The sequence below is a fragment of the Xenopus laevis genome, chromosome 2S (assembly GCF_017654675.1).
Source record: "Xenopus laevis strain J_2021 chromosome 2S, Xenopus_laevis_v10.1, whole genome shotgun sequence".
Taxonomy (NCBI): Eukaryota; Metazoa; Chordata; class Amphibia; order Anura; family Pipidae; genus Xenopus; species Xenopus laevis.
The window spans coordinates 77,863,357-77,935,204 of NC_054374.1; the positions used below are offsets into that span (position 1 = coordinate 77,863,357).

Sequence of the window (71,848 nt, forward strand, 5' to 3'; positions counted from 1 at the left end):
AGTGGGCTGGTGGGGGCTATTTGGGCCTATGCACACTTGAAATGCCAGGGCCTATTTTGAATCCCACTCCAGGATTGCTTTCAGATTTGGCTGAGGCTACAGTTCTTATCAATGTAGCTAGTTTATTGTGATACGCAAGTTGACTTTACTCTTGGTCCCAGTCCATTCAGCATAGTACTAGATACCTATATTTTTCCAATAAATTCTTGGTCAACAATACCTGGCTTAAATCTAGGTATTGGTTGTATAATAACAACGGTTCAAATCAACATAATAGAGTCAAGCTGACCATTCTCGGGCAGATTTAAGCTTTAAATTTTGCCCTTTCAGACCGAGCCAACAGCATATCTGGTCATAAATTGTCCAGATATCTATAGAACAGGTTCAGGACAATAACTGCATCACCTTTTTATGTGGCCCTCTCCCTACGGCCTGCATTGCCGCCCGAGGGCCAAATGATCAACCTTATCCCATCTGTAAAATATCCGCTTGTTTGGCAACCTCACCAGTTACATGTATGGCCACAATGAGAATGGTGTTTGTGCTTATTGACCACTATGCGTTCGGTGCACCAAGAGAGATCAAAAGCAGATGAGAAACGCATTAGAGTGCAGAGCCCCCAGGGGTAAATTCCCACAGGTGTTTTTCATTCTGTGCGGCTATTCTCAATTGTGTGCATTTGCATAGATCTTCTCTCCATTATCATAAATGGTGCACAGTCTTCTGCTACTTGCAGGCAGGAATCCTTTATTTTGTAAATTCCAGAAAACACAACTGAAGATCTGATTAGATGCAGTTTCCACTTTGAATGCATGACAAAAAAGCCTAAATAATAATAAAAAAAGTAAAAGAAAAACTTTACATTACATTACAGAAATGTTTTTTGGTTTCTCAGCAAACACACAGACATAATTACAAGAAGGCAGACAGGAATTAATCCCATCTATCCCTGTGGTGGATCTAGCACCCAGTCTTCATCTCTTAATCCTGTTATCACATACCTATTTGCTTTCTACCCCCGCAATCAGAAATTTAATTGGGGTTAATTGGTATACAAGATTGTACTTTAGGGTTAGTCCACACGAGGAGATTCAGGGAGATTTAGTCGTCTGTCGACTAATCGCCTCTTCTTCTGGGCGACAATTTCCCAGAACTGCCTTTACGTGTCTTCCCATCCTCTGTAATGAAAAGTCGCCTGCGCTAAAGCACACGTGGCGCTTCGTTTTCCAAAGTTGCCCAAAGTTACTTCAAATTTCACCCATCCAATCACCATTTAACTTAACCGGGATTTACAATTCACTGAGGAGATTCAGGGAGATTTAGTCGCCTGTCGACTAATCGCCTCTTCTTCTGGGCGACAATCTCCCAGAACTGCCTTTACGTGTCTTCCCATCCTCTGTAATGAAAAGTCGCCTGCGCTAAAGCACACGTGGCGCTTCGTTTCCAAAGTCGCCCGAAGTTACTTCAAATTTCACCTATCCAATCACCATTTAACTTAACCGGGACTTACAATTCACTGACAAATCAGAGCAGTAAGAAGATGCAGGCTCCCGCACACTCTCCAGCTCAGTGACAGCGGGGCCAGCTATCCAAGCAGCACGGGACAACACTCCCCTCTGTCCCCCCCTGATGGCGGCCCTGCATGAACCTTATACCATTTGACCACCCAGCATCAAAAGCAAGGGTACACTTGATAAAGGGTATCGACCGAAACATGTAGTGTAACCACAACCTGGAATAAACGTTTTGCAGAGTCTGCTGGAGTTCTCCTCCCTTTACTATTTTGATTTACTGGCAAAGAATACAGTAGTAGTCCTGCTATTATCCTTTATATGTGTCATCAAGATATTTCTCTGCTCCTTCACTAGTGGAACTTGCACTTTAATTTTCCCACTACAGGCTCACACCATCACTAGTGACTAGGGGTGATATAGAGAATCAGAAGGCCTGTTTGAATGAGAAACTACTTAAAAATGTCAAGGAGGCAGCTTTGGGGTTCTAGTGATGCTGAAAGAGCTCAAGGGGAATTAATAAAACTAACCGAGGTAAATTTCATCAGACTTAACCAATATGGAGTGTGGGAGGAATTCAGAGTACCTGAAGAAACCTACGCAAACAAGAACATGAAAACATTATGAACAAATTCCACTAGGGATTAACAGAACCTAAAACAGCGATAGGTGAGGCATGGAACCAGTTAATTCATATTCATATTAATTCACAGACCAATCTCATTACACAAATCTCCGAAGCACTAGTATTTGATATGGGTGCGTACTAATAAAGGTGTGGCCACACTGCCTATTTGTTTATGGGGGGGCATGAAAACACAAGTATATGACCTTAGCTCAGGACCCACCAGCACCCTAAAGGGGCCCTAAGAAAAGACAGAGGATAGGTCAGGCTGCAGACAAATTAAAAGAAGATTTAAAGGTAAAATTAGGCTGAAGCCATCCAAGGCTATTTCTTCCAGGCCGAGATGGCCACATGTATGGTTGTAAAAAAAGGGACTTATAATATCTATATATATTTATAGCAAATGTTTATTATGAAAAATTAGCATAAACCTTTTCTCAGTGCACTTTATGTTGATGGTTTTTATTATCAGTAGTTTGACAAGATTAGACAAAAAAGAGACACTCTACAACGTATATATTTTTAAAATATTTATGAATATAAGTGGGTATGGAATACAGAAACAATATATATACAAAACTCTGCAGTGACAACCATCTCTCATTTTAAGCCTACTGTTCTAAATATATTTAAATTATTTCTATCTCGTATTTTATCCTAACTGAGCTGTGTAAATCGATGCTGGTGGCAAAACCACCCTATTATGTTTAAATGTTTTTAGTAGCCTGGTCATAATTTCATAATTTATGGAATAAACCTTATCTGGTAAACCACACCTGTATTATATTGCATATATGCAAAAAATACACAAGCAGCAACCCAAATCTACTCAATCACAAATACATGATGTTGTGGAAGGTTTGAAAAATATAGCTGGGAGGCAGCATTTATAAAAAAACTTTATTATATATAACATTTAAAAAAAACAAATATTTACATAGAACTTTGCAACATAGCACTTTTCCAGTGTTATGGAAAGCTATGGAGGAATTTATAACCCAGTGGGGTTTATAAAAACATCCATTAATACTTGCTAAGGCTAAGGCCACACTAGGCGATAGCGCCGCGATTTGACTCGCGGCGACTTTTCGCCGCGACTTTTAAGCCGCAATCGCTGGGGAAACTTTTGCGCTGGCGTCTATGGGGAATCGCGACAAATCGCCAGCGTAAAAACACACGCGGCAATCTTTTCTCTACTGTCGCTCGAAATTGCCTCACTAGGCGATTTCGAGCGACAATAGAAAAAAGATCGCCGCGTGTGTTTTTACGCTGGCGATTTGTCGCGATTCTCCATAGACGCCAGCACAAAAGTTTCCCCAGCGATTGCGGCTTAAAAGTCGCGGCGAAAAGTCGCCGCGAGTCAAATCGCGGCGCTATCGCCTAGTGTGGCCTTAGCCTAAGAGTCAGAAATTGCCAAAAGGCACCAAAGTACAGCCTCTATCTAATCACCATGGTCTGAGTGGCACCTCTTTGTTAAATATGTTGATGACCTGATTCAAGGATTTCAGGATGAAAGTCAAGTGTCAGTCAAAGCTTCATAATTAAGTCACAACCTTTTAATACTAGTACCTCATTAGTAAATACCCCCACCAGCATGACAATACACACAGGCATATATGTGGGCCTGCTAAGTCAGTACAAACACTGACAGTTGTTGATTTATAAATGAACAATGCTATCTGCACATTAAACTCAAACACAGAACATAATTTAAAAAAAACATTCACAGGAAAATCAAATGTCATCAGCACAACACAATGCCCCAGTGCAAAAAAACTCACATTCACAGGGCACATTTTTGCATGACAGTTGCATTAGCAAGTCTGGACACATGGCAGTTGCATTAGCAAGTCTGGCAAGAACACACACACGCACACAAACACACACACATCCACTGTCTGAGAAGAGGGTTCATCTCCAGCAGTAAGAGTAGAACTACAGTTACCATGGTGACAGACACAAATCCTGCAGCGCACAGAATGGCTGGCCTAGGATAGGGCTGTGTGTATGTATATTAATCTATGATAGCAGCAAAAAAATGGTGCAGACAATCTCTCCCACCACAACCAGCTAACCAAGTTAGTTGTTAAACAGAGACAAATGCATGTAGGAATACAGTAAATCACTTAACTCACACAGGTGGTTTCTCTAGGCAACAACAAGAAAAAACAAACATATTTCTACTAATTAAATGCTATAAAAACATAACATTTGTATGTTCCCATTATATGACTGTAAAGCTGGCCATATATGTAAAGATTTTTAAAAGATCCAATCATTATCATGAGACCACGAATATTTCAAAATGATCGTTTAAATGTACAATGTGTCCATCAACTAAAAATACCATTTCAGGTTATATTGCCAGCAAAACTGAAGGGTAGCTGCCTGCTTGGCCCTGCAGACATAGTTAGATTGTACTTGGACCAATAAAGATTTTTTAACCTGGCCGATCAATTTTCTTACAGATGTCGGACGAAAAATCGTAAGATGTAAGATCATTCAAATCCCACTAACGTGACGATAATTTCGAAGGATTGGTCGGACTTCGCTAAAATAGGTCGTTCGGCTAGAAAAATCTTTGCGTCTATAGGGACCTTAAGGAATGTATAAACGATCCATAGATGTATATATGAAGCTGAATTACAGTTCCCCTGCCACCTGAAGCACTGTATTTCAGCTCTGTCAGGCAGTGAACTCAGGACATACTAGTGACAAATAAATAGCCTCATACTGCTTGGTTGTACCTCAAGCAATGATTATTCACTGTGGTCAATTTGAAACAGTTTAGTACAGCTGGCCATAGATGTGCAGGTTTTAGCCACATAACAGGCGAACGATTACACATTGCACACTTTCGACCTGTAACTAACACAGTACTAAAGCAATGGTAAAAGAACAAATCAGATGATATTCTGGCAGTGACAGCAATCGTAGGAAAGTTATGTCCGACAAATAGAAGTGACAGTCACCCATTCATACCACCAGGTAGGCAATACATGCAAATTATTACATACAGAAAAACACTAAGGCTAAGGTCACATAGAAGACTTTCTCTGTGTGAGACTAAAGCTGGCCATAGACTCAAAGATCCGCTCGTTTGGCGACATCTACAAACGAGCGGATCTTTCCCCGATATGCCATTAACGGCAGGGCTATATCGGGGGTAATTCGAACGTTCGGCCGTATGGTCAAACGATCGAATTACGATACGCCAAGGGGCTCCAACTAGTCGGTCGGGTAAAACTCAAACCTTCCCGATCGATATCGTGGCCAGATATCGATCGGGAAGACCCGTCGGAAGCCCCCATACACGGGTAGATAAGCTGTCAAATTGATCTAAATGACCGATATCGGCAGCTTTATCTGCCCATGTATGGCCACCGTAACTCAGTATGTGATCAGTAAACCCCTTTTTGGGCATAGGCACAACTGAGACAATTGTTCAGGAATTCACGGATCTCTCACTAATACTGGCTTGCTGCTAAGATGATAGGGGTAAACTTAATCAGTGTTGTTAGCCATGGATCAACAGCAGCACACTGAAAAAATGCACATCTTGCATCAAAAGCAGTCAAGCAGCATATTAAACTGCAGAAACAAAAATGCCCATTTGACCCTAGACTAATATGTTACAGATACACAAAATCTAGGATTTGGTCAAATCAGTATTCAAATCATAAGTTTTCTGCCAAACCAAACCCGAACTACAGGTCTAGACTGAGAATCAAAATAGGCTCTGGCTTTTCAAGAACACAGAGACCCAAACAGCCCACATAGAGGCCCAAAAAGCCCCCCACAGCCCAATAAATAGTGACTGTCTATGGCATATTACAGCAGCCCCTCTGGCATTTGCCAGAACCCACAGAATGCCAGTCCAGACCTGCCGAACTATGTGAGATAGAACATTTAAAATTAGGCGGTTGATGGCCATCAAACCTCAGTAGTGTATGGCAAAAAGGATATATTTTGCACTATAGTATAGAAGAGGTGTATATTCTGTTTACCATATTTAAAATCCAGTTTACTCACTTGTTAAGGTAATTAACTCCTTTTATCTAGTAATTATATTATCTGTAAGAAAAAGCATGCAGTGCACGTGGAAAGCATATGTCAGGCTGTAGAAGAACTGCATTGTTTCAAAAGCGAGAACCAGCAGTGGAGAAAGCACAAGCAAATTTCAAAACATTTAGGGGCAAATTTACTTAAGCTCGAATATCGAGGGTTAATTAACCCTCAAATATCGAAGTCGAAGGATTTAGCGCTATTCGTTAGATCGAATGAAAAAACATTCGATCGAACGATAAAATCCTTTGAATCGTTCGATCCATCGAAGTCGTGGTCGAAGTAGTCCATTCGATGATCGAAGTAGCCAAAAAAAACACTCGGAATTCGAAGTTTTTTTTCCTCTATTCCTTCACTGGAGCTAAGTAAATGTGCCCCTTAGATTTCAGTTACATTTAAAATCACTGGAACATTTTAATGAATATACTGGTAAAGTCCACATAATTACATTTTCTGTCAAGAGTGGCGTATGCTACTGGACTTATTGTCAGAACTCATAAGCCACCTTAAGTTCAAGTCTGCGTTTGTGAATCTGTCCACTCCTATCCGTTCTGACGTGGTGTGATGAGAAAGGATCTTATTTAACACCAATGGCTGTAACAATTACATGAAAACCACTGTCAATGAACCAATAACATGTCCATAGACCTGTAAACATTTTTTTTTTTGCATCCAGATCTCTAATGCTGGAACCTGGGCATACACTAACCAATTACCTTGTGACTCTACAGATCAAACAAATGGATTATATGTGGTCTGGCAGCACATGGATGACCTAATTACCCTTATTCAGCCTGCAGGCCAAATATGAATGTACAATACATATGGAGGACAGGCAGTCGGCTGTTTTCAGACTTTTAGGTTCCAGTAAACCCATCACTTGTAGCCTGACAGTGTGGGAGAAAAATGGCAATTGTAGATACTGTATGCAAAATCTGGAAAAGAGTTAACCCAAGGATTTAGGTGGCATCTGATCCCTGATGGGCATCATGAAACACATTATGCTTCTGCTTTACCACATATATATTAGTTTATAGTCCTTCTGCAGAGGGTGGCATAGGGTGAAAACAGAGTTCACCACAGTTTGTTAGTGGGATAATTTCACAGCTCTCTGTTCACTTGCACAGGATTTTCAGAGGATATTTATGAAAGAGGATATAACAAACTCCATTTTTCCCTTAAAAGCCTGTACAAATGAACAGAGTAGTTGGGAAGATCCCCTCTGGGGAACTCTATTTTTACCATTTGCTTAACATGCCCCATAATGTTATTTATACAGCAGCACAACATCTCCAGGTAAAACAATGAACTGAAAACAGAAAGTGATTAGGGACACTCAAAGGAAACCAACCTTTAATAGGGATTACTCACCTTTTCTACTTTCAGTTGTAAAAATTAAGTATGGGAACTTCCAAAATTCCCAAGCCGTGTGCACCGATCTCATTGGTTGAAATTGAAGGACTGTAAACTCCGATCTTTACAAAGCATATTTTAATAATTACCCTGATCTGTCACTTTGTCCTAGTCATCACTTTCACTTTCCAGCTCATGGGGATTTCTATCTTAGGAAAGGGGATCTCCACTTGGTTGATTCCCCTACCACTGTACCATTTGATGCTGGTGAAACGAATCATATATATATATTTTTTTTCTTTAGGTCACATGTACTTTTGCTGTTAATACCACTTATTTTTGGGCTGCAGGGAAGAAAATTGGATTTTATACTTATCAAGTTTAATAAACCAAACACATTGCATATGAAACCATGCTTTCTTTGGTCTTTGTGTCCCACTGTCACACCTTCTTTCGACTGGTGTCTGTGTTTGGTTTGTCACACTGAGTCACACAATAATAAAGGTGTTTATCGCTTGGGACTCAGACACATATGCATACCAATACAGTCACATAGACAGCCTGCAAATACACATATACATGATAATATACACACATAAATACATAAATGCATGGCAGGAAGTGTCCCCAGCTGTGGAATGTATCCCATAACCTCCAACACTGACCCCAGGCTGAGACATGCTGTTTATAGACTGTGCATAATGCATCATTTTCTGATAAATCCACACCACGTTCTACATTTAAAAACCTCAGATTATTATTTAATATTTCTTTGACAGGAAATCCTTCTTTTGAAGGTGCTGGGGAGCATACATTGGCAGTGTGCAAAGCTAAATGTAAAGCAAAGGTTGCAGCAGGAAGCCAATGTTTCTGGCACTTATTTACAGTCAGAGTCCATCTATATTTTCTAGAAAGGGTTTTTTTTTTTCCCAAATTTGTTCCAAATCCCACATCCTGCAAGATACTTAAGGCGGTCATATACAAGATGATAAAAGCTGATGACAGACCAAGTTGCAGCTCATTGGTCCCTGTATGGGGCCTTCCAACTGGCTTCCTAAAATGATATCTGGCCAAAAATCGACCAATTGGACAGGTTTGGACAGCTTAAGCAAAGAACACATCTGTTCATTGACACCCTGTATTCCCATTGTTTTTATCAGATTGTCAGCCCAATATTGCCCAGCTCAGCTTGTTTGCTAACCATGCGTATCTAGAACATCTTCAAGTGTATGGCCAAATTAACACTGTAAACCATGGGTGTGGGAGGGGGGCATTGCCTTCTCTTATTTACCTGGAGCATGTGCAAAAGTCTAAGCACATGCACCAACTGGATTCAAGAGGGAGAAATTTGTCTTCGCTCTAAGGAGCTGTAAAGAACAATGGGGGGCCATACACCCACATGGCTATGCCGTAGATCAGTGATCCCCAACCAGTGGCTCAAGAGCTACATGTTGCTCTCCAACCCCTTGGATGTTGCTCCCAGTGGCCTCAAAGCAGGAGCTTATTTTTGAATTCCAGGCTTGGAGGCAAGTTTTGGTTGTATAAAAACCAGGTGCACTGCAAAACAGAGCCTTAATGTAGGTTGACAATCCACATAGGGGCTACCAAATGGCCAATCATAGCACTTATTTGGCACCCCAAGAACATTTTTCATGCTAGTGTTGCTCCCCAACTGCTGTTACTTCTAATTGTTGCTCACGGGTTCAAAAGGTTGAGGATCCCTGCCGTAGATCAACCAAAACCCTGCTATCCTGGCTGGAAAGCCTCACCATTTTCACAGCAGTCTATGGTGCCCAGTTAGATTAGGACATTGACATAAATTCTGCCTTTCCTACCCTGGCTGCAGGCCTCTTTACAGTGGGGGTATCATATAGTAGCCCATTTGCTTCTTGTACCAGCTTCCAGAGTGAGACTGGCCTTCCCTAGTACCAAAGATTCTCCTGGTGGGCTATAACCCTATTTGGCCCCAGCCTAGGAGAATTCCCATCAACCCTTCCCTATTGCCACAATGGACCTATGTAAAACATATACCATGTATCACTATCTATATCTAATTGCTGGGAGAGTGGACCCAGAAAGACATGTTCTTTGGTAGGCAATAGGCAGGCCCAGGCTGGCAATCGGTTTATTCTGGTTAGAGGCTGTTTTAAAATGTCACTGTTTACAAGACTGCTGGGTGCTGTTTGGATCAATGTGTACACGAAATGGCTGGGCCTATTTGGCTCCCCTGTTCAGACCTGACCTTAGTAGACCCAGTCAACACTGCCAATTTTTAAATCTGATCCTGAAGCAATGCTCTCTGTGTGGGATATGTGTGTCACAGATCAGACAATGGCAGTAAGATATGTAAGAAACCTATCTGGTTACAACTATATTACAAGCACATGCTTCAGTATTTTCACCAGATCTGGCATTAAGTATACAGCTTTGTGATGAACAGGCATGCATGTGGCTTGGGGTGAAGAGATTATAAGGAGTTATGGGAAAAGAAAAGAATAAAGCAGGAAAAAATGCTCAGCAGAATTAGAAGTCCACTTTTGTACTACTTATAGTAAAGAAGCAGGATGCATACAACGCAGTGTAAGGAGGTACTGGGATGTATTTTACAGGATCCAATACTAGCTAAGAAGCTGGACACAAAACCATTGTTTGTGTTTAAAAATAATAGGTGTGTAGCGTCATGGGTGTCCAAAAGTTTGTATAACTCCAAGAATTGGGAAACTACCTGTGCATGGCTTAGATACAAAGGTAATTACAAATGTGGCAGAATGAGATGTAAATCGTGCCAATTTTTGAAAATATCAAAGGAGTTCATGGCTACTAACACAGGAAACGTATATACGATTAAGACATATTTTAATTGTGTATCCAAAGGAGTGGTTTACTTGGTGACATGCTCATGTGGATCCCAATATGTAGGAAAAACAGCAAGGAAGGTGGGGACGCACATTTTGGAACATATTTCGGCTTTGGGCAGGAAAGATTTTAAATCTGCAGTTGCACGACATATCCAGGAGAAACATTGGGGAGCCATTGATATACATTTTCAAATTATAGATGAAGCCCATTTTACCCCAGATAGAAAACTGAGACTAAGAGAGGCTTATTGGATCCATCAGTTGAAAACTACAGAAGTCTATGGAGGTATGAACAGAGAGTGGGAGATATCATGTTTTTATTAAATATTGCATTTATAAGTGTATCCATTGGTATATTGGGCTATAATCTATACACATATATATATTCCTTTATGGGTTTCCACGTAACGGCTCTTTGGAGTATAGATCATAAGTAATAACCCACTGTTAATACAAGAGAATATGGGGTGATAAAGATAACAACATAGAAACGAAAATAATACATTGTATCAAATTTGCAGTTTGGTTTCTTTGCCACAAGGTTGCATAGAGGGTGGGAACTCTGCTTTTTGTAGCTAGAACATGCAGTGCTAGATTAGATGTGGTTTGTGTTAATATGGATGATGTTTTACACTATAGAGGGTTAACATTTGTAGTGGGTGTGTTTAACCACTTTTAAACCAGGTGGAATTTGGTTGCCGGCAGCTTCTGATGAAGTGGCGGTGAGCCACGATACGTGTCAAGCAGGCAGCCAGAATGGAGGTGTTGATGCTGTAACTGGGTATTAAATGACTATTTAATAAAATCTCTACATTTTTAATAACTTTTTCTGGCGTCTTCAGTGCTCCATTCATTTATTTTTTCTCAGAATTATTATTATTATTATTATTATTATCACAGGGCTAGAAAGAAGTGAGCCTAGAGTGATTTCTAACTCCCTACAAGGCAACTGTTCAGTCTTTCCTCTTGTTCTAGAAATGAATACCAGATGTCAGGAGTGATCCTCCCAATTCTCTATGCCTGATAATATAATGAGACCAGTTGGCAGGACCAGTTACATATAGTATGGAAATCAGGACTGATGCTGATGCTGAACTACAAATCCCAGAAGCCATAGCTGTGTATGCAGCTGGGAGTTGTGCTTCAGCAACAGGTAGAGGTTTCACATTGCTAACATATTTTGTACTGGGCTTGGGGGCCACAACCTCCCTGTTGTCCTCTGCTTCTCCTATACCCAAAGCCTTTGAATATTGCATTTTCAGAAGGAAATGGCAGCTCGTTCAGTTTACAAAACAATAATAGTGTTTCATTACCCTCCTCTAGTTCCCCCATTCGTGCCTGTAACTACAGAGGACGCAAACCCTGCGACTGCAGCGGGGCCCAGGTAGGGTTGCCACCTTTTCTGGAAAAAAAATACTGACCTTCCTATATATTTATCTTTTTTCCCTATTGATAACATTTGGATAAACCATCATTTTTACCGGGCAGGCTAGTAAAATACCGGCCAGGTGGCAACCCTAGGCAAAGCAGGTATAGGGGCCCCATGAGGCCCTAATTTATATACAATATCAATAAATATTGGTCAACCTCTAGGCATTTTGGTGCCTACAAAATGATTTGATGTGGGGCCCCATAATATGTAGTTAAGCCACTGCCCCATCCCCAATTCCCTTATTTCCTTGCTCATGCACCGCTTTTTCCCCGCGCCCTATAACGTCTATACAGTCAGCGAAAGGGAATATTTATCATGTCATGTTTTGCAAATCTGTGACATTTTTTTCCAATATCCTAATGCAATTATCCACTACTGCGCTGCTAATATGTGAATTACGATAACCCTCCCCAATGAATTTCTTGGGCAAACCCCTAAACACCACATAGCGGGTTTAACTCCCTGGCCACACCCCCACAGCCAGTAGGCGTTTTTTATTGGCTGAGCTAGTCGTCTCAATCGGAGTTTGCTTTTCCAATTGGTTGGGCCACTCCCAGTGCCCCTATAAAAGAAAGGAGCGGATTCTTATAGAGACATCTGCACCGAGCGCTCAGCGAGGTAGAAGAGTTATCGTGAAGTGTGTAGTAACCGCTTTACGTTTGCTTCTCTGTGTGGAAATCGACAGTCACAATGGGTAGCGTAGAGTCCAAGTGTAAGAGTGTGGATATCCGCAGCAACAAGCAGGCAGACCAACAGGTAAGGCACAAGGGCTGCTGAATAGAACCACATCATTCCCTGGCGGCTTTCTCTTGGGCGTTGTGAAAAAGAAGCCCCGGGCTGGAGTTTAGGGAGGCAGGGTTGGGTTGGTGGGCATTGGCAGTAAGAACTGCACGTACTTACCCTTGAATTATTTCCCCTCAGGAAAACGGGCATGTAAAAACCAATGGCGACGCCCCCACCAATCAGAATGGCGATGTAGCTCCGTCTAATGGCTCCGCTGAAGCCGCTGAATCGGGAGAAACCATCGAATCGGCACCCCCCGCCAACGGGGACCCCAAACCTGAGGATCCACCGGGAAAGCAGGCAAAGAAAAAGAGGTTCTCTTTCAAGAACCTGAAGTTCGGTAATAACCCCTTCCGCAAAACCAAAAAAGAGCAGGCGCCAGGAGAAGAGACCCCTGCAGATGAGAATGCAACAGAGTCCCCCCAGGAACCAGAGAACAAGGATGAAGCCGCGGAAGCATCTCCAGAAGCAGTAGCAGAGAATGGCGAATGTGAGCCAGCAGCGCCCTCTAGTGATAATACAGAGGAAGTACAGCCTGAGCCTACTGCCCCCACTTCTACTGAAGATTCCCCGAAACCTGTAGAGAATGAAGCCAGCACAGAAGCCTCCACCGAACCCCAGAAACAGGAGGAATAGGAGCGATGCAGGCTCCTCTTTTAAAAGACTTTAGTGCATTGAGCCTTCCTTCTCACGTACCCCCTGCCCTGTCACCCTTGGAGGGATAAATAGTCCCTGTTTGTAAGTATGGGGCTATTTCAGTTTAAATTTCCTTGGACAAAGTGTAGCCATCCTGTATAAACCTATAATCTGTCCTCTCTGCATATACATGTGTGCTAGCAGAAACAAATGCCTGCAAGGGACACATTTATACACGAGTCAAACCCAGAGTGTCTTTTTTGTTCAGTTATGTGACGGCTCCCATTCATGCATCAATGGAAATCTGTAGGGAAGATTTCTATGGACTTCAACTCTAAGGAAAGATAAATTAAAGCTACATACAACTGATACAGCGTTTTTTTCCCTCCAGGCTCCTTTAAATACAGTGTTTGAGGGCAGACCTATATTGTGCCAAAAGCTGCCTTCCTCCACCCTTCCAAAAAAGTTCCTTCACTGTACCACTTGTAGCCCCTAGAGCAGAAACTCTTGTGTAGGGTGGGATCACTTCCCTTTGGAGCTGACATTGCACATCATCTGTGCCACCACTAATTCTCTTGGGCGTCCTAAGGTCATGGGTAGGCCTAAATCAGAGCTTTAACTGGTTCTGTTTTTTAATATCTGGGCTCAGAGTCCCATCTTGTATGTCCCCTCCCCCCTGCACATTTCTTTACCCGAGTGTTTGTCTGCAGACTGGAACTCCTAGAATGAACTTTTTGTGAATAAGCTGAAATGGCAGTTTTAGTCTGGCTTGGGATGTAAGTTGTGAGCGTGGGTTAATTTCTGTAAATACTTTATTTTTTTAATGGTCTGTTTATGTGGTGACTTTTCTAACTCAAAAGTTGTATGTTTTCATTGATATTTTAAAAAAAGAAATAAATTTTAACCCCCTTTATTCTGTAGTGTGTTGGTCATAATATTAATGGGTTGGTACTTTAAATATTGCCCCCTCAAACATTCCATTACATATAAGGCAAATGCTAAACTTCTCCAAACTGGTGTTGCTGTTCTGTATGTTTGGGCATAGGAAGAATACAGAACAACTCATTAGCTGTTTCTGGGTTAATGATCACTAAAGCTTCTCCTTTTCATATGTATAAAGGTTGGGGGTTGGTATGGGATTCCTTTATAGTATAGGCTAGACCGCAACTTTCAGGGCAAACAATAGCCCTGAAAGTACACCCCCCCCCCCCCCCCCGGAGTTAAGCAATAGCATTAATCACCCACTGATTCTTTCCCACTATTTAGGTTGGGGGATGGTATTTGGAACTAATCAGGGTGTGGTGGTGATTCTATGTGCTACCTTTAAAAGACCAGTAACTTTTTTTTTTTTTTTTTTTTTTTTTTATTAAATTTGTTTCTAACAAGGCAATTTTTTAACTTTCAATTTGCAAAGTCTTAAATTAATTACCAATTCTCTGCTTGCGCTCCTCTTTGGAAAGGGCGACAATCCATAGTGCGTCGCTTGATTTCTCCTCCCTGCCTTCTATAGGAGAGAGCCAGGGAGAAGAAATCAAGCGCCACATGCTAGATTGTCCACGTTTCTGAAGAGGAGTGCAAGGAGAGAATCGGTAAGTAATTTCTTAAAGACTTTGCGAATTGAAAATTAAAACTGCCGTATTTTTTTTTCGTAAGTAGAACAAATTTTTTTTACTGGTCCTTTAAACCACACTTTGCATAGGAGTCCTGTCAATAAGGGGAATAATACATAACCACCCATTTCACTGGACAATTAGAAAATCTACACCTCCAAATATAAGCAAGACCAACGAGGCCCTAAAGGTAAGTATCTGTGCGGTACAAGTGTTTCTAGCCACTGCATTTTTCTCAACTATTTTTCATAGAAAACAGTTTCTTGCAAACGTAGGGCCATTTGTCTTACATGGTGTCATCTGGACACCCCAACCACACTGGGGGACCTCCCATTCGCTTCTGTTTAGGTCCATGTCATTACAGCCTGTGACAGTCGTCAATTTGCTCTGTTTAAAAGGAGCACTGTGTCTATATACACCTTTTGTTCTAAACAAAATTAAATGGGGCTTTGAAAATGAAAGCTTTTAGCTATTTCTAATCTATATAATCATAAACCAATATGGGTTATTTTTACACAAAGTGGGACATGGCCTTTTGTCTACGACTGCCCGCAGGCAGAGATCATTGGTATGCAAAGCTCCTCTCTGCCTATTGTAGCTGTTGTATATGTGCCCTACTAAATGCAGTAACAATATGTTATTGATTCAAAATTTCATGTTCTGCCCGAGGGCAAGGGATGGACAAGGTGTCCTACAGGCCTATGTGTAGTCAATCCTTGGTAGTCTTATATAATTCAGAAATATCAATACTAGTGAGCAGATTCATCAAGGGTCGAATTGAGCATTCAAATTTGAGGTTTTTTTATGGTCAGATTTGACTGGGAGTTATCCAAATTTGAATGAAGTTTTTAAAGAAATTATATTTGAGATTTATAATACTCTGGCCCTTTAAAGGAAATGTAAAGGCAAAACGACTGCTGTGAATAGGAAACTTCTGACACTCAACTGTTTTGCAGGGGAAATATACTTTCAAACAGCAGGGGGAGCCCTCCACCTTACTTCCCAGAGCTCAGGCAGCTTTGTTTATTTCCCTGTAGAGCAGCTGGCAGCCATGTAGAGATTCATATCTGTAGCAGTCAGAGCAAGTAAATGAAGGGGGAATTTCACTGCATACAGCCAGGTTTCTTATAAAAATGGTACAGATTTATTATTGGTGATAGCTTTCTTTTATCAGTTAAACATAAAATGGGATTTTATTTTTGCCTTTACATCGTTTCCAACTCCAGCTGCAGGAACAAAGATCATGGGAAGTCCTGCCCGGTTTTCCTAATTTGGAAAACCGGGCAGGCAGTTTTGACCCGGACAGCCCTTCAAAAAACCAGGCTGTTCAGGTCAAAACCGGGCAGGTGGCAACCCTAGCCAGATTTAAACAGAAACTGGGATTCTATTTGGAGGATTATTTTGCTGCAGCCACTAGTTCTGGAGAGTTGGAGAAAGTTTGTATTAATCAATACAAAAACTATAAAATTCACATTAGACTACATGACAACACAGGTCCCAGTGCAGTCTGCATATTCTGACTATTCATCAGTCTCACTGTATCGGCTTCTATGGCAGATATTGTTCTGTTTTGATCATTTATGGCGATCCCTAAGCCTCCCAACAGCAGCCCAGACCACACTAAGCATGTGCATGGTCTTGCAGAGATGTATAATAAAGTTAGTGACCCCCTGTGGCCAACTTTGAACGCATAAATCATTTGTTTAATTCTTCTGGTGCAGTAAGTTTGTTTAGAATACAAAAAACAGCATTTCTAGCATTATTCTATTTTAGACTTTAGTTTCCCTTTAATACAGATAATTACTACATGGCAGCACAGAATGCAAGTAGCATCAGAATTTAATAATCAGTCTTGTAGCATCATCTTATATTACAGGCCCTCACTTTATGTTTGATAATTTGCGACAACCCCTAAGCTTAGCTTCTCAACAGCTGCTCAAAGCCCACTGAGCATGTGACTGTCGTGGTCACTTTCCAAGATGGTGACCCCGTGAAGTTCTGGATTATTGCTGCTATTGAGATGCTGAAACTTTAGGCTGGTGCAATAAATGCAGTATATAAAGGACATTTTTAGCCATATTTATTTTTAGGGTTCTCCTTTAAAGGGAAAATTACTTCAGCAGAGAAAATACAATCAAGATGGGGCTGACGGCAAGCAACAATAGCTGCATAAGACACATGGCTGATCCTCCACCTAGATTTTATTGCTGGAGCAGAAATGCCAATGCTTGACCAATACTGCCTCTTTACTTGCAAATAGCTGTCACTGTGCACACGGAACAGATTTTGTGTAGAAAACACTCCGTATGCAACAAGTGGATGCACGTATACTGAATAACAGGAGCAGAGGCAGTATCAGGCTAGCACTAGTTTTCTTGCCAGCAGAGGATCCATGACCCATGCCAATACTGTACACAAATTAGGGAAGAGCATATGTTGGAGCCAGAGACACAGCAGCCTACATGAAAATCTGTTCTCTGCAATTAGACTGTCATCACTAAGTATATATTCTTTCCTAATTGTAACATGGGATGCAGAAATTTGCATGTCTCTCCATGACAAGGTAAGAATCTCACCCAAAACATTTTCACAGAATAAGGTACAGACGGGCCTATGGAGCACTTTTTTTCCCATCTGTAAATGAAATTGATGCAATATGGTCAGATATTCTAATAAGTAATTGGTTAAACAGGGTTCATCTTTATCCAAGAGAAATACATTACATAGTTAAATTGGGTTGAAAAAAGACAAAGTCCATCAAGTTCAACCCCTCCAAAGGAAAAACCAGCATCCATACACACACCCCTCCATACATAAATACTATATACCCATACCTATACTAACTATAGAGTTTAGTATCACAATAGCCTTTGATATTATGTCTGTCCAAGAAATCATCCAAGCCATTCTTAAAGGCATTAACTGAATCAGCCATCACAACATCACCTGGTAGTGCATTCCACAACCTCACTGTCCTCAATGTCAAGAACCACCTACGTTGCTTCAAATGAAAGTTCTTTTCTTCTAGTCTGAAGGGGTGGCCTCTGGTACGGTGATCCACTTTATGGGTAAAAAGGTCCCCTGCTATTTGTCTATAATGTCCTCTAATGTACTTGTAAAGTGTAATCATGTCCCCTCGCAAGCGCCTTTTTTCCAGAGAAAACAACCCCAACCCATTGAAAGAGTTCAGGACAACCAGAGGGGGGGGGGCGGGGAATAGGTGCTTTCCCATCAACAAATGTTTTCACGTGCCATGGAATTTCAGACTACAGAAGTTGTAATGAGTGAGTCATTTTTTAATTAGATGGTTGCTCTTTGCTTAAAGCATTATACTATTAACTGTGGGTTTAAAGTCCTGCACGGGTCCATTTTTTGAAATCAGTACCTGACCCATACCTACAATTTGACCTGCATGTTGCCGCTACCTGCTCCTGACCTGCTTATTTGCTTCCTGGACCCCAAACCTGCAATATGATTGTGGTTTATGGTTGCAAGATGTGCTGATGATTGATGCAGCCGCACGCTAGTCCAGAGACTCCAGCCATGAAAAAAAATGGCACTGCCCACCCAGCGCCCCTGATAGTGATGACGAAGAAATTCAGTGACGTCACAACGCATTCCTCAGATCTTGCAACATTTAAAGTAACGGCTGGTGCTGCCTGCAGCATAAAAAGCCAGCCAGGGCAGAAACAGACAAAAAGTTTAAAATTTAAATATAAGAACACTCCTGAACCAGACCCAATCTATGGGGCACATAGAACAGTGGGTTGTCAGCCGAAAACCGTCCCTCATTAACATGAGTATGATTTTCCTCCCACAACACTGCCAGGCATCCAGTATTCCATGGGTACCTGACCCGATGCAGGACTCGACTGTGTGTGTATTGATCAATCATATAAACACTATACACACAATTACCAAATCCTTATCAAGCCCATTTCTTTGTGACTATATCACAAAAATTTTTTTTAAAGATCTTTTAAAGATCTTATTTTCCGCACACTGTAGATTACTTCATGTAATATATTAATCAAAATTAATATAGTTATGATTTAATTTTTTGAGGTTTTTTAATTCCAAATACAAAAACAGTGAAAAATGCTATACAAATATCAATTTAATAAATACAATTAATTATACCACAATTCATGTATATATAAAACACCATATATTGTTTGCACCATATTTTTAAAAGAATTAATTTAGCTGCTAATCATTGATTATGCAGATAATGAGGCTTGGAGGAGACAATTAAAAACGCAACATCTGGATCAGCATTCCTTGTTTGTCAAATTGAATGATGTCCATGGTATTAACCTGCTTAAGTAAAAGTCACAATGAAGCGCTTGTTAGTGGTTTTAAACATTGTATGCAGGACATATTCACTTCATTGCTGATAAGAAACAATGTAGCATGCAGGACATATTCACTTCATTGCTGATAAGAAACAATGTAGCAGAGTGTGGGAATGTATTCAAAACACTTGCAGCCGTAGATACGAAGAAATACTGCGCTGAAATTCCAGACAGATTAGTATGACCGGCTCACATAAATTTCAGGTAGTAAGTATAGGGTTGACTGTCAGTGGGCTACACGCCAAGCATACATTACTTATCGGTGTAATCTCTGTGGCGGTTACGTTGCTTGCAGAGCTATCCTGGCTTGCACTTCCAGAGCCGATCTGAAGAGCCAAAGGTGCCAGTTACTCCTCGTTCCACGTATCTGATTTTCAGATTGTTAAATGCGCTCAAATGATAGCGTTTCTCTCCTCCACATGGCCTATCAGCAGTCAACCCTATACTGAATACCTGAAATTTATGCGAGTGGTCATACTACTTCTGTCTGGATTTTCAGCGCAGTATTTAAAAAAGGCACAGCTCTTCGTATCTACGGCTGCAAGTGTTTTGAATACATTCCCACACTGCTACATTGTTTCTTATTATCAGCAACGAAATGAATAAAAATATGGTGCAAATAATATATGGTGTTTTATATATACATGAATTGTGGTATAATTAATTGTATTCATTAAATTGATATTTGTATAGCATTTTTCACTGTTTTTGTATGTGGAATTAAAAAACCTCAAAAAATTAAATCATACATTTTTGGTCTCTGAGGATTTATTAATTTTGATTAATATATTACATGAAGTAATCTAGAGTGTGTGGAAAATAAGATCTTTAAAAAAATCTTTGTTGTTGCATACAGTATTTTAAATACATAGGAAGAGAGGCCAGGACACATCATAGCTAGGTTTTCAATGAGGTGCTAATCACATTATTGCAACAGGCTTACATGAGAGGCTTCAGAACATTTATGTTCTTTTCTGACCTCAGGAATCGAGATGTTGAATACTGCTTATCTGCCCAATACACTACAGGTTACACTTTCTCTTTATTTTTAACATGCTTATGTTAAAAAATTCACACCTTGCCTCCTTTCACCTCCTTTAGCAGTCAACAATTCATCTCTCAGGGTGTGTGCAGCTGTGATTTTTGGAGAGCTAGTAGGAAGGGGGCACATCCACACTCATCTGTCTGTCCACTTTTTGGCTCCACTGTCAAAGTGATCTTGAAATACTTGCATTGATGCATTTACATTGCGATAATTGTTGTATGGTTAGTGCTAACACTTGATAGAAGATATCTAGTATAAGTAATTCTAACAACTGGACTTGCTGAGTAATCATTGAAGATGTTTCACTGGTTTTAACAGTTGAACTGAAAATCATCTTCAATGATTATTCAGCAAGCCCAGTTGTTTTAGAATAAATTATACTTGATATACAATGACCTGGATAAATGAAAATCTTAAGTCACTTGATAGAAGAGTTGCTTTTCTGTAATTGCTCTCCAGTATGACATATAATAAGGTGTGTGAAGACCATAGAACTGCCCTCCCAGTTATCCATTAAAAAGGGATCATGTGAAAATTCCAGTGGTTTTGCATAATAATTTCTACAGAAATTTCAAGGCACATAGCCGCATACATGGGCCTTAGCCCAAAATTGAACTTTTTATGGCAATCTTCTAATTTTAAGAGAGATTTAACATATATCTCTCTCACTAAAGGGAACCAGCTGCCATATTTTGAGACTTAAGATTACAGGTGCAAATCGGAAAATAAAAATCAATTTTGGTGTAAAGTGTATATAAAACAGCAAGTGCAAATAGCATTCCTACAAAATATATCAGTTACAAATGTGGTAAAAAAAAAAAACCAAACAAATATAGGTATATGTACCAGGTTTTATTACAAATCTTTTCCACAACTCAAACCATAAAAAAAAAGAAATTTCCCATCACAAAAATTGGACATAAAAATTCTCCATTTCCTTCACTCCATGAATCCCCAAACTCTCCAACCCGCTATGATTAATGGTAGAAACCCCAATTGCAATACCCACAATCCCCAGTATGAGGTAACTGTGGAACAGGTTTCCCCACATCTAAGAATCTGCTTCATGCACTAATCTGGAGGAGGGTTAGCAGCATTAAGAGAACAGGGAATCCCTGAATAGTTTAGTGGAAGAGAGGACCTTCAGTTTCTCCCCATCCCTTGAGGAAACAACCAACCCTCTCAAACCAATTTGGAAGACGGCTGGACCCCCCCCTCCCCACCGCCTAATCCTGAGCATAAGGTGTACATATTCTCAATGTACTGTAGCAGACATGTCTTGTTGTCTGACAGGAGATGTGTATATGGAAGGAACAGAGAAATATATCCACAATGTATTGCACCACTGATGATTACAGAGGCACAGGAATATGTGGAACATTTTTATATAAAAAAGGAAAGGTAAAGAGCTGGAAACATCTGGTAACAGATGTGAAATTTAACTAATCCACTAAAATTACCATTTCACCCCCCTGACACGAATAATTTAGCCTGTGCTGGGATAGGATATAGAAGTGGTTCTGTACAGGGCATATATGAAACTATAAGAATTTGTTTGGTCTTGGGATTTTCTCCCCGTACTTGTAGGATCAGGCTGATTTGGTCTCTTCTTTTACCCTGTGAAAAAATTCAAGGAAATGCACTCCATCATTTTGAACACAAACAAAATATGCCATCCAAATACACTATAAGCAAGGTTATCAACATAAAAAATTAGCTATTTCACTGCAGGGATGATTCAGGCCTTCCTGACCTCACCAATTGATGAATGGGCTTTAATAATTTTTATGCTTTAAACTGTGCAGCAGCTGCCATCTTATCTGGTGAAGTGTCTTCAATAAAGTTGAATGGAAACAGATCCATCTCACTTTTGATCACCCAAGAATATTTTATATTGTAACCTACCACTGAATGTGCCTTTGCTAGTAAAGTCTGCACCTGAGGAAGGGTGGTGGGAGCCCAGCAAAACATTGTGCATGCCACACACTGATTGCAAGGGATTTTGTCATGATTTTTATGGCATAGTTTTGATTACCAATTACACTGTTGAAAAACAGATACCCACTGGCACATACTACTAAAAAGTATATTATTAAAATGGTTTATTTACATGAAGCAGGGTTTTACATTTGAGCTGTTTCATGCAGTATATTTTAGAGCATTGATCCCCAACCAGTAGCTCGTGAGCAACATGTTGCTCTTTAACCCTTTGGATGTTGCTCCCAGTGGCCTCAAAGCAGGTGCTTATATTGCTGGCTTGGAGAAAGTTTTGGTTGAATGAAAACCAGGAGTACTGCCAAACAGAGTCTCCTGCAGGCTGTCAGTCCTCATAGGGGCTACCAAATAGCCAATCACAGCCAATATTTTGCACACCCAGGAACTTCTCATGCTTGTGTTGCTCCCGAACTCTTTTTAAATTTGAATGTGGCTCACAGATAAAAAAAGGTTGGGGACCCCTGTTTTAGAGAGACAGTTTGGGGGGGGGGGGTATAGTTTTTCTTTAACATTTTGTAAAAACATGTATTCCCTAGACAGAATTACTTTAATGAAAGGGCTATCATTCTCAATTAAAACATCTGTGTGCTTGCCTTTAATTTATTACATTGCAAACACTGCAATAGAAACCAGGAATTTCAATTATGTCAATGCCATTTTTTAGAACAGAATATAGAATAGCAGAATAGATATGTAGCTATCCAAAATCAATTTATTTCTTTTACCGTTTGCTGTCTGTCTTGTCATCTTTAAGTTTCTCCTCTTCTTTAACATCTGTTAAAGTAAACATTAAAAAGTTATAAAACATATGAGAAGGTACAAAATCAGATCTTGTGACAAAAGATGTTCACTTTCAGTCATACACTATATGGCCAAAAGTATTCAGATAACACAGCTAAAATCCATCACCTACATTTTAACACTCATTGCAGAGTTCCAAACTGCCTCTGGAAGCTATTTATCAGAATGTTGTTTATGGATGATCAGCTACATGAATGGCTAATATCACTATGTGCAATGAGCGAGTGGTGTAAAGATCTATGCTATTCTAGAGAGGTGAAAATGGATCATCTGAAGTTATAAAAATAGTGCTTTAAATCAGGCAACAGACTAGTCTGGGTTTGGTCGATGCCAGAACTGCTTCATGTCTGAATTATAAGGCCAACTGTAAAGTTTGTATCTTGGCATATTTTTCATGATTTGGGCCAGAGTCCTTGGTTTGTATAAAAGCAAATATTAAAGGGATTGTTCACCTTCAAACAACTAGTTTTCAGATCACCAGAAATAACGACTTTTTCCAATTACTATCTATTTTCTTTGTGTCACTGTTTTTCTAATATTGAAGTGTAAAGTGTAATTTTTCACTTTCTGAAGCAGCTCGGGGGGGGGGGGGGGTAGAGAAGGGCAACTAAGCTGGTAAAAGGTATGGGAAATTTAACTATGAGGATTGTCCAAATTAGGGTTGTTCACGCTGGAGAAGAGGCGCTTAATAATCTCTCAAATGCTTTATTTTCCAGCTGACGTGATGTCACCCATCCCGATTAGAAGAAAGGAGGTTATGAATAAATATTCTAAATGTTTTTTTTTTTTTACAGTGAGAGCTGTGAAGATGTGGAATTCTCTCCCTGAATCAGTCGTACAGGCTGATTCATTGGATAGCTTTAAGAAGGGGTTGGATGGCTTTTTAGCAAGTGAGGAAATACAGGGTTATTGAAGATAGCTCATAGTACAAGTTGACCTAGGGACTGGTCGGATTGCCATCTTGGAGTCAGGAAGGAATTTCCCCCCCTCCCTGAAACAAATTGGAGAGGCTTAAAATGTTTGTTTTTTTTGCCTTCAACTAGCAGTTTGGCTATATATAGACTTAAAAGGCCGACGTCTCTTTTTATCAACCTAAATTTGGCCTGCAGATAGATCTGACCTCAACCCAAATTATTGCCTACAGGATGAATTGGAATGCAAAAAGCAAGCTAGCTAACATTAATGCTCAAACATCTAGTGAAAAGCCTTGCAGCACAGGAAGAGGGTTATATCAGCAAAGGGCAGGCAAACCTCATTTTAGAACTATTAGTTTCTGTCACTGTGATTTTGAAAGACTTGCAGTGGTACCACAAAGTTAATGTAATTAATTCTGGTTGGTACAGGTAAGGTAATATAAAGTGCTTGGTCAGCAGCAGCGTGAACACACGGCAGTGCAATGGTCAATTGTTTATACAAATTAAGACAAAGCCAACATTGTACTTTCTAGGAATGTATAAAACCCATGTCAGGATCTGCAATCTGAAAACTTACTACTTATTAATACATCTTGCATAAGGCTGAGGTCTTTCATCCCAGGATAAAAGAACAGAAATCATGCAGTGTGAAAAGCTATATAGTGCAAGGGAATTGGGAATCTCTTTCTTTTTGCATTATTACCTCCTATAACACAGGACACATTGCAATAATGTCAGTATGTGGTAACAGCACATTCAAAGTTAGCATGCCTTAAAGGAATTGTTCAGTATAAAAATAAAAACTGGCTAAATAGATAGGCTGTGCAAAATAAAAAAATATTTCTAATATAGTTAGCCAAAAATGTAATGTATAAAGGCTGGAGTGAGTGGATGTCTAACAGAACAGAACATTACTTCCTGCTTTTCAGCTCTTTAAGTTTTCACATCTTGGTTAGCTGGCAGTAACCAATCAATGACTTGAGGGGGGGCACATGGGCCAGAACTATTGCTTTTGAATCTGAGCTGAATGCTGAGGATTAATTGCAAACTCACTGAACAGATATGTCCCATGTGACCCACTGACTAACTCAAGAGTTAGAGAGCTGAAAAGCAGGAAGTGTGTTCTGTTCCATTAGACATCCACTCACTCCAGTCTTTATACATTACATTTTTGGCTAACTAGCTATATAAGAAACTTCATTTTGCACATACTATTATTTACCCAGTTTTTATTTTTGCACTGAACTGTTCCTTTAAGACTTAAAGGGATTCTGTCATGATTGTTATGGTGTCATTTTTTTTCTAAATGACACTTTACACTGCAAATTCACTCTACCATGTAAAATTTCAGAAAGATACAAGGAAGGTCACGTGCACACTCAGGCCCTTCAATGGTGTTTCCGCTTGGGGCTTAGAAGCCCTAGGGAGACGGCACCCCCAAAATAACGAGTAATCCAGTAAAGCAGGCTAGCACACACAGCGAGTTAAACCGGGGTCATACCCCTGGTGCGTTTATTGCGTCACAACGTTTCGGGGGCGTTGCCCCTTCATCACCTGACGAAGGGGGAACGCCCCCGAAACGTTGTGACACAATAAACGCACCAGGGGTATGACCCCGGTTTAACTCGCTGTGTGTGCTAGCCTGCTTTACTAAATTTCAGAAAGAGCCAGTGCTGCACTATTGATCTACTTTCTGAAAGACAATTGTTTCTCCTACTCAATGTAACTGAATGTGTCACAGTGGGACATGGATTTTTACTATTGAGTGCAGTTCTTATATCTACCAGGGAGCCGTTACCTGGTTATTTTGAAAACACCTCTGCATTGTCAAAGGTGTTATTCAGCAGATCTTGTGTTTATTTTGCCTTATCGAATAAATAAGTTACTTCAAAATGACAACAGCATGCGCAACAGGCAGGTGTCCAGATGCTTTAATCCATATAGTGTGTCTATATTGTAGTAGAGAGACAATAGCTTCTAATGGGCTACAAGCAGAGGCTTTCCTGTTACCTTTCTTGTCGTCTGCTTCCTTTTCCTCTTCTGTTTTAACCCGTTTTAGTTTCTTGAAACTGGCCATGTTTCTGCGACCTCCCTCCCCTTCATCCTCAGAATCTGAGAACTCCTCGTCGCACGCAATCCTTTTATCGGATGACCGAACTGCAGGACAGAGCAAATGCCAATGAGAACGGATATATGTATGGGAGCTTTAAAGGGATGTTTCATATTTAATATATTATAGAAACCCTAATTCTAAGCAACTTATCAGTTGGTCATTATTTACAGTTTTTGAATTATTTGCCTTCCTCTTAGGACTCTTTACAGCTTTCAAATAGGGGTAAACGGACCCCATCTAAAGAACACATGCTCTGTCAAGCTACAAATGTGTAGGCTATTGTTACTTTTAATTACTCATCTTTCTATTCAGGCCCTCTCCTATTCATATTCCAGTCTCCAGTGTGGTTGCTAAGGTAATTTGGCCCCTAGCAACCAAATTGCTGAAATTGCAAACTGATGGGTTGCTTAATAAAGAAAACTAAATAACTCAAACACCACAAATAAAAAAAAAATTGAAAATTGTCTCAGTATATCACCCTCTACATCATACCAAATATTAATTTTAAAGGTGATGGTGAAGGGGAAAGCTAATAGTAGTTACTGCTTACTGGAAATGCGCTTGTCAGGATCTTCTTCATCTTCTTCACCACTGTCATCATGTACAGAGTCCTCTGGGATGGCTTGCATCTGAACTCCTGGAGCATGGGGGAGCATGCGCAAGTTCTCAAAGAGGCGCTGTCTGTAACATATGCAACTACAGTTTAGTACACAGCTTGATGCTTACCAGCTGCTGCACATAACATTCTCTTTTACTTACTTGATTTTCTCCAGATATTCATTAGTGTTCTGATTGGTCATGTTGGATGGACTGATGTGAAGTTTGAAGTCCGGTCCAAAATATTCAAAATAATCATTGTATGGAAGCTCTGAGGGTAGAAGACACACACACACTTTAGAACATTAAAAAAAAAAAGAACACTATAATGAGAAGTAAACAATTATGTATATTGTTACAGCAATAGCTCAGGGACAGGCAACCTACAGATCTGCAAGTCATGCTATGAATGTTTACTTTTCCTGGCATAACTAATTGGGCATACCAATACCACAAAAGACCAATTATGCCACAGAACAATTTGTAATAAAAGCGATTTTCAGTCATTTAAAAAAGGCTAGTGGTTTTAAAATTTGTAAAGGACAAAACATACATTGTGTCTTGTCAGAATGATTTCTCACTCACAAGGGCAACAAAATGCCTGCAAAACACCTCTCCACAGGCTAAGCCAAAACCACCAATGTAATTGCGTTATCACTCGAAAATCCGTTTGTAAGCAATATTGAGCAATAATTAAATTGCACAGGGTAATTACAAGTGTAAGCAGCATAGCAAGGGCCAACCAGATACAGCTTTCACTAGCAATTGCATTTACAAATAACTTAAAAATTACGGAACATTTGTAATTATATTTTCTTTCATTAGCTGGAATTGTATTCTTGGATTTACAACAACCTTAACCACAGTTGTGTTTACTGCATGAGTAAGTGAATCACACAAGGAAGCCCAATTTTAGTTCATTTTTAATTTTAAATTAAAGAGAAAACCAAGGTGACCCATCTCTTTCCAAAGGAAACTATCTGATCAGTAGCTCAGTTTAGTGGTTTATGGGAAATGCACAAAGTACATTATAAACAGCGATGAAAGAAAGTTTTCGCCAAGTTTCCCCACCAAAATGACGCCCATAGACCCATGGGTGAAAAAAACTGTAGCACAATTTGTCGAGCATCAAAAAAAAACAATTGTCACCCATAGACTTCAATTCATTTTGGTGAAGCGGAAAGGGATCAGAATTGGCCAATCACTAATTATGACCTCTCCTGACCACTGTTGTCACTGTTGTCTGCCAGCGCAGGTATCGCTACAAATGCTCAAAGAACTAAATCAGCATAAAGTTCAGCAGTGCTATTAAAGGGGTTGTTCACCTACCAAACCCATTTTTTTTTTAAATACTTTCCATTATTTCTTTTTTTTTTTTACTTTTTTTCCCAAAATCTAATTTTTAAGTTTAATGCCCCTGTCTCTAGTGTTTTAGTCTGGCACTCAGAAATTCAGGTTACAATTTTGCAACATTTAGTTGATACATTTCTCAGCACCATCTCTGGAGAATTAGGAACTATTGTATCAATTCTAACAGCTGTCTGTAATGAAAACCAGAAATTCTGGTCAGCAGGGACAAAGATAAGAAATGTATCAACTAAATGTATCAATTTAGAACAGTTTACAGGGTTGGCGCCCCCCCCCCCCACCAGAGCTGCTTTACACTTCAATAACAGTGACACATAGAAAATAAAAAGTAATTGGAAAAAGTCATTATTTCTGGTGATCTATCTGAAAACAACTAGTTGTTTGAAGGTGAACAACCCCTTTAAATGGCAAATCCCTTTATTTGGATAATCTTAAAACATGTTGGAATATTACAAAAAAGGGGCAAATTTATCAAAATGTGAGTTCAGATTTTAATATATAAAAACTAACCCACATTTTCATTCATTCCTAAAGGGAATTTTAGAAGTGTATTTATCAAATGGTGACTTCCAAATTTCATCCAATGACAAATATCCTTCGAAAAATCCCACAGGAATGAATAGAACGTGGGTGAGTTTTTATTTCTTAAAATCTGAACTTACATTTTAATAAATCTGCCCCTTAAAGTCATTTATAGTCTTTTTCCAGACTGCCGTCTCATAGTCCTAGTACTGTTACATTTGATTTAAAGTAAGTTACATTTGATATAATCTAACTTGGCAATTGCAAGAACCATAAATACACAAAGGAATTCCAGAGTGCCCATATGGCTGCAAGCATATACGAGGCTGGGAAGCAAATATTTATAAATCATGTTATTTTATTATGTCTTATGCAGACTAAAAAGGTGCCCATAAACTCGCAGTATCAACAATTCCTACCATTAGGGATCTCGGAGTCCAGAGCCACAGCCGTTTCATATGTCCAGCAACGAGCCACATTCCTGATAGTGTAACCGCCACCTCCTAGCATCAGCATTGGCAAGTTAAAGGTCTTTATGAACTCCACACACTTGGCATGTCCTGAGGAAGGAAAAGTAAAACTATAAAAGCTGCGTCGAGAGAACAGGGCTGCACATTGAAATCAAAGTGAAGTATTTTGCTGTTGGATGTCCTTACATTCAAGAAAGGGTACTCCTGATGGTTTATCTTACTGCCAAGGGCTTTTAATAAACTGCTGAGAAGATTTTTTTTGTGCAGGTAGAAACGATAGATGTAAAATACGAATACATATATGTGTAATTGCACCAATGCATTTAGGCATTTATCATAGGAATATATGTGAATATGCAATTAACTCAGCATGATCCTGGTCTTAATATTACAGATTTTTGATTATAGCAATAAATGGCATCTTACCATCTTGCAGTCTAATGGAATTTCAGGGTTAGTAAATACCAGTGTAACACTACCAGTCTGAAAATAGGATGCCAACAGTAAAGCCACAGCTTTATTGACAATTCTAAACAGGATTTCTGCAGTAGCCGTTTGTAAATTTTCACTTTGTATTTAACTGTACATAAGAATTTAAGTTTAGGATCTAAAATTGAAAATCACACTCACCTTTGATGGTCAAATTGAAGCATCCAAGTCTATCCCCAGATAATGAATCTGCTCCACACTGTAGGACCACTGCACTGGGCTGGAACATCTCCATAACTTTGGTCATCACCTACAGCACAAATATAACATGAGAGGGGTGCTACAAAGAAAAATGACAATGAATCTAGGATACCGATCGATTCTTACTGGTTTAAAAATTGCTTCATAGGACTCATCATCAATCCCATCCCGTAGGGGGTAATTCACAGCATAGTATTTGCCTTTCCCTGCACCAATATCCTGATGAAATGAGAAGGAATTTAACTTATAAAGCTTTTTCGTAAAAGATATTTGACATGATTATATTAATAAGTGATTAAAAAGTTTAATTTTCAAAACTTTCCAGAAATAAGTAGCATTGAATAATTCAGATTTAATAAAAAACACAAAATAAAAGTAAATATCCTGCATAATACTTTTGTTTAAAGCTTACTGTAATTACCTAAATAAAACCTTCTTGTGTTTCTGGTATGTTCTAAATAGTTGCAAGTCTTTCAACCAAGCTTTAGATGTTTTTGCCCTTCCATACTCACTCTCAGATCTCCAGTTCCAGGGAAATACTCTCCATACTTGTGGAAAGACACTGACATAACCCTATCAGTTGTGTAAAATGCCTCCTCAACACCATCACCGTGGTGAATGTCTATGTCAATATACACAACTCTCTGGTGATACCTGACAGTAACAGAAAAGATAAAGAAATCAGTTAATAGCATCAAATAGGTGATGCTTAAACAGGAGAAACCAATGGACCGTGGTCCATACATACTTAAGTAGTTCCAGGATGGCAAGGACAATATCGTTGACATAACAAAAACCAGATGCCTCAGATTTCTTGGCATGATGAAGGCCACCAGACCAGTTCACTGAAATGTCCGTCTGTTGTTTGTTTAGTTTAACAGCACTTGCTGCCATAAAAAGAAAACAAAATTACATGAAATTTAGTATTTTGTATATGTTTTTCATCCTTTTTAAATAGACAATACATATAACCTTTTTAGTAAAAGTTGTAATTTTATTGCATAAAAGCATGGGTTTACATAGCCAATAGACATTCTAGACAGCAACTATATGTTCTCTTATCTGGATTCATATACCATAAACTACTTCAGGATGATTCTGATTGTCTATCGATAAGATGCAAGCTCAAGAGGCAATTGAAGTAACATTTAATGTTAATATGACCCTAAGAAATATTTAAAAGACGGACTTAGAGAGGACTTCCTTCCGGGAGGGAAGCTCTGTGTGTCCCCCAAGCGACTAAAGAGAAAGATTTTTAGGTCAGTTCACAAAATTTCCTTTTCTCCATTGTCTTCTTGGGGAACACAGACAGTGGGGACGTTCTAAAGCAGTCTCCTGCATCTAGGGCGGGAAGAAGAGGTCCTATTTTGGTGACACCACTGCGGCCTGGAGAACTTTTCTGCCGAATCTTGTGTTGGGTGTCGAAAAAGTATTGAAGTGATAGAACGTTGCAAAGGAGTGGATAGAAGTCCACGTAGCTGCCTTACAAAGCTGCTCTGCTGAGGTTTGGTTCCTGAAAGCCCAGGATGTGCTCATCCCCCTGGTGGAGTGGGCCTTGACTCTAGCGGGAGGGCTCCGTGGATGGTTTGCTTAATCCATCTGGAGACTATCTGGAGGCTGTTAACCCCTGTTGTGGTTCCGTGGGAAGAATGAATAGAGTCTGTCTTGTGGATGTCTCATATCCTGTGAAGGTAGAACTTGAGAGCTCTGACTGGGTCCAAGGTGTGCAGTGCTGTTTCTTTGGCATTGGCCAGAGAAGTGCAAAAGGTAGATACAGTATGACAATCTCCTGATTTAGATGGAAGGCTGAAACAACTTCCGGTTGTACCGAAAGGAAGGTAGTGTACGGAGTAGTGCCCTGTCGTGATGAAATGTGAAAAAAGGTGACTTACATTATGGGGCGCAGAGTTCAGAGACATGCCTATCCGACGATATTGCGAGGAGAAAAACTGGCTTCCATGTGTCCCACTGTAGATGGACCAGGCCATATGTTTAAATGGTAGTTGTTGGAATGCCTTTAGGACTAATGCGAGAACGCAGGACGGCACTGGTGCCCGGAAAGGGAGGAGCCACGCGTGCTACCCCTTGTATAAATGTTACAATATCTGGTAGGAGTGCCAACCTCTTCTGGAAAAGAACCGATAAGGTCAAGATTTGGGATTTGATTTATCCCAGGGAAAGGCTGATTTTGTCAAAACTCGTGGGACAGATGTTAGGCCAAACGGGAGTGCGGTTAACTTGAAGTGTTGGTTGTGGAAGGCGAACCGTAAGTACATCTTATGGGGTGGGAATATCGGCACATACAGGTACACGTCTGACGTCCAATGAGGCTAGGAATTAACTTGGTTCCATTGCTGCAGTGATGAATCTGAGGGACTGTGCTGGTAGAAAAAAAATCTCAATAGATTTAGCCTTTTTGGTACTGGGCTGGTAGGAACGTAGGAGACGGGAGACTGGGTGTGTGAAAGGAGACCGGGGCTGCAGTAGCCCTGCAGGAGTGACTGGGCTCTCTGTTTCATGTCTCCTACCTGTTTGTGCTCCGTGGCCTATGAGGCTAACCAGATGTTTGGATGACGTCCCTTCCTGTCGCACAAAGTGTAGCCCGTGTGATGCTTTGCGCCAAAAAATGCAATGAAAAATGGGTTCCCATTTTCAAATGTGCCGCACGTAGTGGATATTGCGTCCTTTTAGATCGCTGTACTAATCTCCTGCGTGTCCCCTGCTCGGCTGTGAGCAGGTGTTTAGTCAGTGGAGGAGGAGCTAACTCTTTACTTCTAGTTGTGTCCTGCCTCCTAGTGGTAGCAGCTATACCCCCACTGTCTCTGTGTCCCCCAAGCAAACAATGGAAAAAAAACATATCGCCCACAGAATTGCAACTGAACACTCAAGTTTAATTTGTGCTACAGTTTGAAACTGAATTGAATCTCAAAAATGATCCATCTACATTTTTCATGACAAATGACAATACAACCTCTCTAAAGAGGGGTTACTTTGGCCACCATTAGAACTCTTTGGGGACAACAACAGGTTATACATTACAGTATTAAAGCCAATTTCTTTCTTTGGCTTTTATATATATCCAATCAGAGATTATTAAGTAAATACTATCAATTTAAAATTAATTGTTATAAGTCATGTTTTTGTACTCACCTACAGAGCCTCCTGTAGAGAGCTGGCAGAACTCAAATAGGCCATCAAACACAGGACAGTCCTCACCAACATTAACTGAAGAGGGTTGAGAAGGGGGGGGGGATAAAAACATGCTCAGTATGTGCAATCCAGGAAAAGGGAAGAAAAACTAGTTTGGTTTTCACTTGACTCACATCTCTGCATCTGTTTACTGTATTCAGACATATTGTCTGGTCGTATGGAGCGCAGGAATTTGATATAATCATCACTGTGATACTTTGTCATCTCCTCTGCACTGGCTTTGTGTGGTCTCTGTGGTAAGACAAAGTGAGGAATAAAAAGAACATTTACAACCATCTCTAAAGCATGAGTGCCTGTTCTTCAGTGGATGCACCTATGTTGGACAGAACAGGTGGGGGATTTAAATTAATTTGTTTTGTTATTATATTCTGATGAACAGGAGTCAAATGTATAACCAAGCTTGAAAGTGTGTCATGGCAAGTAACAGTTTTCTATATTATTTGTTGCCAGATTTAATGAATAAATGAATGTATATAAAGTATTTTCACTTCCCATTTCAACAAGATTTCCACGTACAACCTTGACCAAAGTAACATGAACTTTATGAAAAAAATTCAGTATACCTTCTCCAAAAGGATTATTAGCAGAGGTTTTTTGTTTTTAATTTTCCCCAAACCTATTTTGAATTAAAGTGCACGCAACAAATGCGGAAAATGGTTATCCCCTGAATTGACGAAAAGCATGGAAGACAGGGGTATCAGTCCAACATGTACGTAAAGTGTTTTAGGCTACATCTGCCGCCATAACATTCTTGTATATTTCCCACTGATTAATGACATGACAATACTATTGCTGAGACATCACACTGTTAGATACATTACTGTTGTGTGTGCATTACCCAAATTGAATATCTATTCATTTCTCTTACACGGTTAAACTATTTATAAAATATTCAATGCCCCTTTAGAACCCCTGTTTTCCACACTGATCACCATTTCCCTCATTCTCACATAGATCTCCATTTTCCGGTAAAGTCCATAGTTGAGCAGCAGGTTGTGTGTCATGCGAATTCTATGAGGTTTCATTGGGTGCCCCTGTCCATAATAATAATTTCCAACATCACCTGCAAAAAAATAAAAGAAAGGCATGTGTTACAATGCAGTTCAAGTGGTCCCAGTAGCCTAAACCCCTTCCTGCAGTATTATTAATAAAGACAAGTATTAACATTTTACAGAACTGATTTAAGAGAGGGAAAATATATATTGTAAGGGGTGTGTGCGTGTGTGGAACACAGCCTTGGCAGAACAGCCTCTGGCATAGTGGCAAAGGATGACAAAATGGAAATATAAACCTTATAAACACATAAGAAATAAAGTAATAGAAGTCTTAAAGGATGGGGTGACTGATCTATTAATAATTGTACCATTTAACCAAATACAAGCCACTCCATATGCTGATCATATAAAATAGAAGTGCAGCTATGCGTGTGAAGTTGAAAAACTCTGCATTAAAAGCATCAGGGAGCTTCCCATGTGTTAACTTGTGCTCCCTGACATTCTAAGACAAGAGTCCTGGGAAAAGCAATATCAGTAGCTGCCAAAAACTGTGCCTGGGAGAGAGCAGAAAAAAAGAAAAGAGCCTGAGAGATAAATAGGTAAATCCATTTGTGCCGAAGGTAAAGACACAAAAATATCCATTAAGCCAGTAGACAGTGCAACTGTATGAATGTTAACCAGATAAAGAGAGGAGCAATCAAAAGACCAAAAATGTACAAGCACTCGCCATGTAGAAACCGTGGTCCATGTGCAATAGGCCCGAACCCTCCGCATAGGGAGTGGCTAACCATAAATAGCAACAACATGGGCAATCTGGTCCACAAAGAATACCACAAAGGGCCACAAACAAGTAAAAAAATATTTATAGCTATATTACAATATTCAACACTTCTATCCACACTAAGCATCTTGTGTCCCAAAGACACAACATGTATTACTGAAGCTTTGAAAAAAAGACTTTTTTTTTTAACTTATGGTGGCCCATCCTGGAATCCTTTGAGTGCCTGATTGCCCAAATTGCTGCTATTTATGGTTGACCGTGTAAACATGCCTGTATATTTAAACCAGGCCACAAAACAAGCAGAGCTTTAGGGGCATGTGATGACCTGCATAGAGAGAGGCCATCATCCATTGGGTGAATGGGTCATTTAACAAAACACTTTGAGTTTCACACTCCATTTATATAATTTGAAACTTGCTGCACATATTGGCTCCTAAGGGGCCCTTTTCAGCAAATACAAAATTAAAACATGCTTCAGGGTCTCTAATATAGTTTATACAGCCATGAAAGTGACCATTAAACTCCAAGAAGGCCACTAGGCAGACATAGCTCCTAACAGAAAAGAAGTTTAAGGCTAGGACCAGATGGGGTGATTTTGCGAATTTGCAATGAAATCCAGCAGGTCTGCAGTTCAACAGAGGAGAAGAGGAGCAGTGGGACAGATAATTCTCTGCCAGTGGAGAATCCGTGTTGTGTGGCCCTAGCCTTATATTGAGTGGTTATAGCGTTTGAGTGCAAGGCTTTGCCACTCCTACAGAATGAAATGCTATTGGTTAAAATAAAAGACTGCTGCCTGTAAGAAATACTGTATTTGAAGGTGCTATACAATCAGCTTTAAACAAAAGAAAGAAAATCACATTACTGGCTCTTTAGCCACAAACAAATCAACCTGTCAGTCAAATCAATCAGTCTACCCATAACTGCCCTGCAGCTGTACATCCTGCGCTCCTCCAAAGAGACTGGGCCTTAAAGTAAAGCTGCCATAAGGAACCCTGTTGTCTTTGCGACAGCCAATATAAATGAATAGCTGCTATAAACAATACCTATTCATTCAGAAACTCTTGTAGCAGATGCAGCTTAGCCTCACCAACAGCTTTGTGTGGCACAGAGCAGGAAACAGCCAGAGAAAACCCTGAATGCAGTTCTTTGGGGGCTACTGAGAAACAGAAACTTCTCATTATTACAGCCTTTTTTTTTTTTTTTTTGGAAATATGGATGGAAGTTTGCCTTTAAAAGGGGTGGTTCATCTTCAAAAACTAGTTATTTTCAGATAGATCACCAGAAATAATGACTTTTTCCAATGACTTTCTATGTGTGACCGTTTTTCTAATATTGAAGCGTCAAGTCTTTTCACCTCCTGGGAGTGGGGGGGGGGTCGTCGACCTTCTAAACTGTTATAAATGGATACATTTAGTTGATACTATCTTTGTCCCTGTTGAGCAGAATCTCTGGGTTTCATTACAGGCAGCTGTTGATACAATAGTTGCTAATACTCCAGACATGCTGCTGAGAAATGTATCAACTAAATGTTGCAAATGTTTAGATTCTGCACCTGAATTACTGAGCTGCCAGACTCAAACACCAGAGACATTTACATTGAACTTTAAACTTAGATGCTTTATGGCATCTCAAACACCCCAGATCTGCATTCTTATGGCACATCACATATGCAGTAACTATACACAAGAGAGTCTTGCTGCACAAAGGGGCAGCTTGATCAGAAAAATACATTCTAGAGATCATGTTTTTTTTCTAGTATTGTTGGTATTTACTAGTTTGATAAACAGCCCCCCAGGTGTCACTACTAGAATAAATTCTAATTAGGATTGCTTGAGGGCCTTTAGCAGTTCTTGTCATAGCCTGGAGTTTTGGATCATCAACAGCCAGGGCATCACAATTTGGACATGCTTGCTTCAGCAGATGGGCCATTAAAGGAACAGTAACACCAAAAAATGATTAAAGTATGATGAAATATTTTAAAGGATGGACAATATTATGTACTGCTGCCATGTACTGGTAAAATCGGTGTGTGCTTGCTTCAGAAACACAACTATAGTTTATATAAACAAGCTGCTGTGTTGCTATGCAGACAGCCATTTAAGCAAAGGATACACAGTAGATAACAGATACTTTCTGAAGAATCCCATTGTATACTATAGAGCTTATGTTATCGGCTGTGTATCCTGTGACTTTTCTCCTTTTTTAGCATTAAATGGCTGCCTCATGGCTACACAGCAGCTTTTTTTTTAGATTAACTATAGTTAGGGTTGCCACCTAGCCGCTATTTTATAGTTCGGGTTGCCACCTAGCCGGTATTTAACAGGCTTGGCTGGTAAAAGATGGCTGATTCCAATATTATTAATAGGAGAAAAAAGATGACTATTTAGGAAAGCCGGTATTTTTTTTCACAGAAAAGCTGGCAACCCTAACTATAATAGAGGTTCTGAAGCAAATGCACCAGTACATTATATTTTCATTATTTTAGAATGATTTCATTTTTTTTGGCGTTACTGTTCCTTTAATAGGGGAACCATGAGGCCATTCGCATGTCCTGGTCGGAGTTGCAGTTCATCATGAGCGGAAGAGCTGCACATTTACACCTACTGTATTTACACATTGTCAGTTGTCGTGTATCTAAACTTGCCAGTGTTCTTTCATCGCCATGCCAGAAATGACTTGTGTTTAGTTCCCCAACTCGGGCTCTATGTGCTCTTACAGCTAAATCCCCAGCATCCCCTTCGGAGCTCCTGACAGTGGCTATTTGCGCACAAAGCACCGGACACAGCAGAGGAGCCACACGTGTAAGTTACTTCAGCAAATGAAGAGCACAGCTTCCCACGCGCAGAGCTGCAACACTAAAAATCATTTTATCTGCACTCTACTGCGCTTCTCAACGCACCCAACTCTCTTTCGCTTCCTTCCAAACCTACTTCCCAATTAAGGTGTATAACTCGACACACGTAGTCGCCCTCATTCCCCTTTCTCACCATCATAGTAATAGCACACTTTCTTCTTTGTTCCTTGACTCAGCGCCATTTTCCTTCGGCGGCTTGGACCTACTACGACTTTGCCGGCGCGGCGACAGTATACGTGCTTACCAGGCCCGTCCAATCACGGCGTCACCCGCCCAGCGATGACGTAAAGAGAGCGCTTCTCCCTTTCACCCGAGCTGCGTAGGGCTGCCCTGCTACAGGGCGCATCATCAGCGTGAGGCGGGGCTTAGAACTTTGGGGGCGGGATTTATTTTGAACAAACTTACTATTGCTTTCGGGTTAGGCTGCCGACTGCTGGAGAATACTCTCTGACATATATCACTGCTTCTCTTGGTTGGCAAACAAGACAGCTGTAGTTAGTGGGCGCTTCTATGTTAGCCGCCAATAATGGCGGAGCGCTGGTGGCTGGTTGTCATGCTACTTCTGGTTCCGGGCTCCAGCAGCGCTTGGGAGCTCTTATCATCACTGCCATTAAGCTTATACAACTTGTACGAGTGCGGCTTCAGAGCTGACATAGACGGTAAGTAGTAGCTCTCAGCACTACAGCCTACCCCTGGGTAACACTGTCACAGCTTCAGCAGTACAACCATAATCAGTGCCAGGCCAGTCGGGCGCTGTAGACAACCCGGCCGGAAACGTCGGCCTTTCCGCAGCAGTGCGTAATCGAGGACGCGCGTTCGTAACCGCGCGCAACCGGGGACGCGCGTTCGTAACCGCGCGCAACCGAGTGCAGCACTTTTTTTTTTACGGTGTCTGACTGGAGCAAGTCAGGTGACAAATTCACTAACGAACGCTGGCGTAGTTTCGCTAGTGTTACTTCGCAACCTTATGCCAGGCGAAGTTTCGCTAGCGACGAAACTACGCAAATTCACTAACTTGCGCAGTGTACTGAACGCTACCTTTTACTCTAGACTTCACCTCAGACCTGGCGAAGCGCAATAGAGTAGATAGGGATTGTTTAAAAAAAAGTCAATTTTTTTTCGAAGTCCCAAAAAAACGCTGGCGTGTTTTCTACATGATGGCTGATAGGCTGAAAAAGATCGAAAAATTTTTGGGGCTCCTCTCCTTCCCCCCTACATTTCCTGACTCATGGCAACTTACCTAGACAGTGGGCACATGTGTAGGGCAAAATTAACTTTTTATTTGCTGATTTGAAGGTTTTCTAGGCATTTGTAGTGCAGATACGTGTTCCTCCATTGAAATTTGAATTTCGCGCCGTATGCAAATTAGCCTTCGCTAGCGTAACTTCGCTTTATATAGCGAAACAACGCTAGCGCAACTTCACAACCTTACGCTACCCCTGTGCGCAACTTCGGAATTTGCGGAGCCCTGGCGAAACTACGCCTGGCGAAGGGCGGCGAAGTTGCGCCTGGCGCAACTTCGCATCTTAGTGAATTTGCCCCATAGTGTTTAACTTACACAAGAAATGCATGCTTGAGTCGTGGCATGCAACAGAACTCAGGACTAAAGCCCAGGCTGGCAATCTGTGGGTCCATAGACAGTCACCACTTATTGGGTGGGTCTGTTGTAATTCCCAGTTTAGATCTGTAAGGACCTGTGCCGGATTGAACAAAAAATCGTGTTGGAAGCATAACCTACAGCATTAGAATTGGTACACAATACATCAGTGTATATGGCTGCTGTGCTTCCAAGCACAGGCAGCATTAGTAACAGAAGTACAACATGCAATCCTGATTTTAGATCTGCCCTTTTAGTTGTTTTTTACTCTCTGTCAGCCACTTCCTGACAGTTGGAAGTTTGGTCATCAGATACCGGAAAGAACTTTGCTTTCATTGAGAGATTCATTAATAATGTCATTTCTGTGTTAAATGCTTCATGTTTCACTAGAGCAAAAATGTCATTGCATGCAACATAAAAATATCTATGGTTTTTGTTATGTCTTGAGCTACACTGGACCTGAGGCTATGTTTGGTTCTTGCACGGTAGAGATTTAGATTGCCTGTACACAAAGATATCCCCTACATAAAGGACATCTGCTAATCTGGTGGCCAAAATTACAGCAAAGGGTCATTGGGGGTGAGTTGTATACTGTTAATCTAATTATCTATTTGACAAGAGACACATGGACCAGCTTTGATTTTCTAGTTAGTCCTATTTAACTCAAGAAATAACAAAAAAACATACATTTTATTGTGATTAAAGACACCAAAAGTTTGCTCGGCATAAGTCCTAATTGATGAATTTGATGTTGAGCAAGGGGCATACTGTCCCTTTAAACAATTGTCTATTCTGAATTTTTATAACTTTTTGTTTGGTATGTAGTGGAGATTTTTTCACCTTTTAAAGGGGTATTTCACCCAAAACAGTTTTTGTGCATAGTAAAAATTAAATTAAATTCTAAGCATTTTTCCAATATACATCACTTAAATATGTTTAAGGGTGTTACATGTATTTGTAAATGTTATTGCTATTTAAATGAATATCTGTCTGGTTGTCAGGAACAGCATAGTTTTTTAATATTTGTGGGAAACCTTATTTTTCAAAAACAAATATTCATTTGCTAACGGGAATATAATTTGGGGCATTTACTCCTGTATGAAACTAACCTTGTTCTTCTTGAATCCTCAGCAGTGGACTGTGCTCTTGCTCGCAATGTTTTTGGCCAGCATTTAGCCCAGGAGCTTCTCTTTAAGTCTGTGAAAGAATTTATAGAAAATGATAACCCCAGCAAGCCCCTGGTGTTGTCCCTTCATGGCTGGAGTGGGACTGGGAAAACGTTTGTGAGCTCTCTTCTAGTGAAACATCTTTTCAAGGAAGGAAGCCAGAGTCGCTTTGTACATTTCTTCTCTCCAGTCCTACATTTCCCTCGTGTCCAGAATTTAGAACAGTACAAGGTTAAAAGAGTAATTCTGTGGAATGTGTCATCTACTGTGCTCATACTATTGTGATGAGCTTTTCTTTAAAACATTTAACCAAATAGACTAAAAAGAACATTAACACCAACAAATGAATGTGGTGTAAAGTATAATGTGCTGTTGCCCTGCACTAGTATAACTAACCTGTTTCCTTCAGAATCACTTCTATTGTGTATACAACCAATCTGCTGTGTAGCAATGGAGGCAACTGAAATAGTGCTAAATGATACAGGTTAAATACAGGATAACAGATAAGCTCTGCACAACACCATTATATTCAACAGAGCTTATCTTCTATGGAACCTGAACCTTTAAAAAATAGATTTTATGTAATAGGATTTGACATTGCAATATGCTGGATCAGATTTTGTAACACTGCATATAGTATTGTGTAGAATGAGTAGACTGATTTGTTCAAGGCGTAGCATGGGGTCAGCCCTTTAGTCCAATGGCACCAAGTAAATCATTGAATGGGAATCAATGAGAGACTTGGTAGGGCATCTTTATGGGTGAGGTTCTCCAAATGAAATTCAAGTTTAAAGGAGAAGGAAAGCTACCGAGGTAGTTTATTGCCAATAGATCAGCCACAATACTGAAAGCTAGAGCAGTATATTTATTTTGTAGAATGCTTTACCATACCTGAAGAAACCACGCTAGAAGCTTTCTCTCTCTGTTTGTTTAGCATAGCAGCTGCCATATTAGCTTGGTGTGACATCACTTCCTGCGTGAGTCTCTCCCTGCTCGCTCTTGGATTACTGCTGTGAGAGAAGGAGGGAGAGGAGCAATCTTAGCATGCTCAAGCTCTAGCCCTGGAGGTTTAAGCTGAAAGAAGGAAGTCTGATACAGAAGCCCATGTATACACAATAGAAGGAAAGAAATGTGGTGTTTCTTTTGACAGAGGACTCTGTCAAGAGGACAGAGAGCAGCATTACTTTGAGGGTTTACTGGTGTATTCATATAGACCTTTCTGATAAAGCTTACTTACATTAAATCTTTCATTCTCCTTTAAATAAATAAGAACATACTTTTAGCATATGTTGGCCAGGAACAGTTTAAAGGTAGAACTCCACGAGCGAATTCCGCGCTATCCTACGCACTGCGAAAAAACGCATGCATAACATCGGGTGCGACGGAAATAAGGTAAGAGATGGAAATGTCAGGTGAAGTCACAGCGTTGATCCGACACGACTGTCGGATGCAGCGTCTGCATCCGACAGTTGTGTTGCGTCGGATCAATGCTGCAACACCATCCGACAATGCTATTACTTACCTTATTTCCATCGAGTCTGACTTGACTCCAGCGTTTTTGCGCAGTGTTTCGGATCATGCTGAAATTGCCCGTGGCGTTCTACCCTAATGCTGAAGCACCGTCAGCCATTCTTTGACAGTCCACACCTGTTGCTGCTAGCATGTATTGTAGACCGTTATTTTTTATTCCTTTGAATGGCAAAGTGATATTAAGAGATAATGGCATTTTAATGGTTGTGGATCTTCTTGAGAGCACCACAAAGCTCATAGCATGAAGGGCAATATTATCAGTGGCATTGTTTAGCCTGAACTGATCAGTTTTTTTTAGCACAGAAAACCCACAAAATATCCCATATGCCAAGAAACCATGTCGGCATATTCTGCTGTTGCAGTTTATGTAAGAAAGCTTAAAGCTATAGGCGCTTGGTAATACCCTCTTTGTTTTGCTTTTGTTTTTTAACTTTTATCCATTCTATTGTTTGCTTCCTTAGGCAGATCTAAAAGAGTGGATCCAGGGGAACCTCACTGCATGTTGTCGTTCTCTTTTTGTATTTGAGGAGATGGATAAAATGCATTCTGGCTTGATCGATGCCATTGTCCCTTTTCTTGGCACATCATGGGTAGTTTATGGCTCAAACTACAGAAAAGCAATCTTCCTCTTCATAAGGTAAAAATAGTATTGTGACTGGTTAAAAAACCTCTATGTAAATTTCACAAACTGTAACTATAATAACAGTCAACGCAAAAAAATGTTTAAATGTATATTAAATTTGCAATTTTGCACTAAATTAGAGTCCAGTTATGTAATTGTCAGAATTAGGACCATTGCCTTCTGACAAAGAAATACCATACCAATCTGTTCTTAACAGGGTTCATTGAGCTGGCTTAGTGTTAGCACTCAAGGGGCATTTTATTGCCTGTGCTAAATTGTCACCAGCACTGCTGACAAAACATCTGGCATTTATTTAACACACAAGTTGCAAAAATGCATTAAAACTGTACTGGCGGTTTTCTAAATTGTCATCCCTTGCAGCTGCAACAGCTTCACTTACTAGGCCACAGTTACTGAGAAGCACATGAAGTTCAGTGCTGCCTGCTTTTTTCCATTTTGCAGCAGGCAGCATGCAGACTTATGACCTATAGTTTATTTTGGTTGCCCTAAAACCACTTTTCAACATAAAAAGCACACATTTCACTAGGACAATTCCTTTTGTGCTTCTATAGCAATGGTGGGGGAGACGATATTAATGAAGTTGCATTAGACTTTTGGAGGCAGCGAAAGGACAGGGAGGATATTCGCCTACATCATCTAGAATCTGCTATTTCGAAAGCAGTGTTTTCCAATCCTAAACGTGAGTACATAGTGCACCCAAAGTAATATGTTTTTATTAAATATATAATTATAGTAAATTTCAAGAACCTTGTACATAGAGATGCAATGCTGTAACTGTCAGTGATATCTAGCGCACTTCTTGGGTTGGCGGAAGCAAAGTTATGGATGTATAACTGCACATTTACATTGAAGCAAACCTTTATATGGCTATCGTTCTCATTAATGACTGCTATGTTCTAGTAGAGCTTGATAAGTGGGATTGTTACCCAGTAATATTCCCATCCACATTCTAGATCTAGTTCTTTCCTGTGTGTGCATTAGGTGCTGGGATTCTGTTTACAGTACACATTACACTACAAAATTACACAGGATACTTGCAGCCTTGTATTTCACTCATGCACACTGTAAGTTCAGCCCTCTCCTTGCATCATGTGCTCAGTGGTGCTCCTTAGCCTCTTTGTTGGAATGCCATACATGCTAGGGGTATCAGGAGATGCTCACATGCTGACAACTGCACGCCTCCTACAGTACAGTGCTGGCTATTGCCTATGCATTACCTGTAGGCATGGGCACTCCTGTAGAGTATATGAGCATATGGATAGAGTAGAGCATATGGATAGAGTAGAGTATATGAGCATATGGATAGACTGATCAGTTGAAGCAGAAGTTTATAGTCTTGAAACATTTAAGTTAAGTCACAGTGTTGAAAATAGCTTTTTTAAAGGGATTGTTCATCCTAAATGCAAGCATGTAAATGTGCAGGCATATATAACCTCTGTTTTGCATTCCAAATACTGTTCTTAATTTTTTCTTTCTATTTATTTTTTGTGTCAGATGGCTTCTGGCAGTCCCAGATCATCAGTCAGCATCTCATTGATGTGATAGTGCCATTTTTGCCACTGAGGCCAAGCCATGTGCGACAGTGTGTACGGACTGAGATGGTGCAGCAAGGTTTGGAACCTGAAGAGGTGCTTGTTAACAGTATAACAGACAGTATTGTTTATTTCCCAGAAGATGAAAAGGTTTTCTCATCCACAGGCTGCAAAACTGTTGCATCCCGGATCAATTATTTTGTGTGATCTACATCATAAGTGCCCGGAAATAGTTCCATCTCAAATCAAGCCATGAGGGAAAATGTACCAGAAATCTTCCATGGTATAGTTTATCTCTGCCTCCAACAACGATATTGTGACAGAGAACACTTTCTTGTTAATTGTATTTAAATTATACAGAACTTGAAAAATACTTTACTGCACTACTGTCTTCAATTCAAAGAACAAACAAAATGTTAAAGGGGAACTATCGCGGGGAAAAAAAAGCTTCAGCATACTAAAATAAGAAACTTTCTAAATGCAATCGATTAAAAATTCTGTACCATTTCTGAAATGATCAAGTTATCTTCACTATTCCTCTCTCAGCATCTGTTTCTCTTCATTCTCTCTTCATGCAGGAGTTGGGTGTCAGATAATCATTGACAGTTAAATCCAATATATCTTATAGGTGGGCTCATTTTGCCTACAAGATGTATTAGAGCTCACTGTATTAAAATCAACAAAAGTCCTGTCTCTCTACATGTGGATTTTGTTTGTACAGAAATCAGTTATCTTAGTGAGCTCTAATTCATCTGCTAGGAAAGGAAGCTCACCCCTATAAGATATATTGCATCTAACTGTCAATGAACACAGACACCCCATTGCTGCATGAAGACAGAATGAAGAGAAACAGATGCTGAGAGAGGGAGAGTGAACTTAAACTTGATTATTTCAGATTTACAAAGTTTCTAATTTCAGTATGCTGAAGCTTATATTAGATTTTCATTTTTGCGATAGTTCCCCTTTAAATATCATCCCAGTAGTCCATTTGTTTAAGGGAAGGAAGCTAAAAGCCTATACATGCAGCATAAATCTGTATTACTACTAAGCAATGAACTGGATTTCATATTTTAGATTGGAAATATTGAAGCGGCTGAGCTTCAATTCCATTATTCTGCCAGCAATTAAAGGTTTATATAAATTGAATCTTAAAAAACTGGAAGTGCCCCAACCAAGACAAACCTTTTTAATACTGAATTTATTTTAAATATATTTTTTTTTCAAATATGTATAATTACTGTGACACTTCTAAACCTGGACCTACATCAAGCATAAGGCATTCTGCTTACTGATGCTGATCTTCAGTTAATATTGGCACTGGTGGGTTCCAGTTTTAATATTGAACTGCAAGTGTCAAGAATTCTTTTCCATGTTTTGCACAATAAACTTGTTTTAAATGTGAAACAGTCTCAGTTATTTGCATTTAAAGGTAAACTATACCCCCAGAATATATATTTAAGCAACAGATAGTTTACATCATCAACAGCATTTTAAAGAATCTTCCCAAACTGAAATATTTACTTAAAGGGATACTGTCATGGAAAAACATGTTTTTTCCAAAACACATCAGTTAATAGTGATGCTCCAGCAGAATTCTGCACTGAAATTCTGCTGGAGCAGCACTATTAACTGATGTGTTTTGAAAAAAACATGTTTTCCCATGACAGTATCCCTTTAAGTAAATATTGTCCTTTTACATCTTTTCCCTTGAGTCCCCATTTTATGAATACCAGAAATACTGCAGCTCTAACTGTAACAGGAAGAAGCGTGGAAGCAAAAGATAGAACTCTGTCTGTTAATTGGCTCATGTGACCTAACGTGTAGTTTGTTTGGTTAGGATCCCAGGAGGCACCCCTTAATTTTTTTAAAAAAACTTCTATTTAGGATTACCCATTGGCACATACTACTAAAAAAGTATATTATTATTAACTATTATTCACACAAAGCATGGTTTTATATGTGAGTTGTTTTATGCAATATATTTTATAGACCCCTGTATTGTTTGGGGGTATAATTTTCCTTTAAATCCTTGTCCCCATTTCACAAATATTATTGTGTAGATAGAAACTCTGTTTATCCTCTACTGAATCATCATTAATCCCTTGCCTGAAATTCTTATAACTGTATGCCAGCAATCACAAGCATAAACTGCCGGACTGAACCAGCTTCTGCTCAAAATTCATGTGTTTAGGATTACTAACTTTAAAGTGTTTGGACAGATTTAAATTAAGTCTTTTATTATCCTTATTTTAATATGCTTAAACACTTGTAAAGCTTTGGCATGATTGCATGATATGTGATTAGCTAAACCAGGAAATCTAGTTGGTTGCTTACTTTCATTAACGTGTGTGGGGACAATTGAAAACCCTAGAGCTTTTTCATAGCATTATAGTCAGTCTTTCTGGTTTGTCTTTAAAAACAAAAGCAAAGAGTGCACACCCCTGGACATATACTTTTTGTGGTACCAGGTGCTGTACTGGGAGACCCACACCTGCTACAAGAGTCAGAATCTCATTAGGAAAAATGGTGGCCAGAAACGTTGCCTTTTTTCTGTATGTTTTGGGGTTAAATAAACCTTCAAATTTTTCAGTGTGCTGCTGGATTTATTCTGTCCAATTTATCTTTGGCATGCTTTCAAATAGAACTATATATAAGATGTCCATTAATTATCGTGAAAGTCTACATGTGTTCTACCTGCTTAAATACAGAGAGCCATGACTGTAGGAGCAATTGTACAGTTTTGGTAAATAAATGGCACCTTTTAAAGCAGAGTACAATTCAAGTTTTCCAGAACTCACATAGGGTATATTTATCAAAGAGTGAAGTTAGAGGGGGTGTGGCTTGATGTGAGAGGACGAGCGTTAGCTCAGCTCCGCTCCGGTGGCTTCAATTTGTGATACCTACGAGCTAAGACGCAGCAACCACGGACTCTAATAAGCAAGAACGGCAACCCCACCCGCAGAGAACACTTATGGGGCTAACTAAAGCTCAAAGACGAGCATCCGAGGCCGCAATCCGACTTGAACGGTATGCGCGAGAAGATAGATAAAATGGTGCCGAGGCCTTGCTCCAGACGAAGCAACACTTGTGGCGGACCTCCTGGCGGAGGTTAAAAATGCTCGGGATGCCTTCACCGGGCTGATTACAACCAAGGTGGACGAAATTGAAGTCGAAATGTCTATTTTATGACATGCAACGGATATGGGAAAGAGCTGCCGCGACTGAGCACCGGGTCAGTGAACACAAAGATAACACTGAGCCTATACCGAACCAAGTAAGAGAACTTCAAACAGCAATCCACTCATGGCAAAGCAGATGACCTCGAAAATCGGCTGAGGCGTAATAACATTCGGCTCACCGGGTCCCCATGCGAGCTCCACCTCCAGGAGCCCCAGCTAGGCCCCTCATCGCCAGAGTGTTAAACGCAAGGGATAGAGATAAAATTCTTACCATGACCCGTTCTAAAGGCCAGCTAACATTTGAAAGCGTGAATGTTGCCATATATCCGGATTACTCTCTAGAGGTCCAAAGACAGCGGGCTAAATTTAATGAGGTAAAGAAGAAATTGATAATAGGGAAGGACTGGGCTATCAAGATATCTCCAGGGAATTTCAGGCCCATCAGTAGCTAGCATGAAAAAACTTGGAGGGTTTTGAGGTGGGGAAAGTTGGAGTTCCGCCAGAAAGGTAGGAAAGGAGGAAGTATTGGAGGTGCATGCCTTGCAAGTGTAGAAGCGATTTTTTTTCAGGCTCTAAAGTGAGTGGATAATGTAGATGGGCAGTCATCATAATCCGTAAGTTTCCTATATGGCACATTCTTCACGCCCTCTAGCGAGACCAGTCCGCTGGCTAAAAATAGGAGGGTAGGGTCTTCAATATCGTTGTGGAACCAGGTATGTATGTGGTGAATCTGGCTTGCCAGGAAGTAGAAGCGTAGGTGGGGTAGGGCAAGACCCCTTTTGTCAATCAGGCCATGAGAGAGCACCACGCAATAGGGGGACTTTGCAATTTATAAAGCAATTTTGGCAAATAAATCATTTTGTACAGGTTAACTCTCCCCCAGAGGGTTATGGGAAGCTTATTCCATACTATTGATGCTGCCTTGAATTGTTCAATGACTGGATCTATGTTGTCAGCAGTATATGAGGAGAGGTCTGGTGAGATAACAATGCCCAGGTACTTTTTTACCTTTTTAGTATGTTATAGAATGGCAAATTCTTAGCAACTTTTCAGTTGGTTTTGATTATTTATTTTTTATAGTTTTATAATTATTTGCCTTTTTCTCCTGACTCTTTCAGCTTTCAAATGGGCGTTGCTGACCCTTTCTCAAAAGCAAATGCCTTTGAACCCTAGCAACCACATTGCTAATATTGCAATCTGGAGAGCTGCTGAATAAAAAGCTAAATAACTCGAAAACCTTAAATAATAAAAAATAACCAATTGCAAATTGTCTCAGAATATCCCTCTCTACATCATACTGAAAGTTATTTCAAAGGTAAACCACCCCTTTAAATTTAGATACCCACTGGATACCCCATGTGTCAGGGGGCATTCGGGGTGGTGGGTCTAGGGGAAGAATCAGCGATTTGGATTTGTTTATTGTTAGCCCGGAGTATTTTCCCAGTCTCTCTATAGTGAGTAGAGCTGCCTGTAGGTACTCCCTGGGGTCTGCTAGGAAAAGTAATAGGTCATCTGCATAAAGTGCCAGCTTGTCCTCTAACAGGCCATGTTTGAACCCAGTGACACTTGGATTTTGATGAAGAGAGAAGGCTAGGGACAGAGGGATAAAGGGGAAGGATAGGGGGCGTAAAGCACCATGTACTTTTATGCATGCTAAAGGCTTCAGGTATAATAACTGAACCCAGCTGAGAAATTTCGGGCCAAATCCAAACCTCCACATTATCTCCCATATTGCCATGCGTTGGTGGCATCAAGTGAGACATTTTGGTGTGATTTGTTTGGAGGAGGGGTATAGACTCTCCTGTTTCCCTTTGGCAATTAACACTATGCTTGCCTCATTGAAGGAGGGAGGGAAAGAGCCCTGTTCAATGGCAAATTCATAGGTTTTAAACAATTGCTGAATGAAATGGTTGCCCTGTATGTTATACCAGGCTGCTGGAAACCCATCAATGCCTGGACACTTATTTTAGGGGAGGGCCAAAATTGCCTGTGCTACATCAAGGGTTGTTATTCATTGGTCAAGGTAGTCTGCCTCTTCTCATGTGAGTCTGGCGAACAGTATCGTCTCAAGGAATTGAGATAATTGTTCTTGGGAGTAAGTGGCCCTTGACCTTAAATCCTTGAAGAATTCAACAAAGGTATCAAGGATTCCTTGCGGAGTAGTAGTCAGATCACCTTTAGAGTCCCTTAGAGTTAGAGTTACTTGGGGTATCAATGTTTGTGAATCTCTGGCTAGGGTCAGTCTCGCCAGTAATTTCCCAGTATTTCTCCCCGATCGAATTTCCTTTGATCTGTATATAATAATTGTTTTCTAGTCAATTGTGATTGGGCTAGCTTGAGGGACCTTTGTTCCTGGCATAGGGTCTGATAGGTAGCCACAGTGTGTATTTGAGTGTGGGCTTCCTCATCTGTCTGGTTGCTGCAATTGTACCAATTAAAGCTCTTTGGGCCACCACATTGGAGGCTTCCCACATAACGTCTGGGGTGGCAATGTCTTGATTAGTGTCCCAATGCTGCAAAAGTTTTTAAATAATAAAGAAGAAACTCTTAAAACTGCAACATTTATTGGCAATAGTGAATACAGCAATGCCAAAGTGACTCTCAGACTTTGAAAGAATATTTCTTACTGATATCCACTGTAAGCCTACAGTATGTCATACTGGTGTAAGCTCTAGTACATGACAGACCTAAGATACCAGTTTGTCCTTTTCTCAAATCTGGCAGTAGTCAAGGATGTTCTCAGGAGAAAGAAAGAGGCTGCTCTGATGTTCTTCTGCTTAGGGAAAAAACATGGCAGCTGCTTGGACTGCAGCCACAGCCTGGCCAATCAGCACAAGGGATTTGTTTCCCACCTTGTGACCTCTTTGAAGATTGTTTTGGAGCCAAAATGAAAGTAAGGCAGATCTTTTCCAGGAACAAGAGAAGTAAGGAAAGCATGGACAGTGCACTACTGAGAGCCAGTCTGAGATTCCTCCTTCTCCCCTGTCAGTGTTTCTGCTGATCTGAGAAAGAAAAAGGTTGCTCTGATGTTCTTCTGTTTAGGAAAAAATTTTAGAAACCTTTCTCAAATCTTTCCTAAGCAGAAGAATATCATAGCAGCCTCTTTATTTTTCCTAACAACTTCCTTGACTACTTGGTGGTCAGACTGGTTAGAAACTGACCAGCAGGTGGCACTGTTATAACAATTTATTCATATTAATAGTACATGCATACCTTGATATCTTGGAATAGAAAAAAAATAAAGAATGTAAATTACAATTATCAATTTTACATTCACTTATTTTATATTGGGTGTGTACAATATTAAGACATTTTAACGCCAATTTACACAGACATCAACTGGACCCATACCATTATATCAGGGTATATTAAACATTTTTTCCTTGTGGCCCCATGTAAAATTTGGCATAACACAATAATTGGTTTACTTGTTTTACAATTGTTTATTGTAAATAGATTGCTGGATTAAAGGGACCTTCCATAAACTGCATAAGGACCCACTGGTGAAATGTCCTTCAATTGCATTATCCTAGTTGATAATGAATACATAATACCTGTCCAAAACTGAGATGACAATCATGAAAATGAGGGTCCCATTCCTTTTCATGAGTTTTTTAAATTTGACACAAGATGGCGCTGTTAAGTGGATCTCGTACTGAGGTGTAACTCTGCCTTTGAGCTTTTGTGCTAATGGCTAGCTAGCAAGTAGCATGTCTAAAAACATGCCACATTTCTTTCTATGCCCCCTTCAGATATTAGCACTCAGGAAAACATTTTTTTTTTCAAGCAATAAATTTGTGAACAATAAGTCCTTAAGCAATAATTGACAGGACACAATAAACAGCTATTTGAGTACTTACAGTAGAAATCTGGCCTAACATAGAGCGGAAAGTTGTTCTGTGTATACCCTCCAGTTGTCACAAGACTGATAGGGGCATAGAGAAATATGCAGAGTGGTTTCTCATCTGATATGCAACACCAATACATCAGCTCTAAAGCTGCTGCTATGGGGCCCATTTACTAACAATCAAATTAAATTTTTTCCACAAACCTCGAAAAAATTTATGGTTTTCCTATATTTCTAAAAATATGAGCTTTAATAAGTGTACTTCACCAAGTAATAGTTGTGGAGGTGCTATAGAAGTCAGTGGGAGTTGCATTGATTCTAGTGGACCGCTTTAAATCCATTTGACAATAATGGGGAAATGTAATAAAAGTTGCAAAGAGCAAAACAATTTGCACAAATAAGAACTGAAATTTGCATTTGCCAATGCAATACTCATCTTTAAACTGTTATTACATTGTGAATTTTTCATTGCACTTTGCGAATTTTCATTGAGCATTGCCCACTTTTAAGAAGTGCTTGAAGGTTTCGTAATTTGCAGTGAGAAGTTTTATTACATTCACTGCAGCAAACGATACAATTCTCAAATCTTCTTCCAAATGGTCGTTAACCAGCTTCCGGTTTTGCAAAAGCTATATATTTTATAAGTTTTATAAAATTTGTTCGTAAAAAGGCATAACTTTTCGCATTGTGAATATTTTTTCCGTTACCATAATACCATAATAAATTCAATGACGTTCATGATTTAAGAGATTGTGACCTCATAAACTAAACCACTAAAATTCAACCATTAATAAATTAGCCTCCACAAGCCATCTGGTTTTTATAAACTTAAAGCGGCTATTTTCAGTGTTCTATTACTTTAGATTTCTTTTAATATTAGGTTTCTTATAACCACCATCACGAGGGACAAACTATAGTGGCCAGAGGTGTCACTTGTGGTGCTAACTCTTTTGTTATTGCCGTCTGTGATACTTGTTTTGCTTGCATAAAATATACCACAGGACAACATCAGTTTATAAATTACCATTTGTTGGTAAAATCTGTTTTATGGGTTTTATTGAGATTTAAAAATGCTGAATCGTGTTTGTTAGCTGTGTGGGGCAGATTTATAAATTTGATATTCTAATTTTCGAGTTTTTTTATGGTCAAAATTGTCAAATTCGACTAGGGAGTTATTCAAATTCGATTTGAGTTTTTTGAAAAATTCTAATTAGATTTTCGAGATTTATCATACTTTGTCCATTTAAGAACTCAAACCCTAAAACCTGCCAAATTGCTGTTTAAGTCAATGGGGCAAATTCACTAAGATTCGTAGTTGCGCCAGGCGTAACTTCGCCGCACTTCGCCACACTTCGACAGGCGTAGTTTCGCCAGCGCTTCGCAAATTCACTAAAATCCGAAGTTGCGCTCAGGGGTAGCGTAAGGTTGCGAAGTTGCGCTAGCGTTGATTCACTAAGTGAAGCGAAGTTACGCTAGCGAAGGCTAATGTGCATATGGCGCCAAATTCAAATTTCAATGGAGGAATACGTATCAGCACTACAAATGCCTAGAAAACCTTCAAAACATCAAATAAAATTTTTATTTTGCCCTACACATGTGCCCACTGTATAGGTAAGTTGCCATGAGTCAGGAAATGTAGGGGGGAAGGAGGGGAGCCCCAAAAAAAATTTCGATCTTTTTCAGCCTATCACCCATAATGTAGAAAACACTCCAGCGTTTTTTGGGACTTTAAAAAAATTTTGACTTTTTTTGAAGAAATCCCTATCTACTCTATTGCGCTTCGCCTGGTCTGAGGTGGCGAAGGAAGTCTAGCGTAAAAGGTAGCGTTCAGTACACTGCACGCGTTAGTGAATTTGCGTAGTTACGTCCGTAGGGAAACTTCGCCAGGCGTAAGGGTGCGAAGTAACACTAGCGAATCTACGCCAGCGTTGGTTAGTGAATTTGCGCAGTAACGAAAATGCCAAACGCTAGCGAAGTAACGCTAACGTTCGGCGCTTAGTGAATTTGCCCCAATGAGAGAGGTCCAGGGATCAATTTTGAGTTGTTTGTAGTCTTCCTGACATGAGTCTTTTTCAGAGAAAAAAACTGAAAAAGTGTTTTTTAAATTTAAATTCGATTCGAGTTTCAGTTGATTCTATTCATCCGAGTTTTAAAAATTATATTTTATTAATGTAGGGATCTGTACGGTTATTTCCCCTATGGCCTGAAACCACATGGTTGGAAAGGGATACTGTCATGATTTTTATGGTGTATTTTTCTCAATTACACTGTTTACTCTGCAAATAATTCACTGTACCATGCAAAATTCCTGACCCAACAAGTGTATTTTTTTTAGTTGTAATATTGGTGTGAAGTTAGACATCTCAGGTCATTTTGCCTGGTCATGTGCTTTCAGAAAGTGCCAGTGCTGCACTATTGAACTGCTTTCTGAAAGACTATTGTTTTTCCTACTCAATGTAACTGAATGTGTCACAGTGGAACATAGATTTTTACTATTGAGTGCTATTCTCATATGTACCAAGGAGCTATCTTGTCTCAGAGAGCTTTTATCTTGGTTACCTTCCCTCTGTTCAATTGTTAGGCTGCTGGGGTAAAGCAGTAAAGAGTAACTGAAGTTTATCAGAGCACATGACTTGGGGCACCTGGGAAATGGAAAATATGTCTAGCCCCATGTCATATTTCAAAATTAAATAAATAAATCTGCTTGCCCTTTTAAAAAATGAGTTCAGCGCAGACTTCTGTTGGACCAGCACTATTAACTAATGTGTTTTGAAAATAAAAAACAAGTTTTCCCTGTTTAGAACAAGTACCTGAATGCTCATAGGAAAAAACTTTATATAAAAAACAGTATATGTGTGCACTCAAATCTGAATATCCGATACATGAATAATATGCCTGTGTTGTTTAAGTCTATAGTGCCCCTACAGTAGGGTTTATGTTGGCAAAACAAAGGTAGCAGTGATGTAAATAATGAGTGCTCCGGGCCCCCCTGCAAAAAAATCTTCTGCGGGGTCCGGCGCACTCCAATCCTCATCCTCCTGCCCACTTCCCATACCTCCCTCACCCCCCCATGTCCTGCCCCTGCCCTGACTCCGCCCACTCCAACCTGACTTGCTTCCCCCATCCTCACCGGTAAGAGAGAGAGAGGTTGGGGAGAAGGGTTCTTTTTTAACTATAGAGGAAGCAGACCCCCAGTCTGGGCCCCCCTGCGTCTGCGGGATCTGCTTCCTTTATAGTTAAGCCACTGAAAGGGAGGTCCATAACAGACAAAGACAAAAAAAAGTGTCAAACATGATACAGATAATAAAGTTAATGTCACCATTTCCTCAAACATTTAAAATTTCCTTCCAAAATGTGTATTAGCTCAGGTGGTTTGTAATCCAGGGACTAGTCCAATTGCCATCTTGGAGACAGAAAGGAATTTTTTGCCCCTCTGAGGGAAATTGGAGAGACTTCAAATGGGTTTTTTGCCTTCTTCTGGATCAACTAGCAGTTAGGCTCTATATATATATATATATATATATATATATATATATATATATATATATATATATATATATATATATATATATATATATATGTGTATGTATATATATATAGGTAAGCAAATAGACAGCACTCCAAGGAATATTCACCAGGGTAATATATGCGAAAGAAGTTTTATTGAATCCGACGTTTCAGCTCTATTGCAGAGCTTTCATCAGGGAAGGGAAAACAGAGAATGGTGTCCAGTGAGGGATTTAAAAACGCTATTTTGGCGCCAATGAACGTTGCTAGGCAACCAAAACAACATAGGACTGTGCGGAAAGTGTCAGTGCCAAACAAGCTTATACATGGTGACCTACTCCTCTATAGCGCAATCTCCAGTCTCCCGGCTAAGTGTCAGCTGAATATTGTGGCCATAAAGCGACAGCTGCTAAAGTGGGTGTACTGTGGGCGTGGTTACCGCCCCGTCCATGGTGCTGTATTGGTGGGCGGTGTCTATGACACAGAGGTTCGGTGGGCGGAGCGGCTATCGAGGTGCAATCGGTCACACCCCCCCATCTCCACGCGCAGCACCCCTAGCAACACTCGGTGTCAAGCTAGAGGGTGCTAGACAGGGAAGCTGCGCAGCCAGTCAGCGATACCGCCGACGTGCTGACGCTGCCATCGGACTGTCTGTACCAATTATTAGCGCGGAAGATCTAGGGCAGCCATTTGTTCCACCACCTAAACCCAATCCCCACATTCCAGGGCCAAATAGGACATACGTACACTATTGATTAATGCGCAAGAGGGAGGGAGCAATCATAGTATTGTGCAGAGGAGTCATTGGTCGTGACATATTAAAAACACAGTGTGTAGCAAAGGTTCAAGCGCAGCAAAACGGGTATCATTACTAAATGTTTACTATTGGGGGCACAAATACAGGTTATATACAATTCAGACAAAGCAACCCAGGGGCAAAGTTTCATTTAGTCCTCTTGGGGTAACCGTGTCAAGTCTGTGTATCCAACGCGATTCTCTCCTCAGCAATGCCTGGTCTCTGTTGCCCCCCCTACTTAACAAGGGTTGAAAATCAATGGCCATGCATTTAAAAGTCGGAAGAGTGTGCCCCTTCTGTAGGAAATGTCTTGCCACTGGTTGTAAGGCATTGCCCTCCCTCAGGGCTTTGCTGATTGCAGCTCTGTGGTTGCCGATCCTTTCTCTCAAGGTAGTGCAGGTCTTGCCGACATAGTATAGTCCACATGGGCAGGTGATAATGTAGACTATGTAGGTGGAGGTACATGTAAGTCTATGTCGTATCTTGTATCTCCTACCTGTATGGGGATGTGGAAAGTCTGGACCGACCAACAGACATCTGCAAGTGACGCAATTGGGGCATCTATAGCAGCCAAATTTGGTTTGTATGGAGAGCCAATCTGTGCTACTGCTGGGGGGTCCCTTGAAGTCTGTTCTGACCAAAAGGTCCTTCAGGCTTTTACCCCTCTTGTAGCCCATTATGGGCCTTTTGGACCTATGAAGACTTAGTGTATCGTCCATACTTAGCATAGGCCAGTGCTTGTTCACATTGGTCTTTAGATATTGGGAGCCTGTGGTATAAGTAGTGGTGAAAATCATTTGTTCTTTCGGCTGTTCCATCCCTGAGGATGGATGCAGAAGATCCTGTTGTGAGTGCTGAAGTGCTCTGTTGAGTTGTGTCAAAAGCAGCTCCTGGGGGTACCCCCTTTCAAAGAATCTGGTAAGCATGTCTCTAAGTTGTGTTTCCGCCATGGTTCTGGTGTTGTTATTGCGTATTACCCGCATAAACTGAGAGTAAGGTATCCCCTGGATCGTTGCCGGCGGATGATGGCTTGCCGCATGTAGAATAGAGTTTCTATCGGTCGGTTTCCGAAACAGTCTTGTGCCCAATGTGCCGTTATCAAAAAATATGTTTAGATCTAGGAAATCAATATTGTCAGTACTGTGGTTGATCGTGAGTTTGATAGGGCTGTCTTGGTCATTCAAATGTTGGTGAAACTGCAATAGTGAATCCTCTGTGCCGGTCCATATCATGAAGAGATCATCTATGTAACGAAAATAAGATAATATGGTCTTCCCGAGATGGGGAAAAATGTTAACTGTTTCATAGTCCCACATATAGATGTTGGCATAGGATGGTGCCAGGGCACTGCCCATTGCGGTGCCGGAGACCTGTAGATAAAAGAGGTTTTCGAATCTGAAGAAATTTCTGGATAATGCTAATTCAAGCAGCTGGGTTATGAACTCGACAGGAACATTCCTAGGAGGTGCTGTTATGAGTGCTCTTTTGCAGGCTTCAATCCCCTGTGTATGTGGTATCACCGTATATAGGCTTTTAACGTCCATAGTAACCAAAATGCTGTGTGGGGGGATCGATGTAAGGCTTTGTAACTTCTTAATGACATGTCCCGAGTCCTGTGTGTATGAAATCATGTTCCGTACAAGAGGCTGGAGATAGTGATCCACATAAATTGCGACGGATTGATATAGGGAGCCTATAGCTGAAATAATGGGTCTCCCTGGGGGTGCCGAAGTAGATTTATGGATTTTGGGTAAAGTGTATATGACTGGTGTCCGTGGATATTTGGTAATTAGATAGTCAAATGTGCTAGTATCAAGCCAACCGGCATTTTTGGCCATCAGCAATAAATCATCCAGTTCCTTCTTGAATTTGTATGTTGGGTCCCCTGGTAGGGGTCTGTATGTATTGTTGTCTGCCAGTTGTCCCAAAATTTCGTTTCTGTAATAAGCATAGTCCAGCAGGACTATGGCGCCCCCTTTATCTGCAGGTCTAATCACTAGATCCTTGTCGTTGCTAAGTGTAGAAATAGCCTTTCTTTCGTCCGATGTGAGATTCAAACGTGCTTTTGGTTTGTGTGGCATGTTGTTAACTTCGCTGTTCAAAATGTTGCCAAACGTTTTGATGGAAGCGGGTGGGTTAGGAGGGTCAAAGGAGCTTTTACTTCGAAATTTTGGAATTTCCTTCTCTGGTGCGTTCTTGTAATATTCCTTAAGTCTGAGTTTTCTTTGGAATCTATGGATATCAACCAACATATCGAAAGGGTCAGGAGAAGTAGTGGGTACAAATGATAAACCTTTGGATAATAGTGAGAATTCACCAGAGGAGAGGATATGTTTGCTTAGGTTAAATATTATGTCCTCCTGCCTCTTGGGGGTTTCCCTCTTATTTTTATGCCCCCCACGTCTTGTGTGCTGTCGCTTCCTTCTTTTTCTTTTACTTTTTTGGATCTTGTCTCCACCCCTAAAAAAGGTATGTCTGTGGCATTGTCTGAATCTGTAGACTGGTCTGAGCTGTCGACCGTGCGGAGCGTTCTTGGGATATGTTTGCGGCGTCTCAGTGGAGGTCTGTAGTTGTCCGATTTAATGCCCATCAACCAACCGTAGACTCGTTTATTCTTATAGTCATCCGAGACTTTCTTAAGTTTGTTTTGTTTAAAAGATGTTAGGTCTTGTTTGTATTTGTCTATTTGTTTCTGCAGTTTGTCCAACCAGTCCGTGGTTGTGTCAGTCCGTAGGTCTTCCAGATGTTGTTGTTCCAGCTGGGAGATCTCGCTCCTTGTTGCCGTTAAGTCCTTGCCCACCTGCTCCACCACAAGAAGTATCAGATCGAAGGAGCATCTATTTAGTATCCCACACCATTTCGAACAGAAGTCTGGATTGTTACGGCCCAGGGTCGGTATATTATTAATTCTAAAGCCCCTGGGGATTAACCGTTGCCTATGATAGTTCGAAAGGTAAATGCCATGCAGTAGAAAGTCCTGTTCCTTGCGTTTAAGGTTTAGAAGATCATGGTAAATATCAGTGTTTGTTTTACTCACTATTAGATCTTGTGGTGCTTCCGAGAAGAGTATACGATCTGCGTCCTGGGTAGTGAATGCAAAGTCCAAGCTAGTGTCGATGTCCAGTGGGAGTTGGGATAAGCTCTCTGCCATGCCTCAATGTGCAAGTAGATGGAGGATTGGCAGCCAGGAGAGTCTTGTATAGTGCGGAGCCCATGCTTCCGACGTGACGTCCGTGTTGCCTTAAAACAGCTACTGAGACAAATCTGGTCAGGGGAATCGTGTGGAGTGTAGAGTCAGTGCCTCCGACGTGGTGCCCGTAGTGCCTTGAATCATCTGCTGGACCAAATCTGGTTCCCGATGTGTAGCCTCTAATACAAATGTGTGTATGTCCTACGTATGTACGTATGTCCTATTTGGCCCTGGAATGTGGGGATTGGGTTTAGGTGGTGGAACAAATGGCTGCCCTAGATCTTCCGCGCTAATAATTGGTACAGACAGTCCGATGGCAGCGTCAGCACGTCGGCGGTATCGCTGACTGGCTGCGCAGCTTCCCTGTCTAGCACCCTCTAGCTTGACACCGAGTGTTGCTAGGGGTGCTGCGCGTGGAGATGGGGGGGTGTGACCGCTTGCACCTCGATAGCCGCTCCGCCCACCGAACCTCTGTGTCATAGACACCGCCCACCAATACAGCACCATGGACGGGGCGGTAACCACGCCCACAGTACACCCACTTTAGCAGCTGTCGCTTTATGGCCACAATATTCAGCTGACACTTAGCCGGGAGACTGGAGATTGCGCTATAGAGGAGTAGGTCACCATGTATAAGCTTGTTTGGCACTGACACTTTCCGCACAGTCCTATGTTGTTTTGGTTGCCTAGCAACGTTCATTGGCGCCAAAATAGCGTTTTTAAATCCCTCACTGGACACCATTCTCTGTTTTCCCTTCCCTGATGAAAGCTTATATTACCCTGGTGAATATTCCTTGGAGTGCTGTCTATTTGCTTACCTACATTTAACCTACCTCGACTAGCACCCGGGTTCTGATCTGGCTGAAGGTGTGCGTCCACAAGAACTAGTATATATATATATATAAAAAGGTTGAACTTGATGGACGTGTCTTTTTTTCAACCTAACTGACTATATAATGCAGGTTGAGATTCGGACAGCTCTCTTGTGTCAAATTATAGGAACTTATCATTCATAACAGGGGCGGACCAAGCTGACCTTGTGCCCTAGACAACCGTGGCAGTCACCTTGCTGCCCCTGTGCGCGTGCATGTTAGCATACGCATTACGTCGCACGGGGTGGGGCGTGTTGAAAAGAAGAAGAAGAAGAGAGGAGCAAGCAAAGCCGCTCTAGAGGTAGGCAGAAGTTGGTTAAGTATAGTTTTCTTTTAATAAAAACATCTACTTACATACTATTTGTATTGTAGGTGAGGAGGATAATATTATTTTCAATTGCTTTTCAGTTATTTTAACAGTTTGTTATATCTTTAAAGTCCTGAGCAAAAATGTATTAATGCCGTTATCTATTGGCATGATGGCATCCTGATGCAAATGATGTGATGTATATGGGTGGAGAATCTGAACATTATATTCACCTGGTGAATGAGACTTCCAAAAAATCAGTGTGCAGTATCAATGGCTGAATAAATTTACATATAAGATACTCATCCCAAATTATGTGTGTGCATTGGTGTCATGGGGTAAAGGGCCCACTGTTGTTTGGCACTCAGTACAAGTGACTGAAACATGTTATTCATACCTAAGCTGGAGTGTGCAGCTTATGGGTGTTTAGTTCTTTCATTTAATATATTGTTTGTTATTTTATTTTATAAAATGATTCCTACAGTCACCTGCTGTTTTCAAAGGGCACAGTAGGAAAAAAATTTCTTTGGTCTGCCAAAATTATAGCTTTAAAGGACCAGTAACATCAAATATTTTTTGAAAAAAAACACCATTGAAAAAAAAAAAACCACCAAGACAAATTAAACTTTAAAATCGCAAAGTCTTTATTAAGAAATAACTTACAGAAACTCCGCTTGTGCTCCTCTTCATTAAAGGTGATCGGGTGATTCATTGTGTGGCACTCGATTTCTCCTCCCTGTCTTCCTTATAGGAGATAGCCAGGGAGGAGAAATCGAGCACTGCACGCTGGTTCGTCGACCTGTCACCTTTTCTGAAGAGGAGCGGAAGCGGACTTTCGGTAATATATTTCTTAATAAAGACTCCGAGATTTTAAAGTTTAATTTGTCTTGGTGTTTTTTTAATTAGTACACTAATGATTTTTTTTTTTTTTTAAAAAAATTGATGTTACTGGTCCTTTCAGTACCAAATCCAAATTTGGATTAAGGTTCCATCTTATCAAACAGTACCAGCTCAGAACTACTTCTTTGGTTGCTTCCTACTGAGGGCTAATAAGAGCTGGGGTTTATATGACCCTTAAAGGTGGTATCCATTTGTTTTCAGACATGCATTTTCAGAATAACCTTCCTATGGCTGAGACTGATATGGGCCCTCTGTAGCTGTGAAGAAATCTTCAAGCAAGGATCGAAGAAATTCAAATGTGGGTCTTTCCTCAGGCTCTTCCTTCCAACAGAGAAGCATCAGCTCATACAATTCCATAGGACAGTTGTCTGGCTGAGGCATACGATACCCTCTTTCCAGATTTTCTATGACCTCTGGATTAGTCATGCCTGGCACAAGAAAGAAAAATGAATGGGTCATACTAATTTTGACTTAAAAAAAGCAATACATTTTGCATTTCTCACAAAACAATGATAACACTGTGTCTTAAATATACTCCATTAAATGTTTGATTACTTTAAAATTAACTTAGGGTATAATGTAGACATTGACATTCTGAGACAAGATGCAATTGGTCTTTGGTTTGTATTTATTTATATTGTCTTTCTAATCTTATTCTCTTCAGCCTCATATTTGAAATGCTTTGTGGGGCATCCTCAGTAAAACGACACCATAATCACTAGGGTTCATCTCACTGTTAATAAAGCGTATGCACAAATGGACCTCAAACCTTCATGAACGAGCTGTTCATCCAGTTACTTTCATCACCTTAATTTCACCAGAAATAATTTTGAGTACCATTGTAACATCAAACTAAGTAGCTGGGTCAGTTTTGTAACACCTACATTTCCTAAATACTGTATTTATAACTGCAAATGTTATACAGGTCTGGGATCTGTTATCCAAAAACCTGTTATCTAAAAAGCATCGAATTACGGGAAGGTTTGCCCCCCTATTTATCAATAAAATTTCTAGTGCAGGAAAAAAATTGCAAATCAGGATAATTTTGGGACATCTGTCACTGACTTCTACATGAACTTGGCAGGTCTGATTTGGAATAATTTTTCATTCAGACTTTTAACACAATCGGGGTTTAATAAATCACGAAAAACATTTTTTCCCCACCATGAAAACTTTTGTTATTTTTAACTTTAATAAATAACCCCCGGAATGTATGGAGGTCAAAATTACAGAAAGATCTGTTATCTGGAAAACCCCAGGTCCTGAGGATTCTGGATAACGGTCCCATACCCGTAAGTGATCACATTGAATTAAAGTGTACTTTTTTTGTTGTTTGAAATCCCCTGTAAAAACTTCAATTCACCTACGTCCTTCCTATATGGCTTAATAGCAATAATGGGGGGAAAGTATCAAGAAATTTTACTTATGGAAGAATTAAAGGCACAAACGCTCTCTATGTTTTCTCTCTCTTTAAATACTTTTACACCCAAATTTACTTCCTATATTATACAAAAGTAAATTGCTCTTCCAAATTTGTACCCTACCATCAAAATTTGTGGCTTTCTACTTTACTCACCTGGGTACGGAATTCTTCCATAAGTGACAATTTCAGTCAGCAGTACACCAAATGACCACACGTCTGATTTGATTGTAAAAGTCCCGTAATTTATCGCTTCAGGGGCTGTCCATTTAATAGGGAATTTCGCTCCTGTGAAGAAAGATTCTTCTTTGAAATCTCACTTGTAGTCTTTGGGGCCTTAAATTTGCAAACCCATAATTGGTTTAAAATACATTATCAACATGAAAGTATAATTATTCTCTTCCTCTTCACATTCCTGGGGGTATGTCAAGTAAAAAGTGGGTAACTGCCAGTGGTGTAAGTATAGAGGAAGCAGGCCTCACAGTCGCGGGGGGCACAGACCGCAGTGTCTACTTCCTCTATAGCCTTCAAATCCCCCTCCTCGTCACTCATTGTCTTCTTCTTCTTTAAAGGAACAGTTCAGTGTACAAATAAAAATTGGGTAAATAGATAGGCTGTGCAAAATAAAAAACATTCTAATATAGTTGTTTAGCCAAAAATGTAATGTATAAAGGCTGGAGTGGCCGAATGTCTAATCTAATAGCCAAAACCCAACTTCTTGCTTTTTAGCTCTCTAACTCAGTAAGTCAGCAACTTGAAGGGGGGCCACATGGGACATTACTGTTCAGTGAGTTTGCAATTGATCCTTTTCAGCTCAGATTCAAAAGAAAACATTTATGGCCCATGTGGCCCCCCTCAAGTCACTGATTGGTTACTGACTGGTAACCAATCAGTGGAAACTAAGTGAGCTGCAAAGCAGGGAGTCCTGTTACACATCCAGTCAGTCCAGCCTTTATTTGTCTAACTATATTAGAAACATTTTTTTATTTTGCACATATCTATTTACCCAGTTTTTATTTTTACCCTGAACAATTCTTTTAATTAGCTCACGCCTGGGGAAGGGGGGGGGGGGGTTGCTGGATTAACCTTGATAAATGTTACACAACAAAACGTTGGGGTAATTCTCATTTTCAGGCAAGGGTATCCGCTTCCTTGTAGAGTTTTTTCATTTTGGTTACGACTTAGTGGTATCTACTTTAATGCTATTATTGATTTAATTTTTTTTTCTTTATATAACTGTATTGTATGTAAAACTTTAGTAGAGATGAAGAGGGTGTATATTTATATCCCTATTGTACCTTCTCTAGCTGTGTACTCATTGTCCACTATTACTCGAGCCAGTCCAAAATCAGCTATCTTGCAGCACAGAGACTCAGACACAAGAATATTTGCAGCTCGCAGATCTCGGTGGATATAATTTTTGCGTTCTAGAAAAGCCATTCCTTCTGCAACCTGGGAATTATGATAAGAGAAAATGATGCAGTAAAATAGTACTAGTAGTTACAAAAAAGATTAAGGCTGCCCGATGTTGTGCTTGTTCTATTTAAATGTTATTATTTTTATTATTTTTTTCTGCCTAGTTCACAAAGCCAATTTCCCGGGGGGGGGGGGGGGGGGGCAGGTGAGAATTAAACTAACAACCAAGCAGCATGGGGTGAGTGTAGGGGGCCACTGATAGCTTAGTAGTATTGGGCCCTGTTAATTCTGATGGTGACCTTGAGCGCTGCCCTGTGTACTTACCTGAGCTGACATATCTATCAGTTTATAGATGGTTAATTTGAGACCTTCTGGGGTTTTTAAGTAATCCACAAGGCAGCCTAAAGGATTAACAGACATAGTAAATTTAAGAAATTACACCAATGAACATTTGCTGAATACATTTTGCTCTGTTTTTGCTACATTGTTGATGTCATTTCTCTTTTATTACCTTTGTTTATTGTTTTACAGTTGTGGAAGTTTGTATAAACTACAGATATACAACTTTTTCCTTTCTTTTCTGTGTTCTTGCATTGTCTCTTTGCTGTGTCTGATTTTGCTTCTCTGCTAACTGTTGGTGCATGTTTTAGAGCAGGCTTGTCTGGCAGGTATTAAGCCTATTTTTACCTTCTCTTTCTATGGGGATTGTTTATCAAAGAGTGAAGGTAGAGATCACCACAGTCCGCTAGAGTGAAATTCTGCCATACTTCATTTATTTCTAAGGCATTTTGAAAGGCATATTTATCAAAGGGTGAAGTTTCACTTTCACCCATTGATAAATACTCTTTTAAAAATCCCATCGAAATGAATGGAGAGTGGCGGAATTTCACTGTGGTGAGCTATAACTTCACCCTTTGATAAATATACCCCTATGTCTACTTTTATCTGTCTACACATATGTGGTCACACGCACACTTACCTTTCTCCATGTACTCTGTCACAATATATATGGGCTCCTGAGTTACAACAGCATTTAAACGAACCAATCGTGGGTGCTGTAACTGTTTCATTAAATTGGCCTCAGCCAAGAAGGCTTCTGGTGACATTGATCCAGTTTTCAGGCTCTTTATTGCAACTTTTGTGTGTCCATTATAGAAGCCTGCATCAGGAAAAGGGAGAATAATGAATAATAATAAAAAACCAAGATGTTATAGAAAAGGACTTCAACAATTTAAATTGTTTGTCAAAAATAAGACCATGTTCATGTCCATGTTCTTACACAGCATGCAGTGATCCAATCTATCATTATCTTCCTGTAACAAACTACTCACCCATCCACACCTCACCAAACTGCCCAGCCCCAAGCTTCTTGACCAATTGCAGTTTGTTGCGGGGTATTTCCCATTCATCTGCCCACCATGGTTTTTGAGGAACTTGAGTCTGGCATGGCTCTTTTAAAAGGGTGCAGAGCCCATCTGAGGAACCTAGAAAGGATCCAACAACACATTTGTCTGGTATTACTAGAAAGTGGTATTTCAGAATTTCAACACATCAGAAAACAGATTTATGGTGGCCCTGCTTTATGGGAAAATCATGGATAGAATCTATAACTCTTCATATTTGGTTTTCTTTATGTAAGATATGACTCTAGGGTAGGTAATTTTGGCTTTACAGCAATGACTTGAAGAAGGGCAACCCTTTATCCAGTGACACTTATGAACACACTGGTTTATGCAACATCTCTTCATACTTAACATGTGCTCATATGAAATTTTACCTCATGGCAACAACATGTGAAAAACAGAAAAACCCAGTTTTGTGGTGTAACTGGACCCAAAGGGAAACCTCTCAGTATATCATTTTTTAATGAATGAATGGTATTTTCTATTCCTGTATTCCTCTTTCATGTCCAGCCATCTTACACCAGAATAATTAAACCCCTTTTCATTCTTCTTTGTCTGGATTTCTTACGTCTATAATTCTGCACCAGTTCTTGTAGCGTTTGGAACGTTTTTTTGGGAGATATGTAAAATCCACCACTGTCCATATTTCGAATCTTGTAATGTTTTACCACCTCGCCCTGATTTTGATCCAGATCTCTCACAGAAAGAGAATAGGAGCCTGAAAAGACAGGAATGGGGAAGAGAAGAGCTTAGTTTGGATATGATTGAAAGACAGAAATACCTGCACATTATACTATCCTATTTGCATCTACATTTTCACTTTAGAATTTTTTTCATAAAGTTTTGTGTGCAAGATGAGAAGAAATTATGGTTATGTGTGAGTGAGAAAAAAGAATGAGAGAGTCTGTTGGTTTATTGCATTTTCTTTTCTGTTTCTACTTTTTACCTTTGTTAGTCTCACTCTCTCTCACTAGGAAGGATCCCTGTTGATTTCCAGGAGCCAGAAGCTGACGTTCTGCATCTTTTCTACCCAGGTCTTTAAAAAACCACCTTCATGAAAGCACAATGCATGTGTTTACCTTTAAAATTGATGTAAGCATGCATGATGTAAAGAACAAGTATGGACTGCCATTTTGCTTCCTTAACTCCAATCGTAGTGACCAACATGTTATTAAAAACTGGAGAATTCCTGCTTTGCTTTACCAAGCAATAATATTTGAATGAAGCACTTGTATTTGTGCCTTGATACTTACAGTTCAGATTCAATGCCATTTACAGATGCCACAAAGTTATATGGTATGAATCCAACTTGTCCTGTTCGGAGAGACGTCGCCTTCCACCATTCTCCTTTCCTGCAGAGGAATGAATATGTGTTATGCCATTTGCGACAGACACTTCTTGTTTATATTGAAGTTGGAATAAGGAGATCCTGGATCAAATGTAACCAAAAAATTTATATTAATATAATAAGGAATATTAACATTTAAGACATGGTGATTAGGTAAAATAGGGGTAAAGGCCTTGTAATGCAATCTATTCCATAGTAAAATATATGCAGTTTGGAAAAGTGTTCAGGTATTTTGACTTAAATAGTGAATTATGGTAGCATTGTTTTTTGCATGTAGAAATGCCCTTTGCATTTAATAATTTATTTCTTGGGTATCTACAACCAACTTTAATTGCAAGCTCTACTATATAGAAACTTCCTTCCTCTTGTGCCTCTTAGCACTTAGGCTGTGGCAACACAGGCTGAAGGGTTCAGCAGCTAAATCCGATCAGCCTGAATCTACTTTTATCCAGTCCCTAGTTATCAAACCCATTTAGAGAGAATAGGTTAATAGTTTTTACTATTTTAGGAAAAGTGTATGTTGTTAAAAGGAAATAGGCAATAGGAGGTAAAATGTCTATGTTCTGCACAATCAAGAAAGAATTGGTAAAAAAAATGGCCATGAGTGATATTTTGTCATTCTAAATACAGTTAAGCTGTACTTACTGCTCCAGAATGTGCATCTTTTCTCCAGCCTCAAATCCAAGATCTTCAGCATGCATAGGCTCATAATTATACAGGGCCACCACCTGGTTATCTGCAGGGAAACCAACTGATTATTTACATGTCTTCAAATAAGCAAACCAAAAATAGGTACCAGGGCCAGCCTATGTGGCCCAAAGCACGGGAAAGACAAAGTGACAGAATGGAGATCATACTTTTCTTTAAAAGGTTAGTGTGAGGTTGTGGTGTGATTGGCACAAACTGGTTACATAACAACAGCCACACGGATTGCATCATTGTTCTTCATCCTGATCATGCTGTTATCGAGAATCAAGACCTTTCCTTGCCTCAGGCTGTCCTTGGTAATTTTCCAAGTTAAATTTCCATCATTGTTTTAATTGGGACATATAGCTCTTTTAGTGTAAAGACCACGCCATTGCCATGTCTGAGTGCTCTCGGTAAGTGTGTGTGGGAGGGGTGAAGGAAAGGACGTCTGCTGGGTGTGCTATTTTTGCTCTATATCTTTCATGTATTTCAGATATTGACTCGTCCTGTCCTTGAATCCTGATATCTGCCTACTAAGGCATATAGAAAGGGGCACATTTACTAAGGGTCGAATATCGAGGGTTAATAAACCCTCGAATTTAAATCCTGAACGTTTCGAACGATTTTAAGCGATAGATCGAAGGATTATTCTTCGATCAAAAAAAGCTTAGAAAAGTGATGGGGAAGGTCCCCATAGGCTAACATTGTACCTCAATAGGTTTAAACTGCCAAAGTATGTAGTCAAAGTTTTTTTTAAAGAGACAGTACTTCGACTATCGAATAGTCTAACGATTTTTAGTTTGAATCGTTTGAATCTAAGTCACAGGTCGTAGTAGCCTATTCGATGGTCGAAGTGCCCAAAATAATACTTCGAAGTTCAACGTTTTTTTCATTCGAATCCTTCACTCGAGCTTAGTAAATGTGCCCCTAAGTGTATATATTTATGCCCAGTTAAGGGCATGGGCACACTGAGCTGTAGGCTCTGATGCTCTCAGTCTGTGTATTTTTGCAGCTTTAAAGTAGTGGATCCGCACCATTGGATTGAATTAGATCTGCCTGCATGCACACACCTACAGTGGAGCAGAATCGAAGGTCATGCGAAAGTAGGCATTTTTGGGGTGTCCTCTTCTCCGCTGCTTGTGCAGCCATAGGTAGATCTAATTCAATTCAATGGAGCAGGGACATGGAGCTGATCCAGTTCTCCCAGCTTTCAAAAATATGTGGGCTGAGAGCATCAGAGTTGACAGCTCTGTGTGCCTATGCCCTGATAGACTCCCAAACAGTATTCCAGATTAATACAGACAAAGAGAACACTTTAGTGCCACAGGCTGTGGTATAGAAAAAACACAATAATGATAAAATAGTGTAGTCATTTTCTCAGTTATAAACCCCCTTGTGCACAGTGTCCCAAAACTTATTCCATTCTAATTTTGTATACTCTTGACACTTTGGATAGTTTGACAAACAATTAGTGCTTAATTCCTTTATTTTAGTGGCTGTTTAGAAAGACTTTGATGTACTGAATATATAAGTCAATACCCTTGTACCTTATTTGTAAATACACGAAGAAGGGTAAAACCTTTCACACTTACCATGCAGTGGAGAACTGGGTGGATTTTGGCCTATATATGAAACCAAAGGGTCCTGTACATCAAAGCATGAGATAAGCTGAAAGAAACAAAAGTTACAAGTCTAAATTGTTCTAAGATTATGGATGCTCTGAATTAAACATATTTGTATTCAGATGAATATGGAATCCATAAAAAGCTTAGTACCAAATCTGAAAGCTAATTTGAATATTAAAATTTGGAAAATATAAAAAAAAAACTGCATCCATTAAAACCAGAAAATTGGATGCGGTTCAGAATCTGAATCTGAATCATACACAAAGTGCCCCTACCTAAACCATATATAAAAACTCAAATTCATGGTCAAAAGTGCAGGTAGACTATTAAAAGACAAGATATACTATAGGGTCATGTTCCTTGTGCCCACATTATCAGATCCTGGAATGATTAGTCCACCATAAAAAAGTTTTGAAGGGACGGTTCACCTTCAACTTTTTGCCTAATAATTCACTCTGAAGTCATGGTTGTCATGCTAAGAAAAGCAATATTCTAAAATTCTAAACCGCTGATGAGTGTCCCCACCCCAGTTGCTATCTCTGTCTGCCTAACTCCCCGAATGTGCAATTACATAAAAAATAGAGCCAGACAGCAGGGACTAATGTGCAATCCCCCCCTAAGGACAAGGACATCTAGCAGCAACAGGGTTCTGACAAGATGGTCCTATTGCTGAATAACAGTATGCTACCAGGCCTGGGGGTGTGTTTTTTTTACTGAAGGGAATATCTAAGGGTCAGGGCACACAGGCAGATTCAGGAAGATTAGTCGCCCGACGACAAATCTCCTCTTCTTTGCGCCGAGTGCCGTCCTGCCGGCGATTTACATTTTAGCCGGCGGGAAGGCAGCGGAGGCTTTCTAGCAGCAGAAATCTCCCCTTGGTCAGCAGCAATAATGTAATTTTCAAACATACGGATCCAAGCAGTAAACGGTATGGTAGGCTCACCAGAATTTGGAAGAAAAGGTGCAGGCTGCTGCAGAGGTAGAAGAGCCATCCTGTTGCCAATCTGCTTTGGGTAGCCGAGGATGAGTAGAGTATAACAGTGATTTATTAGCAGAGTCAGACAGCCATTGCACAACAGTAAGCTTTTACTTTCAAGCTGTACAGAAAGTCCTGTGTATGCACAGTACAAGTCCTGTGCACAGTGACACCCGCATGCCATTTGTATAAACACCACACTGAACTTGCCCTGAAATTAGACCAAAGACTGATGTCTTGGTATTTCACAGAGAATATTTGTAGCAGACTCTGGCAGAAGAGACAATTGTTGTTAAGTACAACAATTTTCAGGTAACCACCCATAAGATATTCTTCCCAAAAGCTCAAAAAGTCAGGAACTTTTAGAAAAATCATAGTTTGAAGGGTGCAGTCCTTTCGGCGGGCAAATTTAAGAAAAACAGTTGCTAAGAACACTGAAAGTAACATCAAATCTTGTTCATGCCCATTGGGCAATACAGCCTCTCAAAGAGCCCCTCAACCCCATGTAGAGGCATCTTAAGAATGGTCACAGGTAAAGCCTGACACCTTGGCAAATTAAACGTCCCATTTTTATGATTTACAAATCCTGTTTGTACATGTGTACAAATATATGTTTTGTTTGTGTGTTTGTGTGTTTCGGTCAATTTTGCTCTCAGCAAACCAATCCTTCAAACACCTTGCTTTGTACACATGGGTATTATGGTTTGTGTGCACCTGTTAGCCTATTAAAATCTGGCTCCAGATATATAGGGGCCCATTTACTTAGTTTGAGTGAAAGAATAGAAAAAAAAAACTTTGAATTTCGAAAGTTTTTTTGGGCTACTTCGACCTTCGACTACGACTTCGAATCGAACGATTCGAACTAAAAATCGTTCGACCATTCGATAGTCGAAGCACTATCTCTTTAAAAAAAAGTTCAACCCCCTACTTCGCCACCTAAAACCTACCGAAGTGCAATGTTAGCCTAAGGGAAAGGTCCCCATAGGTTTTCTTGTGTTTTTTAGGTTGAAGAAAAATCTTTGATCGATGTATTATAATCCTTCGGATCAAACGATTCGAAGGATTTAATCGTTCGATCGAACTATTTGCGCTAAATCCTTCGACTTCGAAATTCGAAGTCAAAGGATTTACATTCCGCAGTCGAATATCGAGGGTTAATCAACCCTCGATATTCGGCCCTATGTAAATCTGCCCCATAGTGTTATTAGGCACAGGATGCCTTGGATGTAAAGCCTATACAGGCAGGTTGGTGAGTACCCCAGCATTCTTTAGCCTGTGTGTCCGAGTACTATTTGTGATGTAACGCTTTCCATCCACAGTTGGTAAATTAGCCCAACCTTGTACAACATATCAGGGCCGCCATCAGAAATCGCAGGGCCCCATACGACAAAATTTCCTGGGCCCCCTGGGCTGTGCCCACCGCAAGCCCCACCTACAGGTCCGCCCTCCTCGTGCCACAGGTCCGCCCCCACCACACAGTACAAAAACAAAAAAAATATTGGTGGCTAGGGTTTCCACATGTTAATAAAAAATAAAAAGATATTGTTGGTCAGGGCCCCCCATTAAAAACATTTGTGGCCAAGGCACATGAGAAAAAAAAAATTGGTGGCCAAAATTTGTGGCCAGTCCCCCCCAGTATTAGAAAATTGGTGGCCGGGGCCCCTTAAACGTCCATGCCTTTCCGAAGTCAGCAGCTCTCAGAAAGATGGGGGGCCCGGCTAATCAAGTAAGTGTGGCGTTGTGGGGCCCCCCTTACCCTCGGGCCCCCTACAACTCTCCCCCCTGTCCCCCCCTGATGGCTGCCCTGCATCATATAGCTGAGTATATAAATGGGTCACTGAATGGCACTCACTGTTTTTTATTTGGACTCATAGTGCAGTCTCTCAGTATAGCATTCTGGCACTGTATAGTAGTATTACAATTTATTACTATTGTACAAAGGAAAAGTTTTTTTTTACTTTGCATTGAACTTCTGTTCATATAATCCCAAGAAGCACAAAATAGCATGATGGTATATAGCAATCTTTAGTTTACTGTGAATACAGTGCTGTAATATATTGGTGCTTTCTAAATCCATTTTAATAATAATAATAATAATATTTATAAGAGAAGATGCAGAAAGAGGATGGTCATCCTGGTGCCTCACGGCCATGTGGTGCTCTGGGGCCCACACAGGTTTAACAGCCAGAGGACAGCACTGTGTATAATAAATGTATAATTTATTAGAAGGTCTGAAGTTTATAACTACTCATTTTCTTAGATAGATTGTCTCTTTCAGTTATATAATATTGGGAAGCTGTAAAATCTCACAGTTGGCCCAGTTG

At 40.2% G+C, this 71,848-nt stretch overlaps 4 protein-coding genes across 6 annotated transcripts in view; 2 read left to right on the plus strand and 2 right to left on the minus strand.

Moving 5' to 3' along the window:
• The first annotated feature begins 12,443 nt into the window (after window positions 1-12,443).
• Window positions 12,444-14,176, plus strand: marcksl1.S (MARCKS-like 1 S homeolog). Its single transcript, NM_001088513.2, has 2 exons — window positions 12,444-12,600; window positions 12,766-14,176. Exons 1-2 carry the CDS (start codon window positions 12,535-12,537, stop codon window positions 13,261-13,263), a joined length of 564 nt encoding a protein of 187 aa, NP_001081982.2. The 5' UTR covers window positions 12,444-12,534; the 3' UTR covers window positions 13,264-14,176.
• Window positions 14,177-21,110: 6,934 nt separating this feature from the next.
• On the minus strand, window positions 21,111-37,780 carry hdac1.S (histone deacetylase 1 S homeolog). The gene is given in 14 exon segments (NM_001085927.1): window positions 21,111-21,890; window positions 22,994-23,042; window positions 25,994-26,140; window positions 26,647-26,777; window positions 26,856-26,964; window positions 29,003-29,143; window positions 29,684-29,792; window positions 29,870-29,962; window positions 30,256-30,397; window positions 30,492-30,630; window positions 32,894-32,968; window positions 33,067-33,184; window positions 33,904-34,016; window positions 37,717-37,780. Coding segments are annotated over 14 exon segments (1,443 nt in total). The 5' UTR covers window positions 37,766-37,780; the 3' UTR covers window positions 21,111-21,862.
• Window positions 37,781-37,960: 180 nt separating this feature from the next.
• On the plus strand, window positions 37,961-44,424 carry LOC108709579 (torsin-2A-like). Of its 3 annotated transcripts, XM_018249561.2 has the most exons (6): window positions 37,961-38,242; window positions 40,312-40,577; window positions 42,338-42,513; window positions 43,071-43,198; window positions 44,014-44,130; window positions 44,218-44,424. In XM_018249561.2, exons 1-6 carry the CDS (start codon window positions 38,110-38,112, stop codon window positions 44,256-44,258), a joined length of 861 nt encoding a protein of 286 aa, XP_018105050.1. In that variant the 5' UTR covers window positions 37,961-38,109; the 3' UTR covers window positions 44,259-44,424. The 3 variants fall into 3 exon arrangements, with proteins under 3 accessions (XP_018105050.1, XP_018105048.1, XP_018105051.1); XM_018249559.2 differs by having other exon boundaries at window positions 44,014-44,424; XM_018249562.2 differs by lacking the exon at window positions 40,312-40,577 and having other exon boundaries at window positions 38,105-38,242; window positions 44,014-44,424.
• Window positions 44,425-60,638: 16,214 nt separating this feature from the next.
• lck.S (LCK proto-oncogene, Src family tyrosine kinase S homeolog) overlaps window positions 60,639-71,848 on the minus strand; it is a 26,385-nt gene continuing 15,175 nt past the window's right edge. Inside the window, exons 3-13 of the mRNA XM_018248585.2 lie at window positions 68,516-68,591; window positions 66,882-66,972; window positions 66,142-66,240; window positions 65,835-65,938; window positions 65,457-65,606; window positions 64,817-64,969; window positions 64,465-64,644; window positions 63,810-63,886; window positions 63,368-63,521; window positions 62,226-62,357; window positions 60,639-61,077 (exon numbers count right to left, since the gene is read on the minus strand). Of these exons, the coding sequence (XP_018104074.1) occupies window positions 60,875-61,077; window positions 62,226-62,357; window positions 63,368-63,521; window positions 63,810-63,886; window positions 64,465-64,644; window positions 64,817-64,969; window positions 65,457-65,606; window positions 65,835-65,938; window positions 66,142-66,240; window positions 66,882-66,972; window positions 68,516-68,591 (1,419 nt within the window). The 3' untranslated portion in view covers window positions 60,639-60,874. The remainder of the gene's footprint in view (window positions 61,078-62,225; window positions 62,358-63,367; window positions 63,522-63,809; window positions 63,887-64,464; window positions 64,645-64,816; window positions 64,970-65,456; window positions 65,607-65,834; window positions 65,939-66,141; window positions 66,241-66,881; window positions 66,973-68,515; window positions 68,592-71,848) is intronic.

Bases quoted from the DNA above. Each gene is read 5' to 3' on its own strand.
- marcksl1.S (NM_001088513.2), top strand. From the start codon at position 12,535: ATGGGTAGCGTAGAGTCCAAGTGTAAGAGTGTGGATATCCGCAGCAAC. The intron at 12,601-12,765 runs GTAAGGCACAAG...ATTTCCCCTCAG, and splicing joins ACAAGCAGGCAGACCAACAG to GAAAACGGGCATGTAAAAAC.
- LOC108709579 (XM_018249559.2), top strand. From the start codon at position 38,110: ATGGCGGAGCGCTGGTGGCTGGTTGTCATGCTACTTCTGGTTCCGGGC. The intron at 38,243-40,311 runs GTAAGTAGTAGC...TTGAATCCTCAG, and splicing joins CTTCAGAGCTGACATAGACG to CAGTGGACTGTGCTCTTGCT. The intron at 40,578-42,337 runs GTTAAAAGAGTA...TTGCTTCCTTAG, and splicing joins AGAATTTAGAACAGTACAAG to GCAGATCTAAAAGAGTGGAT.